This window comes from Oryctolagus cuniculus, chromosome 8 (genome assembly GCF_964237555.1).
Source record: "Oryctolagus cuniculus chromosome 8, mOryCun1.1, whole genome shotgun sequence".
Lineage (NCBI taxonomy): Eukaryota > Metazoa > Chordata > Mammalia > Lagomorpha > Leporidae > Oryctolagus > Oryctolagus cuniculus.
The window spans coordinates 122,063,167-122,131,982 of NC_091439.1; the positions used below are offsets into that span (position 1 = coordinate 122,063,167).

General features: G+C 53.2%; 4 protein-coding genes and 1 long non-coding RNA gene across 7 annotated transcripts; all 5 read left to right on the forward strand.

Moving 5' to 3' along the window:
- Window positions 1–6,588: 6,588 nt before the first annotated feature.
- Window positions 6,589–8,835, forward strand: LOC138843295 (zinc transporter ZIP10-like). Its single transcript, XM_070047102.1, has 2 exons — window positions 6,589–7,052; window positions 8,586–8,835. The coding sequence occupies exons 1-2, from the start codon at window positions 6,800–6,802 to the stop codon at window positions 8,750–8,752; spliced, it is 420 nt and encodes a 139-aa protein (XP_069903203.1). The 5' UTR covers window positions 6,589–6,799; the 3' UTR covers window positions 8,753–8,835.
- Window positions 8,836–11,508: 2,673 nt separating this feature from the next.
- Window positions 11,509–15,578, forward strand: LOC138843296 (protein catecholamines up-like). 2 transcript variants are annotated; one of them, XM_070047104.1, is made up of 2 exons: window positions 11,509–11,981; window positions 15,162–15,578. In XM_070047104.1, the coding sequence occupies exons 1-2, from the start codon at window positions 11,912–11,914 to the stop codon at window positions 15,338–15,340; spliced, it is 249 nt and encodes an 82-aa protein (XP_069903205.1). In that variant the 5' UTR covers window positions 11,509–11,911; the 3' UTR covers window positions 15,341–15,578. The 2 variants fall into 2 exon arrangements, with proteins under 2 accessions (XP_069903205.1, XP_069903204.1); XM_070047103.1 differs by lacking the exon at window positions 15,162–15,578 and adding an exon at window positions 13,515–13,778 and having other exon boundaries at window positions 11,547–11,981.
- A 2,749-nt stretch (window positions 15,579–18,327) lies between these two features.
- Window positions 18,328–20,379, forward strand: LOC138843297 (protein catecholamines up-like). The gene is made up of 2 exons (XM_070047105.1): window positions 18,328–18,571; window positions 20,105–20,379. The coding sequence occupies exons 1-2, from the start codon at window positions 18,502–18,504 to the stop codon at window positions 20,287–20,289; spliced, it is 255 nt and encodes an 84-aa protein (XP_069903206.1). The 5' UTR covers window positions 18,328–18,501; the 3' UTR covers window positions 20,290–20,379.
- Window positions 20,380–21,184: 805 nt separating this feature from the next.
- Window positions 21,185–25,438, forward strand: LOC138843298 (zinc transporter ZIP10-like). The gene is made up of 3 exons (XM_070047106.1): window positions 21,185–21,877; window positions 23,411–23,536; window positions 25,070–25,438. The coding sequence occupies exons 1-3, from the start codon at window positions 21,631–21,633 to the stop codon at window positions 25,240–25,242; spliced, it is 546 nt and encodes a 181-aa protein (XP_069903207.1). The 5' UTR covers window positions 21,185–21,630; the 3' UTR covers window positions 25,243–25,438.
- Window positions 25,439–34,844: 9,406 nt separating this feature from the next.
- Window positions 34,845–48,060, forward strand: LOC138843409 (uncharacterized). Of its 2 annotated transcripts, none has more exons than XR_011378093.1 (3): window positions 34,845–37,252; window positions 39,003–46,832; window positions 47,613–48,060. It is a non-coding gene; the product is annotated as an uncharacterized lncRNA (long non-coding RNA). The 2 variants fall into 2 exon arrangements; XR_011378094.1 differs by having other exon boundaries at window positions 47,730–48,060.
- Window positions 48,061–68,816: the final 20,756 nt, after the last annotated feature.

Sequence of the window (68,816 nt, forward strand, 5' to 3'; positions counted from 1 at the left end):
TCGCCTTGCCGTGTGGAAGGGAAGGGCCGCTCTTAGCCCGCCAGCCCTGGCCAAGGAGGGGAACCCACTTGGAGGGTGGGGTGGCACCAAGGCCTTGCGCGGCCCAACGCACAAGGGGGGACGGCGCGCCCTCGCCCTGGCCCCGGTGCCACCAGTTTCCCTTGGTCGGGATTCTTTGTGGCCTAGGCAGGCAGGCGCCCATGCTGTCTCCGCACTGACCTAGGCACCCACCCACATGAGGCGTCGGGAGGTGTGGGGCCGGGAGAACATTTCTCTGCCTGGTTTCCTAGGCGGAGGCAGGTGTGTTGTCGGCAAAGACCCTCACTCAGGCCAAGTGTGTGATGTCTCTTCTTCTTCCGCAGACGCCGAGCCCGGCACCCGGGAACCTGTTCCGGACGTGCCGCTCCCAACCATGACTCCCAGCACCGAGGCTGACCACGACCATGACCACGACCATGACCACGACCACGGTAGGGGCCCGTGTGCCTTGTGTCCTCTGCCCCTGGGAGCCCGCTGGGCTGCCGGGGCTCCTTGAGCGAGAACGGGCTTTCCTATTGCCTCCGGGACCGGGAAGGTGTCGCCATGCGATTCCTTGTCCCGAAACGCTGGCCTGTGCTCTGGAGCTGCGGGGACGTCCTCGGGGCTCTGCCCGGGAAGGATGTGCTCCCTGGGGAGAGAGGGGCCGCGGTGCGAGTCAGGCGCTCCGAGACGGGGCCGTGTGTCCTCCCGGGTTCTCTGGTTGGCTGCACGCTGCCTGGGCCTGTCCGCAGGTTGTCCGTTTCTCTGCGTGGTGGTCTGCTAAGCCGTGCGGGAGGGGCGTAGGCTTCCCCGCCCCCCACGTCTGCTCCCGCCATGACCCACCCCGGGGGTCTGGTGCAGCACGCCCAGCCCGCATGCCTGGCGTTGCCACGGAGGCTGCGAGTGCAGAAGCCTCATGGGACCCGGCGTGGAGTGCCCCACTGCCCCTGGTGGCCCAGTGTGCGCAGCGGACTTAGGCGCGGGCACGCTGGGCTCCGCGAGGATGGTGCTCTGTGCCTCTGCCTCTCCTGAGACGTCCTTGCCTTCCTCTTGGCGTTGGCTGGTCTCCGAGCTCCCGGGACAGCGTCCAGGAGGCGTGGCCGCTGCCTGAGGACAAGTCCTCGATGTGCCCTCTGACGCTGGCACGAGCGTGTTCTGGACCCGTGCCGTGCCCCCAGGCAGCTGGGGAGTTGTCTGCCGTGTAGTCCGGCGGGCCACCAGGAGAATCTGACCCAGTGTCCTGGATGGGCCAGTTCCCAGTCGTGCGCTCGTGGCCCAGACCAGACCCGGGCTGGTGTGTGGAGCCAGCCACGCGGGCCCGTCTGTCCTCCGTGCCCTGAGTGGGCGCAGATGAGAGAGGGCGCGGTTGCTCCGTCCGCTTTTCTCCCCTCTCGCCCCCGTGCGGGGAGCCGTCCAGCGGGGCCTGGCTGGACTGAGCCCGTGCCGGACACGGTGCTCAGTTGCCGTCCTGGAGGGCCCAGAGGATTGCTCGAGGTGTGCCCACCAGGCCCCTCCCCTGAGACAGGGGGCTGGCTGGGTGCCGTCAGGCTCTTTCTTGGCTGCCCCTGGAACCCGGAGGTGGCCCTTGCCTGGTTCCTGGATCCTTTCACTTCCCCTTCCTCGTCGCCTTGCCGTGTGGAAGGGAAGGGCCGCTCTTAGCCCGCCAGCCCTGGCCAAGGAGGGGAACCCACTTGGAGGGTGGGGTGGCACCAAGGCCTTGCGCGGCCCAACGCACAAGGGGGGACGGCGCGCCCTCGCCCTGGCCCCGGTGCCACCAGTTTCCCTTGGTCGGGATTCTTTGTGGCCTAGGCAGGCAGGCGCCCATGCTGTCTCCGCACTGACCTAGGCACCCACCCACATGAGGCGTCGGGAGGTGTGGGGCCGGGAGAACATTTCTCTGCCTGGTTTCCTAGGCGGAGGCAGGTGTGTTGTCGGCAAAGACCCTCACTCAGGCCAAGTGTGTGATGTCTCTTCTTCTTCCGCAGACGCCGAGCCCGGCACCCGGGAACCTGTTCCGGATGTGCCGCTCCCAACCATGACTCCCAGCACCGAGGCTGACCACGACCACGACCACGACCACGACCACGACCACGGTAGGGGCCCGTGTGCCTTGTGTCCTCTGCCCCTGGGAGCCCGCTGGGCTGCCGGGGCTCCTTGAGCGAGAACGGGCTTTCCTATTGCCTCCGGGACCGGGAAGGTGTCGCCATGCGATTCCTTGTCCCGAAACGCTGGCCTGTGCTCTGGAGCTGCGGGGACGTCCTCGGGGCTCTGCCCGGGAAGGATGTGCTCCCTGGGGAGAGAGGGGCCGCGGTGCGAGTCAGGCGCTCCGAGACGGGGCCGTGTGTCCTCCCGGGTTCTCTGGTTGGCTGCACGCTGCCTGGGCCTGTCCGCAGGTTGTCCGTTTCTCTGCGTGGTGGTCTGCTAAGCCGTGCGGGAGGGGCGTAGGCTTCCCCGCCCCCCACGTCTGCTCCCGCCATGACCCACCCCGGGGGTCTGGTGCAGCACGCCCAGCCCGCATGCCTGGCGTTGCCACGGAGGCTGCGAGTGCAGAAGCCTCATGGGACCCGGCGTGGAGTGCCCCACTGCCCCTGGTGGCCCAGTGTGCGCAGCGGACTTAGGCGCGGGCACGCTGGGCTCCGCGAGGATGGTGCTCTGTGCCTCTGCCTCTCCTGAGACGTCCTTGCCTTCCTCTTGGCGTTGGCTGGTCTCCGAGCTCCCGGGACAGCGTCCAGGAGGCGTGGCCGCTGCCTGAGGACAAGTCCTCGATGTGCCCTCTGACGCTGGCACGAGCGTGTTCTGGACCCGTGCCGTGCCCCCAGGCAGCTGGGGAGTTGTCTGCCGTGTAGTCCGGCGGGCCACCAGGAGAATCTGACCCAGTGTCCTGGATGGGCCAGTTCCCAGTCGTGCGCTCGTGGCCCAGACCAGACCCGGGCTGGTGTGTGGAGCCAGCCACGCGGGCCCGTCTGTCCTCCGTGCCCTGAGTGGGCGCAGATGAGAGAGGGCGCGGTTGCTCCGTCCGCTTTTCTCCCCTCTCGCCCCCGTGCGGGGAGCCGTCCAGCGGGGCCTGGCTGGACTGAGCCCGTGCCGGACACGGTGCTCAGTTGCCGTCCTGGAGGGCCCAGAGGATTGCTCGAGGTGTGCCCACCAGGCCCCTCCCCTGAGACAGGGGGCTGGCTGGGTGCCGTCAGGCTCTTTCTTGGCTCCCCCTGGAACCCGGAGGTGGCCCTTGCCTGGTTCCTGGATCCTTTCACTTCCCCTTCCTCGTCGCCTTGCCGTGTGGAAGGGAAGGGCCGCTCTTAGCCCGCCAGCCCTGGCCAAGGAGGGGAACCCACTTGGAGGGTGGGGTGGCACCAAGGCCTTGCGCGGCCCAACGCACAAGGGGGGACGGCGCGCCCTCGCCCTGGCCCAGGTGCCACCAGTTTCCCTTGGTCGGGATTCTTTGTGGCCTAGGCAGGCAGGCGCCCATGCTGTCTCCGCACTGACCTAGGCACCCACCCACATGAGGCGTCGGGAGGTGTGGGGCCGGGAGAACATTTCTCTGCCTGGTTTCCTAGGCGGAGGCAGGTGTGTTGTCGGCAAAGACCCTCACTCAGGCCAAGTGTGTGATGTCTCTTCTTCTTCCGCAGACGCCGAGCCCGGCACCCGGGAACCTGTTCCGGACGTGCCGCTCCCAACCATGACTCCCAGCACCGAGGCTGACCACGACCACGACCATGACCATGACCACGGTAGGGGCCCGTGTGCCTTGTGTCCTCTGCCCCTGGGAGCCCGCTGGGCTGCCGGGGCTCCTTGAGCGAGAACGGGCTTTCCTATTGCCTCCGGGACCGGGAAGGTGTCGCCATGCGATTCCTTGTCCCGAAACGCTGGCCTGTGCTCTGGAGCTGCGGGGACGTCCTCGGGGCTCTGCCCGGGAAGGATGTGCTCCCTGGGGAGAGAGGGGCCGCGGTGCGAGTCAGGCGCTCCGAGACGGGGCCGTGTGTCCTCCCGGGTTCTCTGGTTGGCTGCACGCTGCCTGGGCCTGTCCGCAGGTTGTCCGTTTCTCTGCGTGGTGGTCTGCTAAGCCGTGCGGGAGGGGCGTAGGCTTCCCCGCCCCCCACGTCTGCTCCCGCCATGACCCACCCCGGGGGTCTGGTGCAGCACGCCCAGCCCGCATGCCTGGCGTTGCCACGGAGGCTGCGAGTGCAGAAGCCTCATGGGACCCGGCGTGGAGTGCCCCACTGCCCCTGGTGGCCCAGTGTGCGCAGCGGACTTAGGCGCGGGCACGCTGGGCTCCGCGAGGATGGTGCTCTGTGCCTCTGCCTCTCCTGAGACGTCCTTGCCTTCCTCTTGGCGTTGGCTGGTCTCCGAGCTCCCGGGACAGCGTCCAGGAGGCGTGGCCGCTGCCTGAGGACAAGTCCTCGATGTGCCCTCTGACGCTGGCACGAGCGTGTTCTGGACCCGTGCCGTGCCCCCAGGCAGCTGGGGAGTTGTCTGCCGTGTAGTCCGGCGGGCCACCAGGAGAACCTGACCCAGTGTCCTGGATGGGCCAGTTCCCAGTCGTGCGCTCGTGGCCCAGACCAGACCCGGGCTGGTGTGTGGAGCCAGCCACGCGGGCCCGTCTGTCCTCCGTGCCCTGAGTGGGCGCAGATGAGAGAGGGCGCGGTTGCTCCGTCCGCTTTTCTCCCCTCTCGCCCCCGTGCGGGGAGCCGTCCAGCGGGGCCTGGCTGGACTGAGCCCGTGCCGGACACGGTGCTCAGTTGCCGTCCTGGAGGGCCCAGAGGATTGCTCGAGGTGTGCCCACCAGGCCCCTCCCCTGAGACAGGGGGCTGGCTGGGTGCCGTCAGGCTCTTTCTTGGCTCCCCCTGGAACCCGGAGGTGGCCCTTGCCTGGTTCCTGGATCCTTTCACTTCCCCTTCCTCGTCGCCTTGCCGTGTGGAAGGGAAGGGCCGCTCTTAGCCCGCCAGCCCTGGCCAAGGAGGGGAACCCACTTGGAGGGTGGGGTGGCACCAAGGCCTTGCGCGGCCCAACGCACAAGGGGGGACGGCGCGCCCTCGCCCTGGCCCCGGTGCCACCAGTTTCCCTTGGTCGGGATTCTTTGTGGCCTAGGCAGGCAGGCGCCCATGCTGTCTCCGCACTGACCTAGGCACCCACCCACATGAGGCGTCGGGAGGTGTGGGGCCGGGAGAACATTTCTCTGCCTGGTTTCCTAGGCGGAGGCAGGTGTGTTGTCGGCAAAGACCCTCACTCAGGCCAAGTGTGTGATGTCTCTTCTTCTTCCGCAGACGCCGAGCCCGGCACCCGGGAACCTGTTCCGGACGTGCCGCTCCCAACCATGACTCCCAGCACCGAGGCTGACCATGACCACGACCACGACCACGACCACGACCACGACCACGGTAGGGGCCCGTGTGCCTTGTGTCCTCTGCCCCTGGGAGCCCGCTGGGCTGCCGGGGCTCCTTGAGCGAGAACGGGCTTTCCTATTGCCTCCGGGACCGGGAAGGTGTCGCCATGCGATTCCTTGTCCCGAAACGCTGGCCTGTGCTCTGGAGCTGCGGGGACGTCCTCGGGGCTCTGCCCGGGAAGGATGTGCTCCCTGGGGAGAGAGGGGCCGCGGTGCGAGTCAGGCGCTCCGAGACGGGGCCGTGTGTCCTCCCGGGTTCTCTGGTTGGCTGCACGCTGCCTGGGCCTGTCCGCAGGTTGTCCGTTTCTCTGCGTGGTGGTCTGCTAAGCCGTGCGGGAGGGGCGTAGGCTTCCCCGCCCCCCACGTCTGCTCCCGCCATGACCCACCCCGGGGGTCTGGTGCAGCACGCCCAGCCCGCATGCCTGGCGTTGCCACGGAGGCTGCGAGTGCAGAAGCCTCATGGGACCCGGCGTGGAGTGCCCCACTGCCCCTGGTGGCCCAGTGTGCGCAGCGGACTTAGGCGCGGGCACGCTGGGCTCCGCGAGGATGGTGCTCTGTGCCTCTGCCTCTCCTGAGACGTCCTTGCCTTCCTCTTGGCGTTGGCTGGTCTCCGAGCTCCCGGGACAGCGTCCAGGAGGCGTGGCCGCTGCCTGAGGACAAGTCCTCGATGTGCCCTCTGACGCTGGCACGAGCGTGTTCTGGACCCGTGCCGTGCCCCCAGGCAGCTGGGGAGTTGTCTGCCGTGTAGTCCGGCGGGCCACCAGGAGAATCTGACCCAGTGTCCTGGATGGGCCAGTTCCCAGTCGTGCGCTCGTGGCCCAGACCAGACCCGGGCTGGTGTGTGGAGCCAGCCACGCGGGCCCGTCTGTCCTCCGTGCCCTGAGTGGGCGCAGATGAGAGAGGGCGCGGTTGCTCCGTCCGCTTTTCTCCCCTCTCGCCCCCGTGCGGGGAGCCGTCCGGCGGGGCCTGGCTGGACTGAGCCCGTGCCGGACACGGTGCTCAGTTGCCGTCCTGGAGGGCCCAGAGGATTGCTCGAGGTGTGCCCACCAGGCCCCTCCCCTGAGACAGGGGGCTGGCTGGGTGCCGTCAGGCTCTTTCTTGGCTCCCCCTGGAACCCGGAGGTGGCCCTTGCCTGGTTCCTGGATCCTTTCACTTCCCCTTCCTCGTCGCCTTGCCGTGTGGAAGGGAAGGGCCGCTCTTAGCCCGCCAGCCCTGGCCAAGGAGGGGAACCCACTTGGAGGGTGGGGTGGCACCAAGGCCTTGCGCGGCCCAACGCACAAGGGGGGACGGCGCGCCCTCGCCCTGGCCCCGGTGCCACCAGTTTCCCTTGGTCAGGATTCTTTGTGGCCTAGGCAGGCAGGCGCCCATGCTGTCTCCGCACTGACCTTGGCACCCACCCACATGAGGCGTCGGGAGGTGTGGGGCCGGGAGAACATTTCTCTGCCTGGTTTCCTAGGCGGAGGCAGGTGTGTTGTCGGCAAAGACCCTCACTCAGGCCAAGTGTGTGATGTCTCTTCTTCTTCCGCAGACGCCGAGCCCGGCACCCGGGAACCTGTTCCGGACGTGCCGCTCCCAACCATGACTCCCAGCACCGAGGCTGACCACGACCACGACCACGACCACGACCACGACCACGACCACGACCACGACCACGGTAGGGGCCCGTGTGCCTTGTGTCCTCTGCCCCTGGGAGCCCGCTGGGCTGCCGGGGCTCCTTGAGCGAGAACGGGCTTTCCTATTGCCTCCGGGACCGGGAAGGTGTCGCCATGCGATTCCTTGTCCCGAAACGCTGGCCTGTGCTCTGGAGCTGCGGGGACGTCCTCGGGGCTCTGCCCGGGAAGGATGTGCTCCCTGGGGAGAGAGGGGCCGCGGTGCGAGTCAGGCGCTCCGAGACGGGGCCGTGTGTCCTCCCGGGTTCTCTGGTTGGCTGCACGCTGCCTGGGCCTGTCCGCAGGTTGTCCGTTTCTCTGCATGGTGGTCTGCTAAGCCGTGCGGGAGGGGCGTAGGCTTCCCCGCCCCCCACGTCTGCTCCCGCCATGACCCACCCCGGGGGTCTGGTGCAGCACGCCCAGCCCGCATGCCTGGCGTTGCCACGGAGGCTGCGAGTGCAGAAGCCTCATGGGACCCGGCGTGGAGTGCCCCACTGCCCCTGGTGGCCCAGTGTGCGCAGCGGACTTAGGCGCGGGCACGCTGGGCTCCGCGAGGATGGTGCTCTGTGCCTCTGCCTCTCCTGAGACGTCCTTGCCTTCCTCTTGGCATTGGCTGGTCTCCGAGCTCCCGGGACAGCGTCCAGGAGGCGTGGCCGCTGCCTGAGGACAAGTCCTCGATGTGCCCTCTGACGCTGGCACGAGCGTGTTCTGGACCCGTGCCGTGCCCCCAGGCAGCTGGGGAGTTGTCTGCCGTGTAGTCCGGCGGGCCACCAGGAGAATCTGACCCAGTGTCCTGGATGGGGCAGTTCCCAGTCGTGCGCTCGTGGCCCAGACCAGACCCGGGCTGGTGTGTGGAGCCAGCCACGTGGGCCCGTCTGTCCTCCGTGCCCTGAGTGGGCGCAGATGAGAGAGGGCGCGGTTGCTCCGTCCGCTTTTCTCCCCTCTCGCCCCCGTGCGGGGAGCCGTCCAGCGGGGCCTGGCTGGACTGAGCCCGTGCCGGACACGGTGCTCAGTTGCCGTCCTGGAGGGCCCAGAGGATTGCTCGAGGTGTGCCCACCAGGCCCCTCCCCTGAGACAGGGGGCTGGCTGGGTGCCGTCAGGCTCTTTCTTGGCTCCCCCTGGAACCCGGAGGTGGCCCTTGCCTGGTTCCTGGATCCTTTCACTTCCCCTTCCTCGTCGCCTTGCCGTGTGGAAGGGAAGGGCCGCTCTTAGCCCGCCAGCCCTGGCCAAGGAGGGGAACCCACTTGGAGGGTGGGGTGGCACCAAGGCCTTGCGCGGCCCAACGCACAAGGGGGGACGGCGCGCCCTCGCCCTGGCCCAGGTGCCACCAGTTTCCCTTGGTCGGGATTCTTTGTGGCCTAGGCAGGCAGGCGCCCATGCTGTCTCCGCACTGACCTAGGCACCCACCCACATGAGGCGTCGGGAGGTGTGGGGCCGGGAGAACATTTCTCTGCCTGGTTTCCTAGGCGGAGGCAGGTGTGTTGTTGGCAAAGACCCTCACTCAGGCCAAGTGTGTGATGTCTCTTCTTCTTCCGCAGACGCCGAGCCCGGCACCCGGGAACCTGTTCCGGACGTGCCGCTCCCAACCATGACTCCCAGCACCGAGGCTGACCACGACCACGACCACGACCACGACCACGGTAGGGGCCCGTGTGCCTTGTGTCCTCTGCCCCTGGGAGCCCGCTGGGCTGCCGGGGCTCCTTGAGCGAGAACGGGCTTTCCTATTGCCTCCGGGACCGGGAAGGTGTCGCCATGCGATTCCTTGTCCCGAAACGCTGGCCTGTGCTCTGGAGCTGCGGGGACGTCCTCGGGGCTCTGCCCGGGAAGGATGTGCTCCCTGGGGAGAGAGGGGCCGCGGTGCGAGTCAGGCGCTCCGAGACGGGGCCGTGTGTCCTCCCGGGTTCTCTGGTTGGCTGCACGCTGCCTGGGCCTGTCCGCAGGTTGTCCGTTTCTCTGCGTGGTGGTCTGCTAAGCCGTGCGGGAGGGGCGTAGGCTTCCCCGCCCCCCACGTCTGCTCCCGCCATGACCCACCCCGGGGGTCTGGTGCAGCACGCCCAGCCCGCATGCCTGGCGTTGCCACGGAGGCTGCGAGTGCAGAAGCCTCATGGGACCCGGCGTGGAGTGCCCCACTGCCCCTGGTGGCCCAGTGTGCGCAGCGGACTTAGGCGCGGGCACGCTGGGCTCCGCGAGGATGGTGCTCTGTGCCTCTGCCTCTCCTGAGACGTCCTTGCCTTCCTCTTGGCGTTGGCTGGTCTCCGAGCTCCCGGGACAGCGTCCAGGAGGCGTGGCCGCTGCCTGAGGACCAGTCCTCGATGTGCCCTCTGACGCTGGCACGAGCGTGTTCTGGACCCGTGCCGTGCCCCCAGGCAGCTGGGGAGTTGTCTGCCGTGTAGTCCGGCGGGCCACCAGGAGAATCTGACCCAGTGTCCTGGATGGGCCAGTTCCCAGTCGTGCGCTCGTGGCCCAGACCAGACCCGGGCTGGTGTGTGGAGCCAGCCACGCGGGCCCGTCTGTCCTCCGTGCCCTGAGTGGGCGCAGATGAGAGAGGGCGCGGTTGCTCCGTCCGCTTTTCTCCCTTCTCGCCCCCGTGCGGGGAGCCGTCCAGCGGGGCCTGGCTGGACTGAGCCCGTGCCGGACACGGTGCTCAGTTGCCGTCCTGGAGGGCCCAGAGGATTGCTCGAGGTGTGCCCACCAGGCCCCTCCCCTGAGACAGGGGGCTGGCTGGGTGCCGTCAGGCTCTTTCTTGGCTCCCCCTGGAACCCGGAGGTGGCCCTTGCCTGGTTCCTGGATCCTTTCACTTCCCCTTCCTCGTCGCCTTGCCGTGTGGAAGGGAAGGGCCGCTCTTAGCCCGCCAGCCCTGGCCAAGGAGGGGAACCCACTTGGAGGGTGGGGTGGCACCAAGGCCTTGCGCGGCCCAACGCACAAGGGGGGACGGCGCGCCCTCGCCCTGGCCCCGGTGCCACCAGTTTCCCTTGGTCGGGATTCTTTGTGGCCTAGGCAGGCAGGCGCCCATGCTGTCTCCGCACTGACCTAGGCACCCACCCACATGAGGCGTCGGGAGGTGTGGGGCCGGGAGAACATTTCTCTGCCTGGTTTCCTAGGCGGAGGCAGGTGTGTTGTCGGCAAAGACCCTCACTCAGGCCAAGTGTGTGATGTCTCTTCTTCTTCCGCAGACGCCGAGCCCGGCACCCGGGAACCTGTTCCGGACGTGCCGCTCCCAACCATGACTCCCAGCACCGAGGCTGACCACGACCACGACCACGACCACGACCACGACCACGGTAGGGGCCCGTGTGCCTTGTGTCCTCTGCCCCTGGGAGCCCGCTGGGCTGCCGGGGCTCCTTGAGCGAGAACGGGCTTTCCTATTGCCTCCGGGACCGGGAAGGTGTCGCCATGCGATTCCTTGTCCCGAAACGCTGGCCTGTGCTCTGGAGCTGCGGGGACGTCCTCGGGGCTCTGCCCGGGAAGGATGTGCTCCCTGGGGAGAGAGGGGCCGCGGTGCGAGTCAGGCGCTCCGAGACGGGGCCGTGTGTCCTCCCGGGTTCTCTGGTTGGCTGCACGCTGCCTGGGCCTGTCCGCAGGTTGTCCGTTTCTCTGCGTGGTGGTCTGCTAAGCCGTGCGGGAGGGGCGTAGGCTTCCCCGCCCCCCACGTCTGCTCCCGCCATGACCCACCCCGGGGGTCTGGTGCAGCACGCCCAGCCCGCATGCCTGGCGTTGCCACGGAGGCTGCGAGTGCAGAAGCCTCATGGGACCCGGCGTGGAGTGCCCCACTGCCCCTGGTGGCCCAGTGTGCGCAGCGGACTTAGGCGCGGGCACGCTGGGCTCCGCGAGGATGGTGCTCTGTGCCTCTGCCTCTCCTGAGACGTCCTTGCCTTCCTCTTGGCGTTGGCTGGTCTCCGAGCTCCCGGGACAGCGTCCAGGAGGCGTGGCCGCTGCCTGAGGACAAGTCCTCGATGTGCCCTCTGACGCTGGCACGAGCGTGTTCTGGACCCGTGCCGTGCCCCCAGGCAGCTGGGGAGTTGTCTGCCGTGTAGTCCGGCGGGCCACCAGGAGAATCTGACCCAGTGTCCTGGATGGGCCAGTTCCCAGTCGTGCGCTCGTGGCCCAGACCAGACCCGGGCTGGTGTGTGGAGCCAGCCACGCGGGCCCGTCTGTCCTCCGTGCCCTGAGTGGGCGCAGATGAGAGAGGGCGCGGTTGCTCCGTCCGCTTTTCTCCCCTCTCGCCCCCGTGCGGGGAGCCGTCCAGCGGGGCCTGGCTGGACTGAGCCCGTGCCGGACACGGTGCTCAGTTGCCGTCCTGGAGGGCCCAGAGGATTGCTCGAGGTGTGCCCACCAGGCCCCTCCCCTGAGACAGGGGGCTGGCTGGGTGCCGTCAGGCTCTTTCTTGGCTCCCCCTGGAACCCGGAGGTGGCCCTTGCCTGGTTCCTGGATCCTTTCACTTCCCCTTCCTCGTCGCCTTGCCGTGTGGAAGGGAAGGGCCGCTCTTAGCCCGCCAGCCCTGGCCAAGGAGGGGAACCCACTTGGAGGGTGGGGTGGCACCAAGGCCTTGCGCGGCCCAACGCACAAGGGGGGACGGCGCGCCCTCGCCCTGGCCCCGGTGCCACCAGTTTCCCTTGGTCGGGATTCTTTGTGGCCTAGGCAGGCAGGCGCCCATGCTGTCTCCGCACTGACCTAGGCACCCACCCACACGAGGCGTCGGGAGGTGTGGGGCCGGGAGAACATTTCTCTGCCTGGTTTCCTAGGCGGAGGCAGGTGTGTTGTCGGCAAAGACCCTCACTCAGGCCAAGTGTGTGATGTCTCTTCTTCTTCCGCAGACGCCGAGCCCGGCACCCGGGAACCTGTTCCGGACGTGCCGCTCCCAACCATGACTCCCAGCACCGAGGCTGACCATGACCACGACCACGACCACGACCACGACCACGACCACGACCACGGTAGGGGCCCGTGTGCCTTGTGTCCTCTGCCCCTGGGAGCCCGCTGGGCTGCCGGGGCTCCTTGAGCGAGAACGGGCTTTCCTATTGCCTCCGGGACCGGGAAGGTGTCGCCATGCGATTCCTTGTCCCGAAACGCTGGCCTGTGCTCTGGAGCTGCGGGGACGTCCTCGGGGCTCTGCCCGGGAAGGATGTGCTCCCTGGGGAGAGAGGGGCCGCGGTGCGAGTCAGGCGCTCCGAGACGGGGCCGTGTGTCCTCCCGGGTTCTCTGGTTGGCTGCACGCTGCCTGGGCCTGTCCGCAGGTTGTCCGTTTCTCTGCGTGGTGGTCTGCTAAGCCGTGCGGGAGGGGCGTAGGCTTCCCCGCCCCCCACGTCTGCTCCCGCCATGACCCACCCCGGGGGTCTGGTGCAGCACGCCCAGCCCGCATGCCTGGCGTTGCCACGGAGGCTGCGAGTGCAGAAGCCTCATGGGACCCGGCGTGGAGTGCCCCACTGCCCCTGGTGGCCCAGTGTGCGCAGCGGACTTAGGCGCGGGCACGCTGGGCTCCGCGAGGATGGTGCTCTGTGCCTCTGCCTCTCCTGAGACGTCCTTGCCTTCCTCTTGGCGTTGGCTGGTCTCCGAGCTCCCGGGACAGCGTCCAGGAGGCGTGGCCGCTGCCTGAGGACAAGTCCTCGATGTGCCCTCTGACGCTGGCACGAGCGTGTTCTGGACCCGTGCCGTGCCCCCAGGCAGCTGGGGAGTTGTCTGCCGTGTAGTCCGGCGGGCCACCAGGAGAATCTGACCCAGTGTCCTGGATGGGCCAGTTCCCAGTCGTGCGCTCGTGGCCCAGACCAGACCCGGGCTGGTGTGTGGAGCCAGCCACGCGGGCCCGTCTGTCCTCCGTGCCCTGAGTGGGCGCAGATGAGAGAGGGCGCGGTTGCTCCGTCCGCTTTTCTCCCCTCTCGCCCCCGTGCGGGGAGCCGTCCGGCGGGGCCTGGCTGGACTGAGCCCGTGCCGGACACGGTGCTCAGTTGCCGTCCTGGAGGGCCCAGAGGATTGCTCGAGGTGTGCCCACCAGGCCCCTCCTCTGAGACAGGGGGCTGGCTGGGTGCCGTCAGGCTCTTTCTTGGCTGCCCCTGGAACCCGGAGGTGGCCCTTGCCTGGTTCCTGGATCCTTTCACTTCCCCTTCCTCGTCGCCTTGCCGTGTGGAAGGGAAGGGCCGCTCTTAGCCCGCCAGCCCTGGCCAAGGAGGGGAACCCACTTGGAGGGTGGGGTGGCACCAAGGCCTTGCGCGGCCCAACGCACAAGGGGGGACGGCGCGCCCTCGCCCTGGCCCCGGTGCCACCAGTTTCCCTTGGTCGGGATTCTTTGTGGCCTAGGCAGGCAGGCGCCCATGCTGTCTCCGCACTGACCTAGGCACCCACCCACATGAGGCGTCGGGAGGTGTGGGGCCGGGAGAACATTTCTCTGCCTGGTTTCCTAGGCGGAGGCAGGTGTGTTGTCGGCAAAGACCCTCACTCAGGCCAAGTGTGTGATGTCTCTTCTTCTTCCGCAGACGCCGAGCCCGGCACCCGGGAACCTGTTCCGGACGTGCCGCTCCCAACCATGACTCCCAGCACCGAGGCTGACCATGACCACGACCACGACCACGACCACGACCACGACCACGGTAGGGGCCCGTGTGCCTTGTGTCCTCTGCCCCTGGGAGCCCGCTGGGCTGCCGGGGCTCCTTGAGCGAGAACGGGCTTTCCTATTGCCTCCGGGACCGGGAAGGTGTCGCCATGCGATTCCTTGTCCCGAAACGCTGGCCTGTGCTCTGGAGCTGCGGGGACGTCCTCGGGGCTCTGCCCGGGAAGGATGTGCTCCCTGGGGAGAGAGGGGCCGCGGTGCGAGTCAGGCGCTCCGAGACGGGGCCGTGTGTCCTCCCGGGTTCTCTGGTTGGCTGCACGCTGCCTGGGCCTGTCCGCAGGTTGTCCGTTTCTCTGCGTGGTGGTCTGCTAAGCCGTGCGGGAGGGGCGTAGGCTTCCCCGCCCCCCACGTCTGCTCCCGCCATGACCCACCCCGGGGGTCTGGTGCAGCACGCCCAGCCCGCATGCCTGGCGTTGCCACGGAGGCTGCGAGTGCAGAAGCCTCATGGGACCCGGCGTGGAGTGCCCCACTGCCCCTGGTGGCCCAGTGTGCGCAGCGGACTTAGGCGCGGGCACGCTGGGCTCCGCGAGGATGGTGCTCTGTGCCTCTGCCTCTCCTGAGACGTCCTTGCCTTCCTCTTGGCGTTGGCTGGTCTCCGAGCTCCCGGGACAGCGTCCAGGAGGCGTGGCCGCTGCCTGAGGACAAGTCCTCGATGTGCCCTCTGACGCTGGCACGAGCGTGTTCTGGACCCGTGCCGTGCCCCCAGGCAGCTGGGGAGTTGTCTGCCGTGTAGTCCGGCGGGCCACCAGGAGAATCTGACCCAGTGTCCTGGATGGGCCAGTTCCCAGTCGTGCGCTCGTGGCCCAGACCAGACCCGGGCTGGTGTGTGGAGCCAGCCACGCGGGCCCGTCTGTCCTCCGTGCCCTGAGTGGGCGCAGATGAGAGAGGGCGCGGTTGCTCCGTCCGCTTTTCTCCCCTCTCGCCCCCGTGCGGGGAGCCGTCCGGCGGGGCCTGGCTGGACTGAGCCCGTGCCGGACACGGTGCTCAGTTGCCGTCCTGGAGGGCCCAGAGGATTGCTCGAGGTGTGCCCACCAGGCCCCTCCTCTGAGACAGGGGGCTGGCTGGGTGCCGTCAGGCTCTTTCTTGGCTGCCCCTGGAACCCGGAGGTGGCCCTTGCCTGGTTCCTGGATCCTTTCACTTCCCCTTCCTCGTCGCCTTGCCGTGTGGAAGGGAAGGGCCGCTCTTAGCCCGCCAGCCCTGGCCAAGGAGGGGAACCCACTTGGAGGGTGGGGTGGCACCAAGGCCTTGCGCGGCCCAACGCACAAGGGGGGACGGCGCGCCCTCGCCCTGGCCCCGGTGCCACCAGTTTCCCTTGGTCGGGATTCTTTGTGGCCTAGGCAGGCAGGCGCCCATGCTGTCTCCGCACTGACCTAGGCACCCACCCACATGAGGCGTCGGGAGGTGTGGGGCCGGGAGAACATTTCTCTGCCTGGTTTCCTAGGCGGAGGCAGGTGTGTTGTCGGCAAAGACCCTCACTCAGGCCAAGTGTGTGATGTCTCTTCTTCTTCCGCAGACGCCGAGCCCGGCACCCGGGAACCTGTTCCGGATGTGCCGCTCCCAACCATGACTCCCAGCACCGAGGCTGACCACGACCACGACCACGACCACGACCACGACCACGACCACGGTAGGGGCCCGTGTGCCTTGTGTCCTCTGCCCCTGGGAGCCCGCTGGGCTGCCGGGGCTCCTTGAGCGAGAACGGGCTTTCCTATTGCCTCCGGGACCGGGAAGGTGTCGCCATGCGATTCCTTGTCCCGAAACGCTGGCCTGTGCTCTGGAGCTGCGGGGACGTCCTCGGGGCTCTGCCTGGGAAGGATGTGCTCCCTGGGGAGAGAGGGGCCGCGGTGCGAGTCAGGCGCTCCGAGACGGGGCCGTGTGTCCTCCCGGGTTCTCTGGTTGGCTGCACGCTGCCTGGGCCTGTCCGCAGGTTGTCCGTTTCTCTGCGTGGTGGTCTGCTAAGCCGTGCGGGAGGGGCGTAGGCTTCCCCGCCCCCCACGTCTGCTCCCGCCATGACCCACCCCGGGGGTCTGGTGCAGCACGCCCAGCCCGCATGCCTGGCGTTGCCACGGAGGCTGCGAGTGCAGAAGCCTCATGGGACCCGGCGTGGAGTGCCCCACTGCCCCTGGTGGCCCAGTGTGCGCAGCGGACTTAGGCGCGGGCACGCTGGGCTCCGCGAGGATGGTGCTCTGTGCCTCTGCCTCTCCTGAGACGTCCTTGCCTTCCTCTTGGCGTTGGCTGGTCTCCGAGCTCCCGGGACAGCGTCCAGGAGGCGTGGCCGCTGCCTGAGGACAAGTCCTCGATGTGCCCTCTGACGCTGGCACGAGCGTGTTCTGGACCCGTGCCGTGCCCCCAGGCAGCTGGGGAGTTGTCTGCCGTGTAGTCCGGCGGGCCACCAGGAGAATCTGACCCAGTGTCCTGGATGGGCCAGTTCCCAGTCGTGCGCTCGTGGCCCAGACCAGACCCGGGCTGGTGTGTGGAGCCAGCCACGCGGGCCCGTCTGTCCTCCGTGCCCTGAGTGGGCGCAGATGAGAGAGGGCGCGGTTGCTCCGTCCGCTTTTCTCCCCTCTCGCCCCCGTGCGGGGAGCCGTCCAGCGGGGCCTGGCTGGACTGAGCCCGTGCCGGACACGGTGCTCAGTTGCCGTCCTGGAGGGCCCAGAGGATTGCTCGAGGTGTGCCCACCAGGCCCCTCCCCTGAGACAGGGGGCTGGCTGGGTGCCGTCACGTTCTTTCTTGGCTGCCCCTGGAACCCGGAGGTGGCCCTTGCCTGGTTCCTGGATCCTTTCACTTCCCCTTCCTCGTCGCCTTGCCGTGTGGAAGGGAAGGGCCGCTCTTAGCCCGCCAGCCCTGGCCAAGGAGGGGAACCCACTTGGAGGGTGGGGTGGCACCAAGGCCTTGCGCGGCCCAACGCACAAGGGGGGACGGCGCGCCCTCGCCCTGGCCCCGGTGCCACCAGTTTCCCTTGGTCGGGATTCTTTGTGGCCTAGGCAGGCAGGCGCCCATGCTGTCTCCGCACTGACCTAGGCACCCACCCACATGAGGCGTCGGGAGGTGTGGGGCCGGGAGAACATTTCTCTGCCTGGTTTCCTAGGCGGAGGCAGGTGTGTTGTCGGCAAAGACCCTCACTCAGGCCAAGTGTGTGATGTCTCTTCTTCTTCCGCAGACGCCGAGCCCGGCACCCGGGAACCTGTTCCGGACGTGCCGCTCCCAACCATGACTCCCAGCACCGAGGCTGACCACGACCACGACCACGACCACGACCACGACCACGACCACGGTAGGGGCCCGTGTGCCTTGTGTCCTCTGCCCCTGGGAGCCCGCTGGGCTGCCGGGGCTTCTTGAGCGAGAACGGGCTTTCCTATTGCCTCCGGGACCGGGAAGGTGTCGCCATGCGATTCCTTGTCCCGAAACGCTGGCCTGTGCTCTGGAGCTGCGGGGACGTCCTCGGGGCTCTGCCCGGGAAGGATGTGCTCCCTGGGGAGAGAGGGGCCGCGGTGCGAGTCAGGCGCTCCGAGACGGGGCCGTGTGTCCTCCCGGGTTCTCTGGTTGGCTGCACGCTGCCTGGGCCTGTCCGCAGGTTGTCCGTTTCTCTGCGTGGTGGTCTGCTAAGCCGTGCGGGAGGGGCGTAGGCTTCCCTGCCCCCCACGTCTGCTCCCGCCATGACCCACCCCGGGGGTCTGGTGCAGCACGCCCAGCCCGCATGCCTGGCGTTGCCACGGAGGCTGCGAGTGCAGAAGCCTCATGGGACCCGGCGTGGAGTGCCCCACTGCCCCTGGTGGCCCAGTGTGCGCAGCGGACTTAGGCGCGGGCACGCTGGGCTCCGCGAGGATGGTGCTCTGTGCCTCTGCCTCTCCTGAGACGTCCTTGCCTTCCTCTTGGCGTTGGCTGGTCTCCGAGCTCCCGGGACAGCGTCCAGGAGGCGTGGCCGCTGCCTGAGGACAAGTCCTCGATGTGCCCTCTGACGCTGGCACGAGCGTGTTCTGGACCCGTGCCGTGCCCCCAGGCAGCTGGGGAGTTGTCTGCCGTGTAGTCCGGCGGGCCACCAGGAGAATCTGACCCAGTGTCCTGGATGGGCCAGTTCCCAGTCGTGCGCTCGTGGCCCAGACCAGACCCGGGCTGGTGTGTGGAGCCAGCCACGCGGGCCCGTCTGTCCTCCGTGCCCTGAGTGGGCGCAGATGAGAGAGGGCGCGGTTGCTCCGTCCGCTTTTCTCCCCTCTCGCCCCCGTGCGGGGAGCCGTCCAGCGGGGCCTGGCTGGACTGAGCCCGTGCCGGACACGGTGCTCAGTTGCCGTCCTGGAGGGCCCAGAGGATTGCTCGAGGTGTGCCCACCAGGCCCCTCCCCTGAGACAGGGGGCTGGGTGCCGTCAGGCTCTTTCTTGGCTCCCCCTGGAACCCGGAGGTGGCCCTTGCCTGGTTCCTGGATCCTTTCACTTCCCCTTCCTCGTCGCCTTGCCGTGTGGAAGGGAAGGGCCGCTCTTAGCCCGCCAGCCCTGGCCAAGGAGGGGAACCCACTTGGAGGGTGGGGTGGCACCAAGGCCTTGCGCGGCCCAACGCACAAGGGGGGACGGCGCGCCCTCGCCCTGGCCCCGGTGCCACCAGTTTCCCTTGGTCGGGATTCTTTGTGGCCTAGGCAGGCAGGCGCCCATGCTGTCTCCGCACTGACCTAGGCACCCACCCACATGAGGCGTCGGGAGGTGTGGGGCCGGGAGAACATTTCTCTGCCTGGTTTCCTAGGCGGAGGCAGGTGTGTTGTCGGCAAAGACCCTCACTCAGGCCAAGTGTGTGATGTCTCTTCTTCTTCCGCAGACGCCGAGCCCGGCACCCGGGAACCTGTTCCGGACGTGCCGCTCCCAACCATGACTCCCAGCACCGAGGCTGACCATGACCACGACCACGACCACGACCACGACCACGACCACGACCACGGTAGGGGCCCGTGTGCCTTGTGTCCTCTGCCCCTGGGAGCCCGCTGGGCTGCCGGGGCTCCTTGAGCGAGAACGGGCTTTCCTATTGCCTCCGGGACCGGGAAGGTGTCGCCATGCGATTCCTTGTCCCGAAACGCTGGCCTGTGCTCTGGAGCTGCGGGGACGTCCTCGGGGCTCTGCCCGGGAAGGATGTGCTCCCTGGGGAGAGAGGGGCCGCGGTGCGAGTCAGGCGCTCCGAGACGGGGCCGTGTGTCCTCCCGGGTTCTCTGGTTGGCTGCACGCTGCCTGGGCCTGTCCGCAGGTTGTCCGTTTCTCTGCGTGGTGGTCTGCTAAGCCGTGCGGGAGGGGCGTAGGCTTCCCCGCCCCCCACGTCTGCTCCCGCCATGACCCACCCCGGGGGTCTGGTGCAGCACGCCCAGCCCGCATGCCTGGCGTTGCCACGGAGGCTGCGAGTGCAGAAGCCTCATGGGACCCGGCGTGGAGTGCCCCACTGCCCCTGGTGGCCCAGTGTGCGCAGCGGACTTAGGCGCGGGCACGCTGGGCTCCGCGAGGATGGTGCTCTGTGCCTCTGCCTCTCCTGAGACGTCCTTGCCTTCCTCTTGGCGTTGGCTGGTCTCCGAGCTCCCGGGACAGCGTCCAGGAGGCGTGGCCGCTGCCTGAGGACAAGTCCTCGATGTGCCCTCTGACGCTGGCACGAGCGTGTTCTGGACCCGTGCCGTGCCCCCAGGCAGCTGGGGAGTTGTCTGCCGTGTAGTCCGGCGGGCCACCAGGAGAATCTGACCCAGTGTCCTGGATGGGCCAGTTCCCAGTCGTGCGCTCGTGGCCCAGACCAGACCCGGGCTGGTGTGTGGAGCCAGCCACGCGGGCCCGTCTGTCCTCCGTGCCCTGAGTGGGCGCAGATGAGAGAGGGCGCGGTTGCTCCGTCCGCTTTTCTCCCCTCTCGCCCCCGTGCGGGGAGCCGTCCAGCAGGGCCTGGCTGGACTGAGCCCGTGCCGGACACGGTGCTCAGTTGCCGTCCTGGAGGGCCCAGAGGATTGCTCGAGGTGTGCCCACCAGGCCCCTCCCCTGAGACAGGGGGCTGGCTGGGTGCCGTCAGGTTCTTTCTTGGCTGCCCCTGGAACCCGGAGGTGGCCCTTGCCTGGTTCCTGGATCCTTTCACTTCCCCTTCCTCGTCGCCTTGCCGTGTGGAAGGGAAGGGCCGCTCTTAGCCCGCCAGCCCTGGCCAAGGAGGGGAACCCACTTGGAGGGTGGGGTGGCACCAAGGCCTTGCGCGGCCCAACGCACAAGGGGGGACGGCGCGCCCTCGCCCTGGCCCCGGTGCCACCAGTTTCCCTTGGTCGGGATTCTTTGTGGCCTAGGCAGGCAGGCGCCCATGCTGTCTCCGCACTGACCTAGGCACCCACCCACACGAGGCGTCGGGAGGTGTGGGGCCGGGAGAACATTTCTCTGCCTGGTTTCCTAGGCGGAGGCAGGTGTGTTGTCGGCAAAGACCCTCACTCAGGCCAAGTGTGTGATGTCTCTTCTTCTTCCGCAGACGCCGAGCCCGGCACCCGGGAACCTGTTCCGGACGTGCCGCTCCCAACCATGACTCCCAGCACCGAGGCTGACCATGACCACGACCACGACCACGACCACGACCACGACCACGACCACGGTAGGGGCCCGTGTGCCTTGTGTCCTCTGCCCCTGGGAGCCCGCTGGGCTGCCGGGGCTCCTTGAGCGAGAACGGGCTTTCCTATTGCCTCCGGGACCGGGAAGGTGTCGCCATGCGATTCCTTGTCCCGAAACGCTGGCCTGTGCTCTGGAGCTGCGGGGACGTCCTCGGGGCTCTGCCCGGGAAGGATGTGCTCCCTGGGGAGAGAGGGGCCGCGGTGCGAGTCAGGCGCTCCGAGACGGGGCCGTGTGTCCTCCCGGGTTCTCTGGTTGGCTGCACGCTGCCTGGGCCTGTCCGCAGGTTGTCCGTTTCTCTGCGTGGTGGTCTGCTAAGCCGTGCGGGAGGGGCGTAGGCTTCCCCGCCCCCCACGTCTGCTCCCGCCATGACCCACCCCGGGGGTCTGGTGCAGCACGCCCAGCCCGCATGCCTGGCGTTGCCACGGAGGCTGCGAGTGCAGAAGCCTCATGGGACCCGGCGTGGAGTGCCCCACTGCCCCTGGTGGCCCAGTGTGCGCAGCGGACTTAGGCGCGGGCACGCTGGGCTCCGCGAGGATGGTGCTCTGTGCCTCTGCCTCTCCTGAGACGTCCTTGCCTTCCTCTTGGCGTTGGCTGGTCTCCGAGCTCCCGGGACAGCGTCCAGGAGGCGTGGCCGCTGCCTGAGGACAAGTCCTCGATGTGCCCTCTGACGCTGGCACGAGCGTGTTCTGGACCCGTGCCGTGCCCCCAGGCAGCTGGGGAGTTGTCTGCCGTGTAGTCCGGCGGGCCACCAGGAGAATCTGACCCAGTGTCCTGGATGGGCCAGTTCCCAGTCGTGCGCTCGTGGCCCAGACCAGACCCGGGCTGGTGTGTGGAGCCAGCCACGCGGGCCCGTCTGTCCTCCGTGCCCTGAGTGGGCGCAGATGAGAGAGGGCGCGGTTGCTCCGTCCGCTTTTCTCCCCTCTCGCCCCCGTGCGGGGAGCCGTCCAGCGGGGCCTGGCTGGACTGAGCCCGTGCCGGACACGGTGCTCAGTTGCCGTCCTGGAGGGCCCAGAGGATTGCTCGAGGTGTGCCCACCAGGCCCCTCCCCTGAGACAGGGGGCTGGCTGGGTGCCGTCAGGTTCTTTCTTGGCTGCCCCTGGAACCCGGAGGTGGCCCTTGCCTGGTTCCTGGATCCTTTCACTTCCCCTTCCTCGTCGCCTTGCCGTGTGGAAGGGAAGGGCCGCTCTTAGCCCGCCAGCCCTGGCCAAGGAGGGGAACCCACTTGGAGGGTGGGGTGGCACCAAGGCCTTGCGCGGCCCAACGCACAAGGGGGGACGGCACGCCCTCGCCCTGGCCCCGGTGCCACCAGTTTCCCTTGGTCGGGATTCTTTGTGGCCTAGGCAGGCAGGCGCCCATGCTGTCTCCGCACTGACCTAGGCACCCACCCACATGAGGCGTCGGGAGGTGTGGGGCCGGGAGAACATTTCTCTGCCTGGTTTCCTAGGCGGAGGCAGGTGTGTTGTCGGCAAAGACCCTCACTCAGGCCAAGTGTGTGATGTCTCTTCTTCTTCCGCAGACGCCGAGCCCGGCACCCGGGAACCTGTTCCGGACGTGCCGCTCCCAACCATGACTCCCAGCACCGAGGCTGACCATGACCACGACCACGACCACGACCACGACCACGACCACGACCACGGTAGGGGCCCGTGTGCCTTGTGTCCTCTGCCCCTGGGAGCCCGCTGGGCTGCCGGGGCTCCTTGAGCGAGAACGGGCTTTCCTATTGCCTCCGGGACCGGGAAGGTGTCGCCATGCGATTCCTTGTCCCGAAACGCTGGCCTGTGCTCTGGAGCTGCGGGGACGTCCTCGGGGCTCTGCCCGGGAAGGATGTGCTCCCTGGGGAGAGAGGGGCCGCGGTGCGAGTCAGGCGCTCCGAGACGGGGCCGTGTGTCCTCCCGGGTTCTCTGGTTGGCTGCACGCTGCCTGGGCCTGTCCGCAGGTTGTCCGTTTCTCTGCGTGGTGGTCTGCTAAGCCGTGCGGGAGGGGCGTAGGCTTCCCCGCCCCCCACGTCTGCTCCCGCCATGACCCACCCCGGGGGTCTGGTGCAGCACGCCCAGCCCGCATGCCTGGCGTTGCCACGGAGGCTGCGAGTGCAGAAGCCTCATGGGACCCGGCGTGGAGTGCCCCACTGCCCCTGGTGGCCCAGTGTGCGCAGCGGACTTAGGCGCGGGCACGCTGGGCTCCGCGAGGATGGTGCTCTGTGCCTCTGCCTCTCCTGAGACGTCCTTGCCTTCCTCTTGGCGTTGGCTGGTCTCCGAGCTCCCGGGACAGCGTCCAGGAGGCGTGGCCGCTGCCTGAGGACAAGTCCTCGATGTGCCCTCTGACGCTGGCACGAGCGTGTTCTGGACCCGTGCCGTGCCCCCAGGCAGCTGGGGAGTTGTCTGCCGTGTAGTCCGGCGGGCCACCAGGAGAATCTGACCCAGTGTCCTGGATGGGCCAGTTCCCAGTCGTGCGCTCGTGGCCCAGACCAGACCCGGGCTGGTGTGTGGAGCCAGCCACGCGGGCCCGTCTGTCCTCCGTGCCCTGAGTGGGCGCAGATGAGAGAGGGCGCGGTTGCTCCGTCCGCTTTTCTCCCCTCTCGCCCCCGTGCGGGGAGCCGTCCAGCGGGGCCTGGCTGGACTGAGCCCGTGCCGGACACGGTGCTCAGTTGCCGTCCTGGAGGGCCCAGAGGATTGCTCGAGGTGTGCCCACCAGGCCCCTCCCCTGAGACAGGGGGCTGGCTGGGTGCCGTCAGGTTCTTTCTTGGCTGCCCCTGGAACCCGGAGGTGGCCCTTGCCTGGTTCCTGGATCCTTTCACTTCCCCTTCCTCGTCGCCTTGCCGTGTGGAAGGGAAGGGCCGCTCTTAGCCCGCCAGCCCTGGCCAAGGAGGGGAACCCACTTGGAGGGTGGGGTGGCACCAAGGCCTTGCGCGGCCCAACGCACAAGGGGGGACGGCGCGCCCTCGCCCTGGCCCCGGTGCCACCAGTTTCCCTTGGTCGGGATTCTTTGTGGCCTAGGCAGGCAGGCGCCCATGCTGTCTCCGCACTGACCTAGGCACCCACCCACATGAGGCGTCGGGAGGTGTGGGGCCGGGAGAACATTTCTCTGCCTGGTTTCCTAGGCGGAGGCAGGTGTGTTGTCGGCAAAGACCCTCACTCAGGCCAAGTGTGTGATGTCTCTTCTTCTTCCGCAGACGCCGAGCCCGGCACCCGGGAACCTGTTCCGGACGTGCCGCTCCCAACCATGACTCCCAGCACCGAGGCTGACCATGACCACGACCACGACCACGACCACGACCACGACCACGACCACGACCACGGTAGGGGCCCGTGTGCCTTGTGTCCTCTGCCCCTGGGAGCCCGCTGGGCTGCCGGGGCTCCTTGAGCGAGAACGGGCTTTCCTATTGCCTCCGGGACCGGGAAGGTGTCGCCATGCGATTCCTTGTCCCGAAACGCTGGCCTGTGCTCTGGAGCTGCGGGGACGTCCTCGGGGCTCTGCCCGGGAAGGATGTGCTCCCTGGGGAGAGAGGGGCCGCGGTGCGAGTCAGGCGCTCCGAGACGGGGCCGTGTGTCCTCCCGGGTTCTCTGGTTGGCTGCACGCTGCCTGGGCCTGTCCGCAGGTTGTCCGTTTCTCTGCGTGGTGGTCTGCTAAGCCGTGCGGGAGGGGCGTAGGCTTCCCCGCCCCCCACGTCTGCTCCCGCCATGACCCACCCCGGGGGTCTGGTGCAGCACGCCCAGCCCGCATGCCTGGCGTTGCCACGGAGGCTGCGAGTGCAGAAGCCTCATGGGACCCGGCGTGGAGTGCCCCACTGCCCCTGGTGGCCCAGTGTGCGCAGCGGACTTAGGCGCGGGCACGCTGGGCTCCGCGAGGATGGTGCTCTGTGCCTCTGCCTCTCCTGAGACGTCCTTGCCTTCCTCTTGGCGTTGGCTGGTCTCCGAGCTCCCGGGACAGCGTCCAGGAGGCGTGGCCGCTGCCTGAGGACAAGTCCTCGATGTGCCCTCTGACGCTGGCACGAGCGTGTTCTGGACCCGTGCCGTGCCCCCAGGCAGCTGGGGAGTTGTCTGCCGTGTAGTCCGGCGGGCCACCAGGAGAATCTGACCCAGTGTCCTGGATGGGCCAGTTCCCAGTCGTGCGCTCGTGGCCCAGACCAGACCCGGGCTGGTGTGTGGAGCCAGCCACGCGGGCCCGTCTGTCCTCCGTGCCCTGAGTGGGCGCAGATGAGAGAGGGCGCGGTTGCTCCGTCCGCTTTTCTCCCCTCTCGCCCCCGTGCGGGGAGCCGTCCAGCGGGGCCTGGCTGGACTGAGCCCGTGCCGGACACGGTGCTCAGTTGCCGTCCTGGAGGGCCCAGAGGATTGCTCGAGGTGTGCCCACCAGGCCCCTCCCCTGAGACAGGGGGCTGGCTGGGTGCCGTCAGGTTCTTTCTTGGCTGCCCCTGGAACCCGGAGGTGGCCCTTGCCTGGTTCCTGGATCCTTTCACTTCCCCTTCCTCGTCGCCTTGCCGTGTGGAAGGGAAGGGCCGCTCTTAGCCCGCCAGCCCTGGCCAAGGAGGGGAACCCACTTGGAGGGTGGGGTGGCACCAAGGCCTTGCGCGGCCCAACGCACAAGGGGGGACGGCGCGCCCTCGCCCTGGCCCCGGTGCCACCAGTTTCCCTTGGTCGGGATTCTTTGTGGCCTAGGCAGGCAGGCGCCCATGCTGTCTCCGCACTGACCTAGGCACCCACCCACATGAGGCGTCGGGAGGTGTGGGGCCGGGAGAACATTTCTCTGCCTGGTTTCCTAGGCGGAGGCAGGTGTGTTGTCGGCAAAGACCCTCACTCAGGCCAAGTGTGTGATGTCTCTTCTTCTTCCGCAGATGCCGAGCCCGGCACCCGGGAACCTGTTCCGGACGTGCCGCTCCCAACCATGACTCCCAGCACCGAGGCTGACCACGACCACGACCACGACCACGACCACGACCACGGTAGGGGCCCGTGTGCCTTGTGTCCTCTGCCCCTGGGAGCCCGCTGGGCTGCCGGGGCTCCTTGAGCGAGAACGGGCTTTCCTATTGCCTCCGGGACCGGGAAGGTGTCGCCATGCGATTCCTTGTCCCGAAACGCTGGCCTGTGCTCTGGAGCTGCGGGGACGTCCTCGGGGCTCTGCCCGGGAAGGATGTGCTCCCTGGGGAGAGAGGGGCCGCGGTGCGAGTCAGGCACTCCGAGACGGGGCCGTGTGTCCTCCCGGGTTCTCTGGTTGGCTGCACGCTGCCTGGGCCTGTCCGCAGGTTGTCCGTTTCTCTGCGTGGTGGTCTGCTAAGCCGTGTGGGAGGGGCGTAGGCTTCCCCGCCCCCCACGTCTGCTCCCGCCATGACCCACCCCGGGGGTCTGGTGCAGCACGCCCAGCCCGCATGCCTGGCGTTGCCACGGAGGCTGCGAGTGCAGAAGCCTCATGGGACCCGGCGTGGAGTGCCCCACTGCCCCTGGTGGCCCAGTGTGCGCAGCGGACTTAGGCGCGGGCACGCTGGGCTCCGCGAGGATGGTGCTCTGTGCCTCTGCCTCTCCTGAGACGTCCTTGCCTTCCTCTTGGTGTTGGCTGGTCTCCGAGCTCCCGGGACAGCGTCCAGGAGGCGTGGCCGCTGCCTGAGGACAAGTCCTCGATGTGCCCTCTGACGCTGGCACGAGCGTGTTCTGGACCCGTGCCGTGCCCCCAGGCAGCTGGGGAGTTGTCTGCCGTGTAGTCCGGCGGGCCACCAGGAGAATCTGACCCAGTGTCCTGGATGGGCCAGTTCCCAGTCGTGCGCTCGTGGCCCAGACCAGACCCGGGCTGGTGTGTGGAGCCAGCCACGCGGGCCCGTCTGTCCTCCGTGCCCTGAGTGGGCGCAGATGAGAGAGGGTGCGGTTGCTCCGTCCGCTTTTCTCCCTTCTCGCCCCCGTGCGGGGAGCCGTCCAGCGGGGCCTGGCTGGACTGAGCCCGTGCCGGACACGGTGCTCAGTTGCCGTCCTGGAGGGCCCAGAGGATTGCTCGAGGTGTGCCCACCAGGCCCCTCCCCTGAGACAGGGGGCTGGCTGGGTGCCGTCAGGTTCTTTCTTGGCTGCCCCTGGAACCCGGAGGTGGCCCTTGCCTGGTTCCTGGATCCTTTCACTTCCCCTTCCTCGTCGCCTTGCCGTGTGGAAGGGAAGGGCCGCTCTTAGCCCGCCAGCCCTGGCCAAGGAGGGGAACCCACTTGGAGGGTGGGGTGGCACCAAGGCCTTGCGCGGCCCAACGCACAAGGGGGTACGGCGCGCCCTCGCCCTGGCCCCGGTGCCACCAGTTTCCCTTGGTCGGGATTCTTTGTGGCCTAGGCAGGCAGGCGCCCATGCTGTCTCCGCACTGACCTAGGCACCCACCCACATGAGGCGTCGGGAGGTGTGGGGCCGGGAGAACATTTCTCTGCCTGGTTTCCTAGGCGGAGGCAGGTGTGTTGTCGGCAAAGACCCTCACTCAGGCCAAGTGTGTGATGTCTCTTCTTCTTCCGCAGACGCCGAGCCCGGCACCCGGGAACCTGTTCCGGACGTGCCGCTCCCAACCATGACTCCCAGCACCGAGGCTGACCACGACCACGACCACGACCACGACCACGACCACGGTAGGGGCCCGTGTGCCTTGTGTCCTCTGCCCCTGGGAGCCCGCTGGGCTGCCGGGGCTCCTTGAGCGAGAACGGGCTTTCCTATTGCCTCCGGGACCGGGAAGGTGTCGCCATGCGATTCCTTGTCCCGAAACGCTGGCCTGTGCTCTGGAGCTGCGGGGACGTCCTCGGGGCTCTGCCCGGGAAGGATGTGCTCCCTGGGGAGAGAGGGGCCGCGGTGCGAGTCAGGCGCTCCGAGACGGGGCCGTGTGTCCTCCCGGGTTCTCTGGTTGGCTGCACGCTGCCTGGGCCTGTCCGCAGGTTGTCCGTTTCTCTGCGTGGTGGTCTGCTAAGCCGTGCGGGAGGGGCGTAGGCTTCCCCGCCCCCCACGTCTGCTCCCGCCATGACCCACCCCGGGGGTCTGGTGCAGCACGCCCAGCCCGCATGCCTGGCGTTGCCACGGAGGCTGCGAGTGCAGAAGCCTCATGGGACCCGGCGTGGAGTGCCCCACTGCCCCTGGTGGCCCAGTGTGCGCAGCGGACTTAGGCGCGGGCACGCTGGGCTCCGCGAGGATGGTGCTCTGTGCCTCTGCCTCTCCTGAGACGTCCTTGCCTTCCTCTTGGCGTTGGCTGGTCTCCGAGCTCCCGGGACAGCGTCCAGGAGGCGTGGCCGCTGCCTGAGGACAAGTCCTCGATGTGCCCTCTGACGCTGGCACGAGCGTGTTCTGGACCCGTGCCGTGCCCCCAGGCAGCTGGGGAGTTGTCTGCCGTGTAGTCCGGCGGGCCACCAGGAGAATCTGACCCAGTGTCCTGGATGGGCCAGTTCCCAGTCGTGCGCTCGTGGCCCAGACCAGACCCGGGCTGGTGTGTGGAGCCAGCCACGCGGGCCCGTCTGTCCTCCGTGCCCTGAGTGGGCGCAGATGAGAGAGGGCGCGGTTGCTCCGTCCGCTTTTCTCCCCTCTCGCCCCCGTGCGGGGAGCCGTCCAGCGGGGCCTGGCTGGACTGAGCCCGTGCCGGACACGGTGCTCAGTTGCCGTCCTGGAGGGCCCAGAGGATTGCTCGAGGTGTGCCCACCAGGCCCCTCCCCTGAGACAGGGGGCTGGCTGGGTGCCGTCAGGCTCTTTCTTGGCTCCCCCTGGAACCCGGAGGTGGCCCTTGCCTGGTTCCTGGATCCTTTCACTTCCCCTTCCTCGTCGCCTTGCCGTGTGGAAGGGAAGGGCCGCTCTTAGCCCGCCAGCCCTGGCCAAGGAGGGGAACCCACTTGGAGGGTGGGGTGGCACCAAGGCCTTGCGCGGCCCAACGCACAAGGGGGGACGGCGCGCCCTCGCCCTGGCCCCGGTGCCACCAGTTTCCCTTGGTCGGGATTCTTTGTGGCCTAGGCAGGCAGGCGCCCATGCTGTCTCTGCACTGACCTAGGCACCCACCCACATGAGGCGTCGGGAGGTGTGGGGCCGGGAGAACATTTCTCTGCCTGGTTTCCTAGGCGGAGGCAGGTGTGTTGTCGGCAAAGACCCTCACTCAGGCCAAGTGTGTGATGTCTCTTCTTCTTCCGCAGACGCCGAGCCCGGCACCCGGGAACCTGTTCCGGACGTGCCGCTCCCAACCATGACTCCCAGCACCGAGGCTGACCACGACCACGACCACGACCACGACCACGGTAGGGGCCCGTGTGCCTTGTGTCCTCTGCCCCTGGGAGCCCGCTGGGCTGCCGGGGCTCCTTGAGCGAGAACGGGCTTTCCTATTGCCTCCGGGACCGGGAAGGTGTCGCCATGCGATTCCTTGTCCCGAAACGCTGGCCTGTGCTCTGGAGCTGCGGGGACGTCCTCGGGGCTCTGCCCGGGAAGGATGTGCTCCCTGGGGAGAGAGGGGCCGCGGTGCGAGTCAGGCGCTCCGAGACGGGGCCGTGTGTCCTCCCGGGTTCTCTGGTTGGCTGCACGCTGCCTGGGCCTGTCCGCAGGTTGTCCGTTTCTCTGCGTGGTGGTCTGCTAAGCCGTGCGGGAGGGGCGTAGGCTTCCCCGCCCCCCACGTCTGCTCCTGCCATGACCCACCCCGGGGGTCTGGTGCAGCACGCCCAGCCCGCATGCCTGGCGTTGCCACGGAGGCTGCGAGTGCAGAAGCCTCATGGGACCCGGCGTGGAGTGCCCCACTGCCCCTGGTGGCCCAGTGTGCGCAGCGGACTTAGGCGCGGGCACGCTGGGCTCCGCGAGGATGGTGCTCTGTGCCTCTGCCTCTCCTGAGACGTCCTTGCCTTCCTCTTGGCGTTGGCTGGTCTCCGAGCTCCCGGGACAGCGTCCAGGAGGCGTGGCCGCTGCCTGAGGACAAGTCCTCGATGTGCCCTCTGACGCTGGCACGAGCGTGTTCTGGACCCGTGCCGTGCCCCCAGGCAGCTGGGGAGTTGTCTGCCGTGTAGTCCGGCGGGCCACCAGGAGAATCTGACCCAGTGTCCTGGATGGGCCAGTTCCCAGTCGTGCGCTCGTGGCCCAGACCAGACCCGGGCTGGTGTGTGGAGCCAGCCACGCGGGCCCGTCTGTCCTCCGTGCCCTGAGTGGGCGCAGATGAGAGAGGGCGCGGTTGCTCCGTCCGCTTTTCTCCCCTCTCGCCCCCGTGCGGGGAGCCGTCCAGCGGGGCCTGGCTGGACTGAGCCCGTGCCGGACACGGTGCTCAGTTGCCGTCCTGGAGGGCCCAGAGGATTGCTCGAGGTGTGCCCACCAGGCCCCTCCCCTGAGACAGGGGGCTGGCTGGGTGCCGTCAGGCTCTTTCTTGGCTCCCCCTGGAACCCGGAGGTGGCCCTTGCCTGGTTCCTGGATCCTTTCACTTCCCCTTCCTCGTCGCCTTGCCGTGTGGAAGGGAAGGGCCGCTCTTAGCCTGCCAGCCCTGGCCAAGGAGGGGAACCCACTTGGAGGGTGGGGTGGCACCAAGGCCTTGCGCGGCCCAACGCACAAGGGGGGACGGCGCGCCCTCGCCCTGGCCCCGGTGCCACCAGTTTCCCTTGGCCGGGATTCTTTGTGGCCTAGGCAGGCAGGCGCCCGTGCTGTCTCCGCACTGACCTAGGCACCCACCCACATGAGGCGTCGGGAGGTGTGGGGCCGGGAGAACATTTCTCTGCCTGGTTTCCTAGGCGGAGGCAGGTGTGTTGTCGGCAGAGACCCTCACTCAGGCCAAGTGTGTGATGTCTCTTCTTCTTCCGCAGACGCCGAGCCCGGCACCCGGGAACCTGTTCCGGACGTGCCGCTCCCAACCATGACTCCCAGCACCGAGGCTGACCACGACCACGACCACGACCACGACCACGACCACGGTAGGGGCCCGTGTGCCTTGTGTCCTCTGCCCCTGGGAGCCCGCTGGGCTGCCGGGCCTCCTTTAGTGAGAACGGGCTTTCCTATTGCCTCCGGGACCGGGAAGCTTCTGGAAAGTTCTTCGTTACCAGAAGGTGTCCTGTGACCTAGGATTTCTCTCTCTTTTGCTTACATATATCTTTCATTTTTTCCTCCAGTGTTTGAAGTGTCTTTAACGCTGCTTCTTCAGTCTCTTTTGCTTCGATTTTCTTCAGCTTCCTTAAAGGCTTCCTTTTTTTTTTTTTTTTTGTCTCTGAGTGTTACAGTTTTCTCTCTCTCTCTGTGCCCAATTTGCCTTTGCACTGTAATATGTACTTTGTTTCCTGTAATTTGCCATGATTCAGGACATTTTTCTCAGTGACCTCTTTCTGTGAATCCAAGATTTTCTGTTTCATTCTGGTTTTTTGTAGGTTCTGTGGTCTCTGTAATCTTGTTACAGATCGTTGTCCCCAAACTTGTAGCGCCCCCATTTGAACTTAGGAACAATCTGTTTGGCTCATGTGTGGTTTGTGCTTTAGAGTTACTGCTGTTGTTCCTTTTTGACGTGACATTTTTGTGGTGGAGTGTTATTGCTAAGTGTCTCCTTTTTCTGAAAATATGTCTGTGTTTTCTACCTGTTTTGGAATCTTCATCCTTCTGCTTAACATGGATGCGTTTCTTCAGTGTAGAAGTGCTCGTGTGCAAGTCGTGTCCTCCATGACTGCCTTTTGTCCTCGTGAGTCCTATCATTGGCTGAACACTGCTGCATAACGACTCGGCATTTTTGAATGTTCGCAGAGCCTTTTAGTTTTTCTTCCTTACTCTTTAGTTAGGAAGTTATTTTTTGTTACTCTATACTAATGCTGAATGAAATCTGTCTTCTCAGTCACTCAGTTCAGTATGCCTGGATCCTTCCATGGATGAAATAATAGCAGAACTCTAATCAAGTGTCAAGTCTTCTCGCTGAACCTAATGCTCCAGTGTGCAGTGGAGCCAACCTGCACCTATATTTGCATGTTGTTCCATTCCTGTGTTCCCCATTCGAACATTTGTAAATATAGTAGAAAATTTTTCAGATATTGTCTGAGATGGTACCAAACTAAAAAACACTCTTGGACCACCTGTGACTTTACTTGTCTCCCAGGTAGACACCATTTGTGCCATTTGTATGTTACTAGATCTCTCATTACATCTTTCTCTATTCTTTGGCTGTCTGGAATTGTCTTTGCAATTAGGAGTATCAAGATATGTCCCTGGACAGAAAGAAAACCTTTAAGAATGAGTGGAGCGCAGGAAATGATTTTACTCTAGCTGTTTGAAATCCATGAGCCATTTCCCATAATGCATGTTTGCATGTACAGGAACATGAGTCAGAATTGTCAGGAACATCCATTGTGAGTGTGTTTATCTCTGTGTTTCAGAAATACTGATTTTATTCCTCTCTGATGTGAAAAATCACCGAGGACTTATTTTCTTTCCCTTACCGAAAGACCTGATGATTACATGGGAATCTGACATTTAGGATGGTCTGATAACTGATCAAACTCCAAATGTGTCCAATGATGCTAGCACCAGTCTCCCTTTGGGTACACTTCTGTTCTAACCTCTGTTCTCTTGAGCACTTGATGTGCTCAAATACCAGAATGCCTTACAAGTTCCTTTGATATTCTCTGCTGATCCTTTCTCTGAACACTAGGGGTTGCTTTTTCCATTTTTCCTTTGTGTTTCTTAGGTTGCTGGAAACCTTTGATGTTCTGGCCTGGAAGGATAGAGTTCCTAGGTACAACATTGCCCCTGGGGCACATTTACTGAGACAGCCAGTTTGCTTCCTGTGGCTCTACACTCAGTATGCGCTTCCCAAGATCACAAAGATGTTCAGTTTCTCTCTCCTTATGCTTTTGCAGCTGTTTATGGTCACTGCAATGCTTGGTACACAAGTTCTATACCACCGCGTGCCACACACTTTTTTCCTTGTAGTATTCTAGCTTTGCATTTGGTACTTCTGATATGTAGTTGATTCTTAGTTTATGATGTCTCAGAAACCTCCAGAAAGTGTTGATTTTGAGTGCCATTTGCTGGGATGTCAAATCATTGATTTGCTTGTAATAGCAGGTTGAGTGTGTTTTCTCAACCTATCCGAAGACACTTTTAGGTATATCTGCAGCGGAGTCAATCTAACCAACTTGGAAATCCTAACCATTGCCACACATATACCTGGTCCAAATCCTCCATGCGAAGAGAAGGGCATGCCTGAGCTTGGCATGTGTCAACCGTGTCATTTGTATTCTGTCTATTGCTTTACTGAAGAGTCGGCATGGTTGCTTAGTAGCTTGTCGCATCCTATCTACATTTCTGGAGCCCTCCATGAAGGATAAACTTGCCTAAATATTTGCATGACTTTGTCATGTTGAATTTAAGTCTTCAGTTGCTGTCCAGGAGGGACCCGATCCCTGATGGAGTTATCCATGTGGCTCCTGTACTAGGACAGTGGGTTGTGCATCATATTGTTCTTTCGTGGCTCCCACTGGGACATGGAGAGAGCACTTTCTGAATTACTGGATCCTTTCTTTTCATCTATGACTGTTGTCTCATTTTCTCCAAGTGGAAGGGAAATTCTTTAAACTCAAATGATTGCCAAGGACATAAACCTCTAAGAATGATTTTCAACTTGCCAGTTGTTTTTCTCTCAAAACATGACAACATCTCCCCATTTTCTCCTAATTTGGATTTTTGTAGACTTACCCTTGTTATGTCTCAGAAAACTTGTGCACATCCACATTATGAGAATGTGTTGTTTGGGTTGGAGATCACTTCTGTTCCTGCTTTCTGACATGGAGTTGGATCTGCATCTGAAAATCTGCTTAGGCAACTTTTGTTTTTTCTTCCACAGGAAGTATGATAGTCTCACTGGAGTCAGACCCAGAATCAGGCGTGGTGACTGAGCAGAGCCTTCCAGTGGCAAATGATACCATGCCTCAGCTCAGTAGGGGTCCATATGTTTTATGTCCTCTGATCTATGAGATGCTGAAGATTTCATGTGGCATAAGTTCTGAGAACTCCTCTTCAGTATGTCTGCCATGCTTTCAAGATAATGCTGAGAGCTGCTTTTCCCAGAACGTTTGGCTATGTTTTCTTAATGTTCCTGAAACCTTTAGTTTCTGTCACGGAAGGACGTACTTCCTCGATAGAGATTTGCCCATGTGACACCTGTACAAGACCGTCATGTGGAAGCGCATCATCTCTCACTGGCCAACAGCTGCACATTCTATGGGCACTTTGCAAGTTACCAGAAACTTGGCGATTGTCTATCTTTACCCCTTTGCTATAGCCTAAGGTCATCTGATGCTTTGTTCTCAGCTGCTGTTCAAATACAAATAAAACATCTTGAAGAAATTTAAAATAGGAATTGTTTAACAACTCTCCTATCTATCTGTTTTGTTCTCATGCATTTTCCTTTACTTCTGTTTTGGGGTACCATAAAGTTCATGACAATCATCATTATGAATTAAACATGGTGGGATGTAAAATAATTTATTTTACACCATGTGCATATTGATATGGGTCTGTTTTCTGAAAACATCATTAGACAGCCTTAGTTCTTTCCATCAACAGAATAAGTAACACCACAATGGAAATCCAATCAGTGTCAAGGTGTGTGACTGACCATGATCTTCACTGTGTGAATATTCAGCCCGAATCTAGAGTGGGACCACACTTTCCTTTTGCACTTTATCTTCTTAGTTACTGAAAAGCACTTTGGTGTATTTCCTTAGGATTTCTTCTTACTTCCATACAGTTTCTTTAAGTTTACACAAAGAATCCATTTTCAAAATGTTCATGTGACCACTAACTTGACTCGGTCTCTTCGGTTGTTCTCCAGGAAGGATGGAATTGCTCAGCAGAGATTGTCCTTGAGGGCTCTAATCTAAGGCAAAGCTTTTGTTTCATGTTGTTCTCTGTGTGGCTCCCAGCAGAACACGGAATGGGCACTTTCCAAGTTACCGTATCCTTTCCTTTTGTCTATACCTGGCTTTTTCTTTATTGAGGGGTGTTTGCAATTGGTAAGTCACAAACGATATTTAAGGATAAAAATAAGGAATCTAAGGATATATTTGAAATTGGCATTTTTGTTGCTGAATTATTATGAGCCGCTTTCTCATTGTACCTATCTTTATAAACCTATGTCTGGCCGGCGCCGCAGCTCACTAGGCTAATCCTCCGCCTTGCAGCGCCGGCACACCGGGTTCTAGTCCCGTTCGGGGTGCCGGATTCTGTCCCGGTTGTCCCTCTTCCAGGCCAGCTCTCTGCTGTGGCTAGGGAAGGGAGTGCAGTGGAGGATGGCCCAAGTCCTTGGGCCCTGCACCCCATGGGAGACCAGGAGAAGTACCTGGCTCCTGCCATAGGATCAGCGAGGTGCGCCGGCCGCAGCAGCCATTGGAGGGTGAACCAACGGTAAGGGAAGACCTTTCTCTACCTCTCTCTCACTATCCACTCTGCCTTTCAAAAATAAATAAATAAATAAATAAATAAAAATAAACCTATGTTTATCTTGTGTCAGAAAACTCATGAAAATCCACATTATGAGCATGTATTTCTATGGGTTCAAATAATGTTTTCCTGTTGTCAGTTGATAAAATGATTGTGTTCTGAAAATATCCTAAGAAAACTTTTGATTTACCTTCCACAGGTAATTTAATGCTACCCTGGAGTACGAATCAGTGTAAGGTATGATGACAGAGTAAAAACAATTTTCAATGGCAGCTGAAGCCTTCTGTCCTCTGCATTCTGAGTTACTGAGAGTTGAGTTAGCATCATTCCTTAGTATTTTTCTTCATTTCTATGCACTTCCTTTAACCTAACACTAGGGACTACTTTTCAAAAATATCTGTTTGAGTTTTCTCACTTTGCTTGAAAACCTTAGTTTCCTCACAGGAAGGAGTACTTTAGTAGAGAATTGTCATTGAGGTATCTAAACTAAGACTATTGTTTTGCTTCTTGTTTTTCTATCATTTGTTTGCTGGAGTACACTGAGTGGGAATGTTCCAACTTGCCAGTTGCTTTCATTTTTTTCCATCCTTTTCCTTTGGCTTTACCAAGGGGTAGTGTAACGGTCAGTACACAATGCATTCAAAGGCAAAAATTAAACAATGTAAGAAGGAAGTTAGCATGAGGACTTGTTTTGCTCCCCCAGATTGTTAAACCTGTGCATCAAGTTTTCATTCATTGTATTTACATAAACTTACCTCTTAGAAGCCTCATGAAGTCCACATCATGGGTGTATTATGTTTCAGTATATTTTTTCTTTTACTGTTGCTCCATGTTGAAATGAATATGTTGTCTTCAAATATACTAAGATAACTCCTGGTTTTTCTTCAACATAAGAAATTTCCCCCACCACTCCAAACCAGAACAGTGTCACGTATATTCACTGACCAAAATCCTCCAGTGGTAGAAGGTGAGAAGTCTGACCTTCTATGGGACCACCCGTGTCTACTGTACTCTGTCTTCTGAGTTACTGGAGAGCACAGTTGACATGATCCCTTAGGATATTTTTTCCCGATAAACTTCATTTCACCTCACAGTATGAACTACGTTTTCTAGAATGCTTGTGCATGTTTTCTAATGTTGTTTGACATCCTCAGTTTCTGTGCATGAAGAATGGACGGAATTCCTGGGTAGAGAATTGCCCAAGAGGCACCTAAAATAAGAAAAGTGTTTTGCATTGTTATTCTATCGTTGCCTCACAGTTGCACGCTGCATGGACACTTTTCATGTTACCAGATAGTATCAGTATCTCCTTACGCCTTTGCCATAATGCAGGGTAATTTCAGTGCTTTCTACACAAATAGTGTTCAAAGGTAAAATAAGACACCTAAAAATGAATCCAGAACATATATTTTCCTTAGCTTTTCTACATGAAGTCTCAGAAACCTCATGAAAATCCCCATTGTAAGTGTAGGATGCTGGTATTTAAAGTAATTTGTTATTACTATCTGATACTGAGATGAGTCTCTTATGAAAATGTTTTAAGAGAGCTTTATTTTTTTCTGCAGTGGAATGAATGACACTCCAGGGGAAGCCCACCCAGTGTCAAATATGGTGACTGACAAAAATCTTCCACTGGGAGAGGATATCAGGCCTAACCTTGCAGTGGGCCTACTGATGTTTTCTCTCCTCTTTTTCTTACTTATGAGGACAGCTGGCCTGATTCCTTGGGGTTTTCTCTATTTATTTTAAAGATTTTTTAAATTTATTTGAGAGGTAGAATTACAGACAGTGAGAGACAGAGAAAGGTCTTCCATCTGTTGGTTCACTCCCCAAATGACCACACTAGCCAGAGCTGCACCGGTCCAAAGCCAGCAGACAAGAGCTTCTTCCAGGCCTTCCACATGGGTGCAGGGGCTAGAGTACTTGGGCCAACTTCTACTGCTTTCCCAGGCCATGGTGGAGGGCTGGACCAGAAGAGAAGCAACTGGGACTAGGACCGGTACCTATATGAGATGCTGGTGCCGCAGGTGGAGGGTTAACCTACTGTGCCAAAGCACCAGGATTTTATCTTTCTGTACAAATCTTTTAACTTTACACTAAGAATTATTGTGCAGAAATGTTTGTAGAAGTTTTCTAACTTGGCTTGGACTCTTCAGATCCTGTGCAGGAAGCATGGAGTTCCTTGCCAGGGAATTTCCCGTGGGGCACTTAACCTCATCTACTCCATTTTGTATTCCTCCTATTCTATCCTTGACTCCTAGAGAAACACCAAATGGGCACTTTCCAAGTTACCAGACCTTTGATTTTTATCATAATCTTTTTGTCTTCTGAAAGAGTAGTTGCGATTGTTAAGATACAAATAATAGTCAAGGATAAAAGGGGAAAAAAACTAAAAATGAATTTAAACAAGAATTTTGTTCTAAAATTATTAAACTATGAGCTTTTTTTCATTATCCATACTTTAAGAAACTGATTTTAATGATGTATCAGAAAACTCATTCAAGTCCACAATAGGAGCCAATTTGCTTGGATTTCAAATTTTTTTGCTGCCATCAGATGGTTGAGATGGGTCTGCTGTCTGAAATATCTTGACAACTTTTGTTTGTCATTCAACAGGTGCTTTGATGCTACCGCTGCTGTTGACACAATACCAGGTAGGGTGAATGGCCAAAATCTCGAAATGGCACAGGATGCCACGCCTGAGCCTAGATGGGCCCACCTATGTCTTCTGTCCTCTGCATTCCAAGTGGCTGGAAAACTGAGTTAGGATCTCTTTTTCTTAAGATTTTCTTTTCTTTTCTCTGTATTTTACTTAACATAAGACTAAGGACTACTGTTTCAAAATGTTTGTTTTTAAACTTTGCTTGAAATATCTTCAGTTTCTTCCCCTGGTGGGTGAACTTCCTTGGTAGAGAATTGCCCATGAGGCCCATAAACTAAGACTACATAGTCTTCATGTTTTCTTCACACTTGTTGGCAGTACAACACTGAATTCACATTTTCCAAGCTACAAGTTTGTTTCATTTTTTTCTTTGCCTTCATTAAAAGTAGTTCTAATGCTGCAAGACAATTTGGTATTCAAAGACAAAAACTAAAATATAAGAATCAAGGTACAATAGGAAGTTGTTTTGGTCCAACAAAGCATTTACGCTAGGTATCAATTTGCTCATCAGTTGTATCTTTTCATAAGCTTATCTCTAAGCTGTCTCAGAAACCTCCTGAAATCCACACCATGAGTGTATCATGCTCTCACCTAACATTATTTTTCCTGCTCCCTGGTGTTTCTTCAGCAGAACAAATTACCCTGCTACTGCAGACCAGACCAGTGTCCAGTATAATGACCGAGTGAATTCTCCAGCCGGAGAGGATGCCAAGCCTGCGCTTGGTATGGGCCCACCCAGTGCACTGTCCTCTGACTTCTGAGTTACAGAAGAGCACAGTTACCATGACTGCTTAGGGTTTTTTCCCCATGCACTTCATTTAACCTCACAGGAAGGACTGCTTGCACAAGTTTTCTGTTTTTGCTTGACACATTCAGTTTCTGTCCAAGAATGGATGGAATTCCTGAGTAGAGAATTGCCCAAGAGGCACCTACACCAAGACAACCATTGTGCATCAAGTGGTTCCATGTGTGTTCGCAGTTGCACACTGAATGGACACTTTCCAAGCTACCAGGTCCTTTCAGTTTACCTGCCCTTATTCTTTTGCTTCATCAGGGGTTAATTCCAATGCTTTGTACACAAAGAGTATTCAAAGATAAAGGTAAATCTTCTAAAAATGAAGAGTGGGGATTTGTTGGGTTCAGAAAGTATAATATCTATGGTTTTTTCATAACACATATTTTCCTAAAATTGTCTGCATGAAGTCTCAGAAACCTCATGAAAACACTCCTTTATGAGTGTGTGACACTTGGCTTTAAAGTACTTTTTTTGCCACTCTCTCTCTCATACTGAGTTTACTTTATGAATATGTCCTAAGAAAACTTAGGTTTTATCTTCAGTGAAATAAATAATGCCACTCCTGGAATCTGACCCCATGTCAAGTAGGGCGATTGACCGGAATCCTGCATTGGAAGAGGATTCCAGGGCACAGCTGTGTCCTCTGTCCGCTGTTACTCAAGAGCTCCATTGGCATGGTATCTCAGGGCTTCCTCTTAACTTCTCCTCAGTAGTGCCAGCAAGCACTCTGCAAACCTAGGTTATTATTGGCAAAAGGCAATTTTTTTACAGGGTGAAGTTTGGTTCATCACCTGGAGACATGTATTATCAGTTCCTTCTCATGTGTGTCTTTTGGTTTAATGATGTTTACCTCATTTCTTAGGGGAAATCTTGAGGGCAGTTCTTTAATCAGGAATTGGGATATCTCCCGAGTCTGAGAATATTATTTCACTTTTTATTTCGACAGAAATGGAACCATCTCATCATATCTGGTGCTTTGGAACAACAGTAATCGACCCTATAAAGCAAGCTGCAAAACTCACATCTAGTAGGGGGCCGCCCAACTCTCCAAAATGAATCATTTTATTTCATTCAGTGGTAGCATATTCACAGCTGGACATCACTAATTTCCCTACACTCTACCATGAAGCTAAGAGTGTTTTTAGAAAAAAAATTGACAGATTTTTCTTTCTGTCCAGAAATAAACAAATTGGCTTGCAACTGACTTCAAAGGAGTCATGTTTTCTGACTGTGTGGAAATCATGTTGTACACTTCACACTTCACAAACTTATTCAAAAAGGAATATGGAATGATCAGATTCCAAAATTTCAGCTCAACCCATTTCAGTCTTGAATTTCCAATTCCATTGTTCAAGGGGACATGCAACAGTTACTATAAAATCAGTATTTAAGAATACAGTGAAATATATAAAAACAGAATGAAAATATGAGCTGATATTGGCACAAAAAATTTAAACCCACACATAGTTTTTTTCATGATAGCATTTTCATACATTTTTTTTTCATCATGAAGTCACAGAAAGTTCATGAAAGCTCATATTCTAAAATCTCATCAAAATTTGATAAAGATGCATACCATAAAATCCTTTGAATGGATTTAAAATCGTGTTCATACCAAATCACATTTTAATTCTATTTTTTTGAGTTTTTTAAAGATTTATTTATTTACTTGAAAATCAGAGTTACACAGAGAGAGGAGAGGCAGAGAGAGGTCTTCCATCTGGTGGTTTGCTCCCCAATTGGCTGCAATGGCCGGAGCTGTGCTGATCTGAAGCCAGGAGCTTTTCCTGTGTCTCCCACGCAGGTGCAGGGCCCAAGCACTTGGGCCATCTTCTACTGCTTTCCCAGGCCATGGTGGAGAGCTGGATCAAAAGTGGAGCAGCCAGGTCTTGAACTGGTGCCCATTTGGGATGCTGGCACTTCAGGCCAGGGCGTTAACCCATTGGATCACAGTGCCAGTCCCTATGTTTTTTGAGTTTTATGTTCTCATTTTTCATTTTGAGGGGCTTTTGTTCTTTTTTTATCTTTTTATTTTTTGTTTTGTAATTATTCATTTTTTTCCTATTTTGACATTTATGTTTTTATACCGTTTATGAAATGGTTGATGTCTCCTGGACAAATAACTATTTTCAATATTCTGGATATCCTGAAGATGATGTTCATTATACCATATATTACTTTTATAAGAATCTTCAGAAAATCATACATTAATAATGAAATATTATAACTTGAAGACATAAAGAACATAAGTGATTCTCAGTTCCCACCCACTTTTAAAAGAGAGTAAGCTCAGTTACCTGACTGTAGAGTGCCATGATCACACTCCACTAATTTGTTATGTAGGAAAATTTGGCATTATACTGTGTCCAGAGCAAAACGTGAATCATAGCATCTTTCCATATATGTCTTCTCGATTTTAATTCCTATCTTATTTTCATCAATGCGAAGTCATTTAGGAAAAATTCAGTACTACAGTCCTTCGAATGATGCCCATAAACCTTCAATATGCAAATCACATTCCAGAACTCAATGGGAATTTTCAGAACATCTGAGCTCCATCAACAATTTTGTAAGCAAAATCATCTGAAATATTCTTAAGTCACCATAAATTCTCTGATTGATTAGTGCATCCAAGGGTGGGAATGGACCTAGTAAAGGTGGTAAGATGGCTTTGGGGTTGATGCTTTTTAAAATGATTGGCTAAAGTATAGGGTCTGAGCCGCTTGGGTGTAGGTGGCAAACCGCAGGGTTTCAGGATGTCATCAAGCACCTTAACTGCCTGAAAAGACACCTGGAACTTTAGGCATTTCCCTGCTATCTGCTGATTGGCTGTTGCTAGGGGAGTTTATCGCAGGGGAAGTTTATTCTCTTTTCAGGAGCTTTTGGCTTAGGGTTCAGGCCCGAGTTACGAGATGGAGGCCTACTCTAAACTAGCTGCACCTTGATCCAGGCTCAGGTCTCTCATTGGAAATCTCTATTGTTTTAAACATATTTTACTGATGGCCCATATCAGTGAATCTGTAAATCCAGTGAATGATGTAAAATCTTGTTCTCACACGCAGAGCACATTACTTTGCTTAGTTTATAGAAGACATACCCAGTGATCTGTGCACTTCTATCTTTGTTCACCTAAAGAATTACGCTGTGACTTCTTGGCTTCGATAGTCATTTGTACATGATTAAGGCTTTGAGGGAGGCCCAGCTCAGTTGGGTCATTCTTCTGGTCTCACTGGGTCACTCGGGGGCCAGAAGACAACTGTGTATTTCTCAGCTTCCTTTGATTGCTACATAGCCATATACCAGGGGGGAGATTGGAAATCTTTTCTCACACAAATTTCATAAAGTTTTCCTATATTGCAGCTCCATCTGATTATTCCCTATTACAGATAAACACTTGGGCTCACTAGACCTTGGCTCCTATATTTTTTCCACTACCTGGAATTACACTGGTGCTTTCAGTATTCTCTGGAAAATTTTAAATTCTGTGGTAAATGATCATGTTTTGTGGTAGTTCTATTCTGCTTAATGCCCACTAAAATGTACAGGCAGCTCTTCATATCCTGTGGTTTCAGCCAAATCCAGAAAGAGAATATAAGATGCAAAGTTTCTCATTATCATTATTCTCTGAAGTATAAGTTCCATTCCTTACAGAACAGTTAATTTGTAGGAGGTAGTGTAGGAGATGTAGAGGTCACTTAAAAAGGATATGTGAGGGTGGCATAAATTATATGCAAATACAGTTCTACTTGATATTGGGGTAGGAGCATCTGTGGATTTTGTTATCTTTTGGGATCATGGAATCAATTCCCCACAGATGCTGAGGGACAGCTATCTATGGGGGAATGAAGATGTGCATAGTCCTTGGAATAAAAGGATTTCATATGTGTTGGTAATATCTTTACATTTGAAAATTGGAGAGATAAGAGAGCACATATGGGATTTCAGAGGGTAGCAGTAAGACATCCATTTGATGCATGATGTTTTAGATTAATTGCAGCATTATTTTGAAATTCTGAAATACATGAAGCATTTCCATTCATGATGCTAAAGTGGAGGGTACTGTGGGGAGCAAACCGGACTAGACTGAGTTACTGGAATTAAGACTTATTCTATGCATCTGCTCTCCCACAATATGGCGCTGGGAGAGAAGTAAACAGCTTCCGCACAGCTGCCTCCAGTTCAACTAATAAACTGTAGGACTTGCTCCTGATTGGAGGAGAGCAGCGTACTCGGCGTGTGGGCAGCCGAGTTAGGATTGGCGGAGGAGGACTATAAAGGAGGAGAGAGACGGCATGCACGGAGGAACATCTATGGGGAACATCTAAGGGGAACACCTGTGCAGCCCCCGAGAAGAGCCGGCCGGCGGTGTGCCGCTCCCCTGCGGAAGTGGGGAATGTGGCCAGGGGGAACTGCCCTTCCACGGAGGTGGAAGGGATAGTAGCCAACCCGGGAAGAACCAGCAGCAAACCCGGGGAGGGCCGAGCAGACGAAAGAACAGCGCAGGGTCCTGTGTCGTTCCTCCACGAAGAGGGGGAGCGACATAATGGTGCCGTGACTCGGATATGAAGCCTAGGCAGAGTTCAGTGTCGTTCCTCCACGAAGAGGGGGAGCGACATAATGGTGCCGTGACTCGGATAGGAAACCTAGGACGGATAGGAAACTTAGGAGGGAAGAAACGGGAAGAAGTGGAAAATACCGGAGAGAGAGACTAGCAAAGAGCCTAGGTGCCGGAAGAAGCTATTGAAAGCCTAGGCATAGACTCGGATATGGACTGTGGGAAAGAAGTTAGGATTGAAAGCGAAAGTGAAAGCTTTCATAGACTCGGATGCGGACTATGGCGGGGAAGCTAGGAGATTGAAAGCGAAAGTGAAACCTGGAGGAGGCTTGGACTCGGATATGGACTGTGGGAAAGAAGTTAGGATTTAAAGTGAAAGCAAGAAGAAACTTAGATACGGACTGCAGGTTGAAAGTGAAAGTGAAACCTAGAAGAAACTTAGACTCGGATACGGACTGTGGGGAGTAGCCAGGAGAAATGAGAGGAATATTGTTGGAAGAAAACTTAAGGAAACACACCGGGTAGAGAAAAATGTTAGGGAGGATGAAGCCGCGAGTGCAGGCCAAGCCATCTTGGAATTCTTCAAGTCACCCCGGGGAGCAAGAGGCGAAGATCTGGAACCAGAGGCAGAGACATGGGCCGCCAGGATTCGCCAGGTTAGTCTGGGGAACTTGGACTGAATGCCGGTAGTGGCGGAAACATTCGCGGAAGCCGCCGCGTGCAGAGAGAGCACGGGGCGTGAATAAATAGGGAACGCGGGGCTGGCGCGAGGCCGTGGTGCGGGCCCGAAGTGCGTGGAGACCGCGGAGCGCGCGAAGCCAAGCCGCGCAAAGCCGAGGCGCGGGCTGAAGCAGCTCAGAGCCGGCGGGGCGAGGTGCCGGGAAGCTGCGGGGATAAGAGAAACAGCTGAAGCGGCACAGAGCCGGGAACCCGCCGGCGGGGCGGGCAGCGGGAAGCTGCGGGGATAAGAGAAACAGAAGTTTAGAAGTAAAAGAGAAATAGGAATGCTGGAAGATAGAAGTAAAATGGGAGAAATAGGAATGCCCGGAGATAGAGAAATAGAGAAATAGAAAGGCCTCCCTACAACACTGCAATGTGAGAGCTTGGATTCGGTCTGCCTGATTAAGTGAGGCGATGAGCACAATGAGCACCTGCGGGCAGCTAGCAGCTTATGCGCCGCAGGTCACCGAAGACAGGCACGAATTAACATCAGTAAGGCTTCCCCACAATGTAACAATTAGGAGGCTTGGATTCGGTCTGCCTATTTAAGGCGGTAAGCACCGGCAAGCAGCTCGACCAGAGTATGAGCTGCAGGTCACCGAAGATAGGCACGAATCAACACCAATAAGCCTCCCCACAATATGGCGCTGAGAAGGCTTGGATTCGGTTTGCCTGATAGGTTTTGTAAGCACCTGCAGGCAGTTCTAGCAGAGCAGAGCATGCGCTGCAGGGCACCGAACACAGGCACGCATCAGCGCCTAAAAACCTCCTCACAACATGGTGAAGAGAGGACCCGGATTCGGTTTGCCTGATTGATAGGACTTGTAAGAGCCTGTGGCAACTCTAGCAAGTAGAGCAGAGTGTGTGCCGCGGGACACCGAAGACAGGCGCGTATCAACGCCAAAAATAAAAAGAAAGGGGGATCTGTGGGGAGCAAACCGGACTAGACTGAGTTACTGGAATTAAGACTTATTCTATGCATCTGCTCTCCCACAATATGGCGCTGGGAGAGAAGTAAACAGCTTCCGCACAGCTGCCTCCAGTTCAACTAATAAACTGTAGGACTTGCTCCTGATTGGAGGAGAGCAGCGTACTCGGCGTGTGGGCAGCCGAGTTAGGATTGGCGGAGGAGGACTATAAAGGAGGAGAGAGACGGCATGCACGGAGGAACATCTATGGGGAACATCTAAGGGGAACACCTGTGCAGCCCCCGAGAAGAGCCGGCCGGCGGTGTGCCGCTCCCCTGCGGAAGTGGGGAATGTGGCCAGGGGGAACTGCCCTTCCACGGAGGTGGAAGGGACAGTAGCCAACCCGGGAAGAACCAGCAGCAAACCCGGGGAGGGCCGAGCAGACGAAAGAACAGCGCAGGGTCCTGTGTCGTTCCTCCACGAAGAGGGGGAGCGACATAATGGTGCCGTGACTCGGATATGAAGCCTAGGCAGAGTTCAGTGTCGTTCCTCCACGAAGAGGGGGAGCGACAGATACTAATGGGATCTCTTCTCATTAGAGATGACTGCATGGTTGTGTGAAAAATCTGAGACATCAACAATTGCAGGATAAAAGGGACAAAAATATATGCCTTCACAATGCATCTAGGTTTTGAATCAGGAAAGAAATACCCTAAAGTCAATCCTTCCAGTTGCAAAAGAAGGGACAGAAAAGGAGGTAAAGAAAATCTGAGATTCAAGGAATTTGTCAATTGCAACTCATGGGCACGATTCTTGCTATAGGGAAACAGTTAATAGTTTTCTCTCAGCACTCACACAGTAGAGACTTGAGGAAAGTAACTTACATCTTCATTTTGGAGAAAGATCCTAGGGCCTGAACAACTGTAAAAGGGCACAACTCTTGTACTGACTTACAATGACTAGAAGGCAATGAGTTTTTCAGTTTATCATCTTTATGGTAGCTGTGAGAAAGATAGTATAATCAGCAGTCTATGCTTAGTGATGTGATAAGATTAAACATTTCCATCAACAAAATAAAGGCCCTTGGGATGAATTATGCTATTCCGGAAAGAAAACACACCCATGCTACCAGCACCGAAATTCTGAATCCATGTATACAAGGTTTACTCATGAACATATATCTTTAAAAAAAAAAAACTGCATGGATTTCAAAATTATTTGCCCTAAGGAATTCATTTCCATGAGCTTTTTGAAGTACCCTTGTATTTACACAAGCACATTCATTCACTTCCTGATCCACACAAGCACCGTGTTAAAATTTGGGGAATGGATGATATATTAGTAAAAAAACAACGTCTTTACAGAGCAGTGGGCAATGTCTTGGATATTTTTCTTCAGCTCCTTCCATGCTAGGCAAATGAGCCAGTATTCTGAAGATCTGTAGTAGATAGTGACCCTCTTTTCTAATTTTTGTTTTGTGTTGTACTTGTCTGCAGCCCGAGTGATGGTAAGAAGAAATTAGCAGAGACTGAAATTGGTAATCCTTTCATGAGTCTTGAAGGGTGCAACACAGAAAAAAAGGCATGGGTTGGTGATGCAGGAGGGATGATGCGGGACCTGTGAAGACGGAGTAGCCAGACCTCGGGCAGTAATGGTGCTGCCTGTGGGCAAGAGGCTGCCAAGCCAGGCCCCTGCACTGGCACCATAGGGATTGCCTCTTGCATCCAGAGCCAGGGCAGTCCCGTGCCTTACAGGGGGAGGTTGGGAGCCAGGAGCCTTGCAGGGACAGAGCCCAGGTCCCATTAGGGCACTGCATGCCTGGCACCCGCCACCAGAGGGCAGAGTTGCAGTGCCATGCCCCAGGTTGGGCCAACACTCTGGCCTGGGCAGTACACTCTTTTGGGTCCACTCTGCGACCTGGATCTTGGCCAAACAGGATTGCAATGACCTGGCCACCTGGGCAAGCAGGGCGGAGGCGCAGTGAGGCAGGGAGAGCTGTGTATGCCAGTTGAGCCCCAGTTGAGGCTGCAGTCCAGAATCCACCACCCCCCTTCTCCCGAGCCCAAGGGTCTGTGGAGCACGGCTGAAACCTTGCAGCGCTGGCACCTGGACGATAGCCTGGACAATAGGTTTTAGTGCTCTTCCCGGCTGTGACCAGCTTTGGTCCTCAGGTAACCCCTCCACTGCTGCCACTGCCATCAGCCCTCTCTGGAGCCACAGGATCAATATTGTCTTCTTGACCTGTAGCCGCAACAGAGGGCGCCTCTGCCACCCCTGGTCGACCCTTCCCTCATGATGGTGGCCGCTCCCTCCTGTCCTGTACCTACATGTCTCCCCCCCCACCCCGGCTGGCCACACATCTTGGCCGCATCCCAGGGTCTGCCCTGTCATCCCCAGGGTTCAACTTGATGGGCATCTGCACCCCATGTGTGTGCTGAACAGAGAGAACACCTTGCCTAGAGTGGTCACGCCCCCGGCACTGGGAGGACACTGCCACAATTTTTAATGGAGCCTGGACTGTGGGAGCAGCCCCTGTTTTCTCCATGAGGATGCCCCTGCAACGTTGACCAAGGCTACTGAGACTGCCGACAAGGTGAGGGCCTCCGGTCAGCGGTGGTGGCAGGTTGGGGCTGCCGGGAGGCCAGCCTGTCATGGGTGGGCGTGGGGGTGTCTTGGAGAGGGACAGATGAGGGGCTCGGATTTGCCCTGAGGGGTGTGATGGGGCTGCCAAAGAGTTATGAGTAAACTGTACAGGTACTGTGATTTCAAGTTAGCACAGCTGCTTGATTGTGGAGTTGTCAGAGGTGACAGTTTCTATGCAAGGTGCTGGACTGTGGATTCCAGGATATGGTTTTTCTTCTGGTCACTAAGAGTGTATGGAGTGTATGCAGTGGAGGGTGGCCCAAGTGCTTGGGCTCCTGCACCCGCATGGGAGACCAGGAGGAAGCACCTGGCTCCTGGCTTTGGATCGGCATAGCACTGGCTGTAGTGGCCATTAGGGGAGTGAACCAATGGAAGGAAGACCTTTCTGTCTCTCTCTGTCTATAACACCACCTGTCAAATTTAAAAAAAGAACAATGATTTAGTGTCTACTGACTCCCACCATTTTGAGCATCTTTATGCTTTGTGCCATAGGTTTCCATAGGCCCATCAGCAGGGAGCAGGGTTGGAAGTGGAACAGCAGGGACTCAAGCTGGTGCCCACAGGTGGCAGCTTTATCCATGTGTCACAGTGCCAGTCCTAATTACTGATGTTATCAATGTATGTTTTTTAAAAGATTTATTATTTATTTGAAAGGCAGAGTTACAGAGAGGCAGAGAGAGAGACAGACAGAGGTATAGAGAGATCTTCCATCCTCTGGTTCACTCCCCAGATGGCCGCAATGGCCAGAGCTGCACCGATCTAAAGCCAGGAGCCAGGAGCTTCTTCTGGGTCTCCCATGCTGGTGCAGGGGACCAAGGACTTGGGCCATCTTTTACTGCTTTCCTAGGCCAAAGTGGAGCCAGATCAGAAGTGGAGCAGCCGGGACTTGAACCAGCACCCATATGGGATGCCAGCACTGCAGGTGGAGGCTTTAGCCACTGCACCACAGCGCTGGCCCCATCAATGCTGAATTGACTTTTAGGCATTAGCAGGTGGGCAGATCATAAAGAATGCTGATTTGATGATTTTCCTTTGAGGAATAGGAAGTGTAAAATCTTTGGATGTGGGGAAAGTGTCTCCCTTTACATCCATACCTACCTGTACTTAGTATATACCAAGTTGATCTCCTGTATATAAAGATAATGGAAAATGAATCTTGATGAAGAATGGGATGGGAGAGGGAGTGGGAGATGGGGTGGTTGTGGGTGGGAGCGAGGTTGTGAGGGGAGGGTCCGCTGTAATCCAAAAGTTGTACTTTCAAAATTTAGTTATTAAAGTTTAAAAAAATGAAAAATAACACTTGCTATGATACATAAAGAGAGCAAGAATACTCAAGTAGACCTATGAACTACAGTGTGTTTGCTAATCTTGATTGATGAGGGAATGTGCACTACTATTCTGTAGATGAAAATCAGGTAAGTCAGTGATACTGCTTATATCATCTCTCAATAGTCCATTAAAATATTACACAGTAAAGCAGAGCCACGCAGCTTTATTGTGTAAGGACTTGATATTTTAGATACATTCCAGCTGTTCACGATTTGCTTGATGGTAGCTGTAGCCATGGAGACAACTGTAGAGATTACCATGCTAATCAGATGAGTGCTGAATCTTTTTAAAATTCACTATCAGTTTGTGTACATCAAAGCTTATCTCTAAAATTATGACCTTAGATGAGCTAAAAGCAGAGCCCATCTGCAGGTGATTTTACTAATTGGTTTCTGGGTCTTGTTAGCAAATGCTAGATTTAAGAATTTTAAATGAGCTGGCTCTTTTGACATTGCACACAAATTGGAAAAACAATAATATTGAATATGCTAGTCCAGAAAATTGGCATTGGAAGAATCTTTAAGTATCTAAACTTCTTGGTTCCCACATTAGAAGGCAGAAACTTTCAGAGACTTGTAGCTCAGAGAGACTTCTAGCTGAGTCCAAATCAGAATCTCAGGTTCGCTGGGCCTCATAACATTTTGTTGCTCAAGTCCACACAGACGCACTTTTATGTCTGTGGTACGTGCCCATTTTCTTCAAATCAGCGACAACTTTTAAAGGTATGTCAGGGATAAAATGATTGCCACAAGTGAACTCGAGTTCTGAACCGATGTTTGATTTTCTTGAAATTCAGGTGGTCCTCTGTGCTGCTTTTTCACATTCGTCTTTATTATTTCATCTTTCAAGGTGCAATTGTTTTGATGTGAAACTTTGCCTAATAAATATAATCTATATCACCAAAATTCTGAGCAAAAGGAATAACAAAACATGACAATTTCTGGACTGTGCCCCATTCCCATTCATTGGAGCACTTTCCATTGCTGTGGAGATGAAGAACATACACTGTTTTGTGAGAAAGACGTCTGACAGGGTGGGTCGTGTCCTCACAGATAGCAGCTGCTGTCACATGCAGTTTTTCCCATGGTGAGACTGTTTTTTCTTGTTTTATTTTCATTGTGCCTTAAACATGATTTCAGATTATAAATATTTCCTTAAAGAATTTAAATACAGACATAAGCTGAAATTTTTCTATTGTCAAAACTTCAGTATGAATACATCTAACAAAGTGAATTTGGTTTGATTTTTAAACAGTGTCTCATTTTAACATGTTGCATGAATTGCTTATAGAAATAAATCTTACATTTGGTAAAGTGAATTATACGTTGTTTGATATACTGTATGTGAAATACAAGTATGTGATTACTTAATACTTAATAATAAATACCTAATATTTAATAATAAACTACTTAATACTTAATAATACAATACTTAATAATAAAATAATAAATACTTAATACTCAATAATGGAGAAGGACAGAGACATCCTAGTACAGGAAGCTCATAGAACCCCCAATAAGCATGACCAAAAGATATCCTCACCATGACACGTGGTAATTAAACTTACCACAGTGAAACATAAAAAAAGATCCTAAAATGTGCAAGAGAGAAACGTCAGATTACTCTCAGAGGATCTCCAATCAGACTCACAGCAGACTTCTCATCAGAAACACTACATGCTAGGAGGGAATGTCGAGACATAACACAGGTGCTAAGAGAGAAAAATTGCCAGCCCAGAATATTATATCCTGCCAAGCTCTCATTTGTGAATGAAGGTGAAATAAAGACCTTTCATAGCAAACAGAAATTGAAAGACTTTGTGGCCACTCATCCAGCCCTGCAAAAGATACTTAAAGATGTGCTACACTCAGAAACACAGAAACACGGCCATCAATATGAAAGAAGGTAAAGGAAGAACACCTACCAGTAAAAGCGCATGGGAAGCTCAAAGCATATACTAGAAAATATTTCTGGGAAAATGGCAGGGCAAAGTCACTACATATCAATAGTCACATTGAACATTAATGGTCTGAATTCTTCAGTTAGAAGACACCGTTTGGCTGACTGGCTCAAAGAACACAACCCAACTATTTGTTGCCTACAAGAAACACATCTCTCTAACAAAGAGGCATGCAGACTGAAAGTGAAAGGTTGGAAAAAGATATTCCATGCCAACAGAAACCAAAAAAAAGCAGGTGTAGCCATATTAATATCAGACAAAATAAACTTTAATACAAAACTGTTAAGAGAGACAAAGAGGGACACTATATAATGATTAAGGGTTCAATTCAACAGGAAGACGTAACTATTATAAATGTATATGCATCTAATTACAGGGCACCGGTCTATTTAAAAGATATGTTAAGGGACTTAAAGGGAGATTTAGATTCCAATACAATAGTACTGGGGGACTTCAATACTCAGTGCAGTGGAGGATGGCCCAGGAGCTTGGGCCCTGCACCCCATGGGAGACCAGGAGAAGCACCTGGCTCCTGGCTCCTGCCATCGGATCAGCGCGGTGCGCCGGCCGCAGCGGCCATTGGAGGGTGAACCAGCGGCAAAAGGAAGACCTTTCTCTCTGTCTCTCTCTCTCACTGTCCACTCTGCCTGTCAAAAAAAAAAAATACTCCACTCTCAGAAATAGATCATCCAGACAGAAGATCAACAAGGAAACAGCAGATTTAATTGACACTATTGCCCAAATGGATCTAACAGATATCTACAGAACTTTTAACCCTACATCTACAGACTTCACATTCTTCTCAGCAGTGCATGGAACCTTCTCTAGGATTGATCACATACTAGGCCATAAAGCAAGTCTCAGCAAATTTAAAAGAATTAGAATCATACCATGCAGCTTCTCAGACCACAGCGGAATGAAGCTGGAAATTAGCAACTCAGGAAACCCCAGAAAGTATGCAAACACATGGAGACTGAACAACATGCTCCTGAATGAACACTGGGTCATTCAAGAAATCAAAAGAGAAATCAAAAACTTTCTGGAAGTAAATGAAGACAACAACACAACATATCAAAACTTATGGGATACAGCAAAAGCAGTATTGAGAGGCAAATTTATAGCAATAGGTGCCTATATCAAGAAATTGGAAAGGTACCAAATAAATGAGCTTTCAGCGCATCTCAAGGACCTAGAAAAACTGTAGCAAACCAAACCCAAATCTAGTAGGAGAAGAGAAATAATTAAAATCAGAGAAGAAATTAACAGGATTGAATCCAAAAAAACACTACAAAAAATCAGCCAAGCGAGAAGCTGGTTTTTTGAAAAAATAAACAAAATTGACACCCCATTGGCCCAACTAACTAAAAAAAGAAGAGAAAAGACCCAAATCAGTAAAATCAGAGATGAAAAAGGAAACGTAACAACAGACACCACAGAAATAAAAAGAATCATCAGAAATTACTACAAGGACCTGTATGCCAGCAAACAGGGAAACCTATCAGAAATGCATAGATTCCTGGACACATGCAATCTACCTAAATTGAACCATGAAGACATAGAAAACCTAAATAGACCCATAACAGAAACAGAAATTGAAACAGTAATAAAGGCCCTCCAAATAAAGAAAAGCCCAGGACCAGATGGATTCACTGCTGAATTCTACCAGACATTTAAAGAAGAACTAATTCCATTTCTTCTCAAACTATTCAGAACAATCGAAAAAGAGGGAATCCTCCCAAATTCTTTCTATGAAGCCAGCATCACCTTAATCCCTAAGCCAGAGAAAGATGCAGCACTGAAAGAAAATTACAGACCAATATTCCTGATGAACATAGACGCAAAAATCCTCAATAAAATTCTGGCCAATAGAGTACAACAACACATCAGGAAAATCATCCACCCAGACCAAGTGGGATTCATCCCTGGTATGCAGGGATGGTTCAACATTCGCAAATCAATCAATGTGATTCACCACATTAACAGACTGCAAAAGAAAAACCAATTCAACACCCTTTCATGATGAAAACTCTAAGCAAATTGGGTATAGAAGGAACATTCCTCAATATAATCAAAGCAATTTATAAAAAACCCACAGCCAGCATCCTATTGAATGGGGAAAAGTTGGAAGCATTTCCACTGAAATCTGGCACCAGGCAGGGATGCCCACTCTCACCACTGCTATTTAACATAGTTCTGGAAGTTTTAGCCAGAGCCATCAGACAAGAAAAAGAAATCAAAGGAATACAAATCGAGAAGGAAGTCAAACTATCCCTCTTTGCAGACGATATGATTCTGTACTTAGAGGATCCAAAGAACTCTACTAAGAGACTATTGGAACTCATAGAGGAGTTTGGCAAAGTGGCAGGGTATAAAATCAATGCACAAAAATCAACAGCCTTTGTATACACAAGCAATGCCATGACTGAGAAAGAACTGCTAAGATCAATCCCATTCACAATAGCTACAAAAACAATCAAATACCTTGGAATAAACTTAACCAAGGATGTTAAAGATCTCTACAATGAGAATTACAAAATCTTAAAGAAAGAAATAGAAGAGGATACCAAAAAATGGAAAAATCTTCCATGCTCATGGATTGGAAGAATCAACATCATCAAAATGTCTATTCTCCCAAAAGCAATTTATAGATTCAATGCAATCCCAATCAAGATACCAAAGACATTCTTCTCAGATCTAGAAAAAATGATGCTGAAATTCATATGGAGGCACAAGAGACCTCGAATAGCTAAAGCAATCTTGTACAACAAAAACAAAGCCGGAGGCATCACAATACCAGATTTCAGGACATACTACAGGGCAGTTGTAATCAAAACAGCATGGTACTGGTACAGAAACAGATGGATAGACCAATGGAACAGAATTGAAACACCAGAAATCAACCCAAACATCTACAGCCAACTTATATTTGACCAAGGATCTAAAACCAATTCCTGGAGCAAGGACAGTCTATTCAATAAATGGTGCTGGGAAAACTGGATTTCCACGTGCAGAAGCATGAAGCAAGACCCCTACCTTACACCTTACACAAAAATCCACTCAACGTGGATTAAAGACCTAAATCTACGTCCTGACACCATCAAATTATTAGAGAACATTGGAGAAACCCTACAAGATATATAGTTACAGGCAAAGAATTTCTGGAAAAGACCCGGGAGGCATAGGCAGTCAAAGCCAAAATCAACTATCGGGATTGCATCAAATTGAGAAGTTTCTGTACTGCAAAAGAAACAGTCAGGAGAGTGAAGAGACAACCAACAGAATGGGAAAAAATATTTGCAAACTATGCAACAGATAAAGGGTTAATAACCAGAATCTACAAAGAGATCAAGAAACTCCACAAAAACAAAACCAACAACCCACTTAAGAGATGGGCCAAGGACCTCAATAGACATTTTTCAAAAGAGGAAATCCAAATGGCCAACAGGCACATGAAAAAATGTTCAAGGTCACTAGCAATCAGGGAAATGCAAATCAAAACCACAATGAGGTTTCACCTCACCCCGGTTAGAATGTCTCACATACAGAAATCTACCAACAACAGATGCTGGCGAGGATGTGGGGAAAAAGGGACACTAACCCACTGTTGGTGGGAATGCAAACTGGTCAAGCCACTATGGAAATCAGTCTGGAGATTCCTCAGAAACCTGAATATAACCCTACAGTTCGACCCAGCCATCCACTCCTTGGAATTTACCCAAAGGAGTTTAAATTGATAAACAAAAAAGCGGTCTGCACCCTAATGTTTATTTCAACACAATTCACAATAGCCAAGACCTGGAACCAACCTAAATGCCCATCAACGGTAGACTGGATAAAGAAATTATGGGATATGTATTCCTTAGAATACTATACCGCAGTAAGAAACAATGAAATCCAGTCATTTGCAACAAAATGGAGGAATCTGGAACACATCATGCTGAGTGAAGTAAGCCGGTCCCAAAGGGACAAATACCGTATGTTCTCCCTGATCGGTGACAACTGACTGAACACCAAAAAGGAAACCTCCTGAAGTGAAATGGACACTATGGGAAATGGTGACTTGATCAGCATAGCCCTGACTGTTAATGAACAACTTAATACATTATCCCTCTTAGTAGTTTTTTTTGTCTGTTCTACTTAATATGACTGGTTTAATTCTGTAATTATCACACAGTTATTCTTAAGTGTTGAAAATTAACTGAAATGTGATCCCTGTTGAACGTAAGAGTGGGAATAAGAGAGGGAAGAGATGTATAATTTGGGACATGCTCAAGCTGACTTGCCCCAAATGGTAGAGTTAGAAACATACCAGGGGATTCCAATTCAATCCCATCAAGGTGGCATGTACCAATGCCATCTCACTATTCCAAGTGATCAATTTCAGTTCACAATTGATCATAATGAAAGGACTAAGAGTCAAAGGGAGCACATAAACAAGTCTAGTACCTGCTAACACTAACCGATAGAAGAAATAAAGGGGAGAGTGATCCAACATGGGAAGTGAGATACTCAGCAGACTCATAGAATGGCAGATGTCCTAAATAGCACTCTGGCCTCAGAATCAGCCCTAAAAGCATTTGGATCTGGCTGAAAAGCCCATGAGAGTATTTCAGGCATGGAAAGCCAAGACTCTCTGGCAAAAAGATCTCTGTGAGTGAGATCCCAGTGGAAAGAACAGGTCTTCAAAGAAGGAGGTACCTTTCTCTGAAGGGAGGAGAGAACCTCCACTTTGACTATGACCTTGTCTGAACAAGATAAGAGTCGGAGAACTCAAGGGGATTCCATAGCCTTGGAAACTCATGACTGGTGCATAGGGAGATTACTGATGCCATAGACAGGAGTGTCAATTTGTAAAGTCAACAACAGGAGTCACGGTGCACTTACTCCTCATGTAGGATCTCTGTCCTTAATGTGCTCTACATTGAGGCTTAATGCTATAACGAGTACTCAAACAGTATATTTCACTTTGTGTTTCTATGGGGGTGCAAACTGTTGAAATCTTTACTTAATGTATACTAAACTGATCTTCTGTAAAAAAAAAAAAGAAATTATCAATTCCCAACTTGACTCTCACTGGGATTAAACATGACAATAGGTATGATCTGATTTCATCATCATTTAAAAAAATCATCTATTATTTTTCACTTTATGTTTGTGTGGGAGCAAACTGTTGAAATCCTTACTTAATGTATACTAAGCTGATCTTCTGTATATTAAGGTAATCGAAAATGAATCTTGATGTGAATGGAAGGGGAGAGGGAGTGGGAAAGGGGAGGGTTGTGGGTGGGAGGGACTGTATGGGAGGGGAGCCATTGTAATCCATAAGTCGTACTTTGGAAATTTATATTCGTTAAATAAAAGTTAAAAAAATAATAAATACCTAATATTTAATAATAAACTACTTAATAATACTTAATAATATAATAATAATAAAATAATAAATACTTAATATTCAATGCTTAATAATAAAATACTTAATAATAAAAAATGAGGGAATCAAGATGGAAATTCATCTTGAAACCAAATGTAAAAGCAACCACAGCAACATATTTTCACTTTGTAAAATGAATATAATCATGGTAACAGTGTTGGACCACACATTCCGGAAAACTGGATTGTTAGCATGAATAAGAGCTTCTTCTAAGCTCCATACACTGGTGAGTAGGAGTGGTGATTAGCAGTGTTGTTTAAGCATGCAGACACATATTTGTGTGTCTGAGCACCAGTGACATCATAAAGATCAAATATGTTTCCTGTATTCTTCAGGTTTTGTGTGTTTTCTCTGGCTTCTGAGGTTATTTGGGAGAAGTGAATTTAGATTATCTCTTTTTAAAAAAGATTGATTTTTCTATTTGAAAGGCACAGTTATGTAGAGAGAATAAGGAACACACACACACATACACACACACACAGAGAGAGAGAGAGAGAGAGAGAGAGAATGAGAGAGATTAAGAGATCTTCCATCCACTGGCTCACTTCCCAAATGACTGGGCCAGATTGAAGCCAGGAGCCAGGAGTTTCTTCAGGGTCTCCCATGTGAGCGCAGAGGCCCAAGCACTTGGGCCATCTTCCACTGCTTTCTCAAGCACATTAGCAGGGAGCTGGATTGGAAATGGAACAGCCAGGACACAAACCAGTACTCAAAAGGGATGCTGCTGCCACAGGTAGTGGCTTAACACACTACACCACAACACCAACCCAGCCTCTTTCCTCTTAGTGGTGAATTTATATGAATGTAATTCACTTTTGGATTTTTAATGGACCGAGACAACCATGATATGTGTTAGAGTTACATGTATATATCTGTTTCACTGGTGTAGCTTGGTAAATACTATTGAATTATTGGAATGGCAGAGTGATAGGTGGACCTAATCTGATTGATCAATGTCAATGCATAGGTGTTAATTCTTTTGTATTTCACATATCACAAGCGCAGTGTTCTCTGTCATTCTTGGGACTGGTGGGAGCAATCTGCATGAATGTCCAGTGGAGCTCTACCATGCTAGTGAGTGAAGAACAATGTGTAATAATCATTGGGGTGATGAAGATGCAGAAGTGATCTGTAAGCAACTGGGCCTTGGGTTTATTTTCATCATTCTTGATTCATTTTGTTTCAGTTTCAAAAAATAAAAATTATTTCTATACCCAAGGGCATGTGCTGTTTATTTAAATGACACATTTCTTAGAAGGAATGGAGAACACCAACTTTTGGTCTTTGTCCTAGGTGAGGTTCCTTGAAGAGCACTTAGATGTAGATTTCACCTGCTTGTATCTGCACAAGAGTGATTTCAAGCTACTAAAGATCTGAAGTCTTACTACTTTGCCTAGGTAGTCTTTTGTTTTTCCCAACACTGCCAACTACAATGGCTTAAGGTCATATCATGAAATACCAGTTGTTAGCATCTAATCAAAGTTTCATGCTTATCCCTCAGATAATGTCTGAACTCCTAAAGTTTGCTTCCATAGGTGCAGGCATGTGATTAGAACAAAGGATGTTAATTAATGTTCAAGGGAAATAATTCTCACATAGGGTATAGAGAAGGCATCAGTGTGGTGAAGAAAGCGGTATGAAACACAGCATTGTGACGAAGTTAGTATTCTTTAAATAAAAGGTTTGTGGGGAAAATTTGGGAATTAAAACTTTATATATTTTATATACTATAAAAGTCACCATTGTTTGTCACTTTAGTTGTCACTGAGGACTGCTATAATTTCACATCTCTCATCTCTCTCTTGGGTGATTCTGATAATTGGTTTAACAAGCTTAATTGCTTCTCTAATATTGTATTAGGAAGTCTTTTGAGAGTTCATACTTTAAATTATAAAAGTACATCTGATAGTGTTGCTGTGGATTTGTTCTGAGGGGAGGGGCACAGTGGGGGCAAGAGGCATGGAGTCAACACATAGAGCCTGGGAGCCAGGTGAAAGCGGGCCAAAGGAAAGCAGCCTGCAGACTCATTTTAGTTGGTATAGCAACTTATATAGCTGAGTGGTTTATGCCCTAACCAATCACAGCCTATTGCTAGGCAGGCTCTGTTGCCAGGTGGTTTCCGAAGCCATTCCTGAGTAACTGATGCTAGCTTTCCAGTGGCCATCTTGGCATGGCCTTCTCATTCCACCACATGATAGTACATTGGAACTGGATATTAATGGGGACACCTCTTGAGAAGAAAGCTGGTACTCATGTTGGTGTTCATGATTTCTTTTGTCCAACTAACCATAATCCTTGATGCTATTGCATGATTTTGAACCTTGAGCCATTTATAACATTTTTGCAATTGTATTTAAAGTTGGCCTGTTCCTTTTCCAAAATCATCGTTTATATTGATAGAAAGTAAAATATGGTATTTAAACATTTTATCTGTACATACTTTATTATGCTTTTCTTCAAACTAAAAAACTCTTCCTAATACTCATCTTTATCACAGATAATGTAATTGGTAAAAATTGTTAAGATTTGCTTATTTATTTGAAAGGTAGTGTTTCTGTTTCTCTCTCTCATAGAAGGAGAAGGTGAGAGGAGAGGAGAGGAGAGGAGAGGAGAGGAGAGGAGAGGAGAGGAGAGGAGAGGAGAGGAGAGGAGAGGAGGAGAGGAGAAATATATCAACCTTCCACCCGGAGAGGAGAGGAGAGGAGAGAGAAATATATCAACCTTCCACCCTCTGATCCACCCCCCAAATGGCCTCAATGACTGGAGTTTGGCCAGGCTAAAGTTAGGAACCAGGAGCTTCCTCAGTTCATCCACATGGGTGACAGGAGCTCAAGGGCTATCTTCCACTGCATCCTTGGGTACATTAGCAGAGAGCTGGATGAGGAATAGAGCAGCCAGGGCTTGAGATGGTGCTCATATGGAATGCTAACACTGCAGGCAGTGGCTTAATGTGCTGTGCCATACATTGGCCCTAGTGATCATTCTTAACATTGCACATTATCTCATCATATTCAAATTTTCACAGTTGTCCACAATGGCCTTGACATTTGTCCAAAACAGAACCTCGTGATGCTTTTGTTTCACATTTCTCTGATGGCTAGTGATCCTGACCATTTTTTCATGGATCTGTTGGCCATTTGGATTTCCCCTTTTGAAAAATGCCTGTTCAAGTCCTTTGTCCATTTCTTAAGTGGGATTGTTTGTTTTTGTTTTGTTGTTGAGTTTTTTGTGTGCTTTATAGAGTCTAAATATTTTTTCTCAGTTGTGTAGTTTGCAAATATTTTCTTCCATTTGATCAATTGCTTCTTCAGTTTGTTGAATGCTTTCTTTGCAGTGCAAAAGATTCTCAGCATGATGTAATCCTATTTGTCCATTTTGGCATTGAGTGCCTGTGCTTCTAGTGTCTTTTCCAAGAAGTCTTTGCTTGCCTATACCAATGTCTTACAGATTTCCCCAGTGTTCTGCTCTAGTAATTTGACAGTATCAAGTCATAGATTAATAGCCTTGATCCATTTTGAGTTGATGTTTGTATACGGTGTAAGGTAGGGGTCTTGTTTTTACTTCTGCATGTGGAGGTCCAATTTTCCAGCACCATTTGTTGAAGAGATTATCCTTGCTCTAGCGATTGATTTAAGTTCATTTGTGGTAGCTGAATGGAAGAATTCTTGGGATTTCTATTTCATTCCATTGGCCTACCCATCAATTTTTATGCCAGTACCAGACTGTTCTGGTTATAACTTCCCTGAAGTATGTCTTGAAATCTGGCATTGTGATGCCTCTAACTTTGTTTTGTTGTTAAAATTGTTTTAGCTATTCAAGGCCTCTTGTGTTTCCCTATAAATTTTAGCATTTTTTCTAGATATGAGAAGACTGTAATTAGTATTCTGTTGGCATTGCATTGACTCTGTAAATTGCATTTAGGAATATGGATATTTTGATGATATTAATTTTTCTAATCCACAGACATGGAGGATTCTTCCACATGTTATGTCTTCTGTTTATTTCTTTATTGTTTGTAATTCTCATCATATAGATCTCTCACCTCCTTGGTTAAATGTGTTCCAAAATATTTAAATGGGAGAGGGAGCGGGAGATGGGAGGGGTGTGAGTGGGAGGGAAATTATGGGGGGGGAGCCATTGTAATCCATAAACTGTACTTTGGAAATTTATATTTACTAATTAAAAAAAATCTTTTCAGTAGCTATTGTGAATGATATTGATCTTAGGAGTTCTTTCCTTAGTCATAGTATTGGCTGTGTATACAAGGGCTATTCATTTTTCTGTGTTTATTTTATATCCTAACACTTTACCAAACTCTCTTACGAGTTACAGTAGTCTTTTAGTGGAGACTGTTGCTCCCCCTCTTCGTGGAGGAGCAACACTGAACCCTGCGCTGTTCTTTCGTCTGCTCGGCCCTCCCCGGGTTTGCTGCTGGTTCTTCCCGGGTTGGCTACTATCCCTTCCACCTCCGTGGAAGGGCAGTTCCCCCTGGCCACATTCCCCACTTCCGCAGGGGAGCGGCACACCGCCGGCCGGCTCTTCTCGGGGGCTGCACAGGTGTTCCTTCAGCTAGATGTTCCCCTTAGATGTTCCCGGTGCATGCCGTCTCTCTCCTCCTTTATAGTCCTCCTCCGCCAATCCTAACTCGGCTGCCCACACGCCGAGTACGCTGCTCTCCTCCAATCAGTAGCAAGTCCTACAGTTTATTGGTTGAACTGGAGGCAGCTGTGCGAAAGCTGTTTACTTCTCTCCCAGCGCCATATTGTGGGAGAGCAGATGCATAGAATAAGTCTTAATTCCAGTAACTCAGTCTAGTCCGGTTTGCTCCCCACAGATCCCCCTTTCTTTTTATTTTTTGGCGTTGATACGCGCCTGTCTTCGGTGTCCCGCGGCACACACTCTGCTCTACTTGCTAGAGTTGCCCAGGTTCTTACAAGTCCTATCAGGCAAACCGAATCCGGGTCCTCTCTTCGCCATGTTGTGAGGAGGTTTTTAGGCGCTGATACGTGCCTGTGTTCGGTGCCCTGCAGTGCATGCTCTGCTCTGCCCGCAGGGGCTTACAAGCCCTAACAATCAGGCAAACCGAATCCAAGCCTTCTCATTGCCGTATTGTGGGGGAGACTTATTAGTGTTGGTTTGTGCCTATCTTCGGTGACCTGCAGCTCATGCTTTGGTCGAGCTGCTTGCTGGTGCTTACCGCCTTAAATCAGGCAGACTGAATCCAAGCCTCCTAATTGTTGTATTGTGGGGAAGCCTTACTGATGTTAATTCGTGCCTGTCTTCGGTGACCTGCGGCGCATAAGCTGCTAGCCGCCGCAGGTGCTCATCGCCTCACTTAATCAGGCAGACCGAATCCAAGCTCTCACATTGCAGTGTTGTAGGGAGGCCTTTCTATTTCTCTATTTCTCTATCTCCGGGCATTCCTATTTCTCCCATTTTACTTCTATCTTCCAGCATTCCTATTTCTCTCATTTTACTTCTAAACTTCTGTCTCTCTTATCCCTGCGGCCTCCCAGTGCCCGCCCCGAGGCTGCTTCTCGGCGGCTTTCCGGCTCTGAGCCGCTTCAGCCCGCGCCTCTCTCATCTGCGAGGCTTCGCGGCTCTGCGCGGCTCGGCTTTGCGCGCACACTCTGCGGTCTCCGCACTAGCCCCGCGTTCCCTATGTACTTGAGCCCCGCACGCTCTGTCTGCGCGCGGCAGCCTCCGCGAGTCACACAGCGTAGCTTACGTGTCCGCCACTAGCATTCAATCTAAGTTCCCCGGGCTAGCCTGGCGAATTCAACCCAGCTCACGTCTCCGCCCCATGGTTTGGCTTCCCGTCCTTTGCTCCCCGGGCTAATCAGACGGATCCCAATCTGGCTTACGTTTCAGCTTCTGGTTTCAACTTTTCGCCCCCTATTCCCGGGCTAACTTGAGAATCCCAAAGTGGCTTTCGTATCCGCCTCGGCCTGCCCCCCGCAGCTTCAATTTCCCTAACATTTTTCTCTACCCGGTATGTTTCCCCAAACTTTCCTCCAACGATATTCCTCCCTCATTTCTCCTGGCCTCTCCCCACAGTCCGCATCCGAGTCTGTTTGTTCTAGCTTTCACTTTCGCTTTCGACCTTAGAGATTTCTCCCAGCTTCCCCCCGTAGTCCGTATCCGAGTCTATGCCTAGGCTTTCAATAGCTTCCTCCGGCACCCTTTTCGTCCGGCTTTTCCCTAGGCTGTTTGCTAATCTCTCTCTCCGGTAATTTTCCCATTTCTTCCCGTTTCTTCCCTCCTAAGTTTGCTATCCGTCCTAGGTTTCCTATCCGAGCTAGGTTTCCTATCCGAGTCACGGCACCATTATGTCGCTCCCCCTCTTCGTGGAGGAACGACACTAAGCCCTGCCTATGCTTCTTATCCGAGTCACGGCACCACTATGTCGCTCCCCCTCTTCGTGGAGGAACGACACAGGACCCTGCGCTGTTCTTTCGTCTGCTCGGCCCTCCCCGGGTTTGCTGCTGGTTCTTCCCGGGTTGGCTACTGTCCCTTCCACCTCCGTGGAAGGGCAGTTCCCCCTGGCCACATTCCCCACTTCCGCAGGGGAGCGGCACACCGCCGGCCGGCTCTTCTCGGGGGCTGCACAGGTGTTCCTTCAGCTAGATGTTCCCCTTAGATGTTCCCGGTGCATGCCGTCTCTCTCCTCCTTTATAGTCCTCCTCCGCCAATCCTAACTCGGCTGCCCACACGCCGAGTACGCTGCTCTCCTCCAATCAGTAGCAAGTCCTACAGTTTATTAGTTGAACTGGAGGCAGCTGTGCGAAAGCTGTTTACTTCTCTCCCAGCGCCATATTGTGGGAGAGCAGATGCATAGAATAAGTCTTAATTCCAGTAACTCAGTCTAGTCCGGTTTGCTCCCCACAGAGACTTTTGGTATCCTTATATATAGGATAATGCCATCTGCAAAAAGAGATAATTTGACTTCCTCCTTTCCAATTTATACCACTTTAATTTATTTATCCTGCTAATGGCTGTGACTTAAACTTCCAGGATTATATTGAATAACAGTGGTGAAAATGGGCATCTTTTCCTGCTTGTAGATTTTGGTGGAAATGCTTCCTACTTCTCCCCTTTCAATAAGATGCTGGCTGTGTGTTTGTCATATTTGCTTGATTGTATTGAGAAATATTCTTTCTGGACCAAATTTGCTTAAGATTTTTTAAAATTTTATTTCAGTTATACAAGTTTCATAAAGTTTATATATATATAAAGTTTATATATACATATTTATAGATAGATATAGACATAGATATAGATATAGATATAGATATAGATATTTAGGAACAAAGTGGGGCTTCCATAATCATGCCCACACCCCAACACTCAACACTCTCTCCCTCCCTCTCAGATTCCCATTCTTATTTTTTACAATGATCATATTACAGTGATCATTCAATTTTACTTAGTGATCATATAGTTAGCCTTACTAGTAGAAGAGTACAACAGATATTATGAAGAGAAAGAGAAAAAATACAGCAAAAGTAAACAAAAGATTGTTCCTCAGTAGAAGAGACAAGGGCTATAAACAATCATCTATTCTCCAAATGTCTATTTTCCTCAATACATTACATTTCAGGTATTCTACTAGTTGCACTGGATCAGAGTAAACATATTTGTCTTTCTGGGACTGACTTATTTCACTAAGTATAATGGTTTCCAGTTATGACAAACTTTTTGCAAAAGACAAGATTTTTTTTGCAGCTGAATAGTACTACATAGTGTATATATACTGTAATTTCTTTAACCAGTCAATAGTTGATGAACATCTGTGTTGACACCATATCTTGTCTACTGTGAATTGTGTGGCAGTGAATATGGGGGTATAGATCATTCTTTCATGTACTGATCTCTTTTAAAAGTTTGAGTAAATTCCCAGGAGTGGGGTGACTGCCTCATATGGAAGGTCTATATTCAAAAATTCTGAGTTATTTCCATCCTGTATTCCATAGTGGTTGTACTAGATTACATTTCCACCAGCAGTAGATCAGAGTACCTTGTTCCCCACATCTTCACCAGCACTTGCTGTTTGTTGACTACTGTATGCAAGCCATTCTAACTGGTGTGAGGTGAAACACCATTGTGGCTTTGATTTGCATTTACCTGATGGCTAGTTGTCCTGAGCATTTTCACAAGTGTCTGTTGGCTAATTGAATTTCCTCTCAAAAAATGCCTGTTAATCCTTTCCCCTTTCTTTACTGGATTGCTTGTTTTGTTGTGGAATCACTTGAGCTCTTTATATATCCTAAATGTTAACCCTTCATCAGTTGTGCACTTTGGAAATATTTTCTCCCATTCTTTTGGTCGCTGCTTCATTTTGCTGAGTGTTCACTTGTCAGTGCAGATGCTTCTCAGCTTGAGGTAATCCCATTTGTTGCCTTTTTTTTTTTTGGCTTTGATTGCCTGGACTCTTTTCTAAGAATCCTTTGCCTATGCCAATGTCTTGTAAAGTTTCCCCCATGTTCTCTAAGTATTTAATGGTATGGAGTCATAGATCTAGGTCCTTGATCCATTTAGGGTGGATTTTTGTGTAGGGTGTAAAGTAGGGGTCCAATTTGATACTTCTGAATGTGGAGATCCAGTTTTCCCAGCACAATTTGTTAAAGAATTTCTCTGACCCATGGATTGATTTTTAGCTCCTTTATCAAATACTACTTGGTTGCTGTTGGTGCATGGATTGATTTCTGGAGTTTCTGTGCTATTCCATTGGTCTGTTTTTGTGGCAGTACTATGCTATTTTTATTGTAACTGCCCTGTAGTACGTCTTGAAATCATGTATTATGATGCCTCCAGCTTTGTTTTTGTTGTATAAGATTGCTTTAGCTATTTGAGATCTCTTGTGTTTCCATATAAATTTCAGCATTGTTATCTAGAGCTGCAAAGAATGTCATTGGTATTTTGATTGGGATTGCATTGAGTCTGTAAATTGCTTTTGGTGATATGGACATTTTGATGATGTTGATTCTTCCAATCCATGAACATGGAAGATTTTTCCATTTTTTAATGGCTTTTGCTATTTATTTCTTTAGTGTTTTGTATCTTTAATCATAGAGAACTTTGATATTCTCATTTAAATTTATTCCAAGATATTTGATTCTTTTTTGGAGCTATTGTGAATTGTATTGATCTTACAAGTTCTTTCTCAGCCATGACATTGTCTGTGTATACAAAGGCTAGTGATTTTTTCTGTGTTGATATTATATCCTGCCACTTTACTGACCTCTTTTATGAGTTTCAATAGTCTATCAGTGAAGTCTTTTGCATCCCTTGTGTATATAATCATGTCATCTGCAACTAAGAACAGTTTGACTTTCTCTTCTGTAATTTGTACCTATTTGATTTCTTTTTCTTGTCTAATGGCTCTAGATAAAACTTCCAGGACTATATTATTTAGCAATGGTGAGGTGGACATCCTTGTCTGGTCCTAGATCTTAGGAGGAATGCTGCTAGCTTTTCTCTGTTTAAGAGGATGCTTTGCAGGAGTTTGTCGTATATTGTGTTGATTGCGTTGAGGAATATTCCTTAAGTTTCCTTAAGATTTTCATCATGAAAGAATGTTGTATTATATCAAATGTTTTCTGTGCATCTACTGAGATAATCATGATTTTGTTCTTCAGTTTCTTAACATGGTATATCATATTGATTTGCAAATCTTGGACCATCCCTGCATACCACTTGGTCAAGGTGGAAGATCGTTCTGATGTGTTGTTGGATTCAACTAGCTAATATTTTGTTGCAGATTTTTGCATCTATGTTCTTTAGGGATATTGGTCTATAGTTATTTCTCTGTTGCATCTTTTTCCAGGTTTAGGTATTAAGATCATGCAGGCTTTGCAAGAAAGAGTATGGGAAGATTCTCTCCTTTAAATTGTTTTCAAAAGCTTGAGAAGAATTGGAATTATTTCTTCTATAAATGTCTTGTAGAGTTCAGCAGTGAAGCCATCTGTTCCAGGGCTTTTGTTGTTGAGAGGGTCCTTATTACTGATTCAATCTCCATGTTGGGTATTGGTCTGTGTACATTTTCTATATCTTCATGACTCAATTCTGGTAGGTTGTATTTTCTCGGAATCTAACCATTTCTGCTAGGTTTCCTAGTTTGTTGGCGTATAGCTCTTTGTAATAATTTCTGAGGATTGTTTTCATTTCTGTTGTATCTGTTGTTACATTTCCTTTTTCATCTCTGGTTTTATTGATTGGGGAGTTTACCCTTTTTGGTTAGTTGTGCCAATGGTTCATCAATTTTGTTTATTTTTTCAAAATCAGCTTTTTATTTAAGGAATAAAAAAATTTTGTTTCAATTTTGTTTATTTCTTTAATTTTAAATATTTCTTTCCTCTTAGTTTTGGATTTGATTTGTTGTTGACATTCTAGGTCCTTGAGATGCATTGATAGCTCATTTATTTGGTACCTTTCCAGTTTCTTCACATAGGCACTGATAGTTAGGAACTTCTTTCTTAATATTGCTTATGCCTTAGCCCATAGATTTTGATACGATATATTGTCATCTTCATTTATTTCTAGAATTCTTTTTCTCTTTTGGTTTCTTCTAAGACAAACTGTTCATTCAGGAGCATATTTTTCAGTCCCTCTGTGTTTATGTATGTTCTAGAGATTCCTGAGTTGTTGATTTCTACCTTTATAACATTGTGGTCAGAGAAGATGCATGGAATAATTTTGATTTTTTTTAATTTGCTGAGACTTGCTTTGTGGCCTAGCATATGGCCTATCCTAGAGAAAGTTCCATGACTGATGATATGAATGTGTATTCTGCCACTGTGTGTTGAAAAGTGCTGTAGATATGTTAGGTCTATTTTGTCTATAGTGTCAATTAACTCTGTTTCCTTGATGGATTTCTGTCTGGTTAACCTATGCATTGCTGAAAGTGGGGTATTGAAGTTCCATGTTACCATTTTGTTGTAGTCTATATCTTCCTTTAGGTCTATTAACATTTTTAAGTAGCCAGGTGTCTTGTAGTTGGGTGTCTATACATTTATTATAGTCATATCTTCCTGTTGGATTGATCCCTTAATCATTACATAGTGCCCTTCTTCATCTCCTTTAACAGTTTTCATGTTCAACTCTATTTTGTCTGATCTTAGGATGACAACACCATCTCCTTTTTAGTTTCTGTTAGCATGGACTAGCTTTTTCCATCTTTCACTGTCAATCTGCATGTATGTTTGTTGGTGAGATGTTTCTTGTAAACAGAATATAGATGGGTCTTGTTTTTCAATCCATTCAGCCAATCTGTATCTTATCTGCAGAACTGAGGCCATTTACATTCAAGTTGACTATTGATAAATAATGACTTGGCCCTGCCATTTTCCCATAAATATTCATAACTTTTGAATTACAGTGGCTTCTCCCCCATAACCACCCTCCCACCCGCAACCATCCCATCTCCCACTCCCTCTCCCATCCCATTCTTCATCAAGATTCATTTTCAATTATCTTTATATACAGAAGATCAACTTAGTATATACTAAGTAAATATTTCAACAGACTGTACCCATTAAGACTTGAACCTTATTTCACCTTTCCCTTCTATCCTGTAGGGTTTCTGATTAGAAGACAGCTGTGAACCTAATTGGAAATCCTCTGAAAGTAATCTGGCATTTCTCTTCACATTAGAATCTTTTATTTATGTTTTACTGTGGAAATTTTGAGTACAATATGTCATGAAGTTCTTTTATGGTCATGTCTGTTAGGAATTATATGTGCTTTCTCTGCTTGAGCATCCTTTTCTTTCCACAAATTGGGAAGTTTTCTGTAATTATTTCACTAAATATGCTTTCTATTCCCTTCTCACTCCTACTCCTTCAGGAACTCGTAAGACCTATATGTTGGGTCATTTGATAGTATCTCATAGATGTCTAACACTGTTTTTAAAATGTTTCTGTTTTCTTGTTTTTCTTTCATCTGACTGCAAGATACAGGCACAGGCAAAGACTTCTTGGAAAAGGCCCCAGAGGCACAGGCAGTCAAAGCCAAAATTAACAATTAGGATTACATTAAATTGAGAAATTTCTGTGCTGAAAAAGAAACAGTCAGGAAAATGAACTGGCAACCAACAGAATGGGAAAAAATATTTGCAAACTATGCAACCGATAAAGGATTAATAACCAGAATCTACAAAGAGATCAAGAAACTCCAAAACAACAAAACAAAAAACCCACTTAAGTGATGGGCCAAGGACCTCAATAGACATTTTCAAAAGAGGAAATCCAAATGACCAACAGACACATGAAGAAATGTTCAGGATCACTAGCAATCATGGAAATGCAAATCAAAACCACAATGAGGTTTCACCTCACCCCTGTTAGAATGGCTTACATACAGAAATCTACCAACAACAGATGCTGGCGAGGATGTGGGGAAAAGGGACACTAACCCACTGTTGGTGGGAATGCAAACTGGTTAAGCCACTATGGAAGTCAGTTTGGAGATTCCTCAGAAACCTGAATATAACCCTACCATACAACCCAGCCATCCCACTCCTTGGAATTTACCCAAAGGAAATTAAATTGGCAAGTAAAAGCGCTACTTGCATCTTAATGTTTATTGCAGCTCAATTCAAAATAGCTAAGACATGGAATCAACCTAAATGCCCATCAACAGAAGACTCAATAAAGAAATTATGGGATATGTATTATATAGAATACTATACAGCAGTAAAAAGCAATGAAATCCAGTCATTTGCAAGAAAATGGAGGAATCTGGAAAACATCATGCTGAGTGAGTTAAGCTAGTCCCAAAGGGACAAATATCATCTGTTCTCCAAGATTGGTGACAACTAACCGAGCACCAAAAAGGAAACATGTTGAAGTGAAATGGACACTATGAGAAACAGTGACTTGATCAGCCCTTGTCCTGACTGTCGAAGAACAACTTAATACTTTATCTGTTTTAGTATTTTTTGTTCTGCTTAATACTATTGGTTGAACTATTTAATTAACACAGGTACTCTGCTATGGGATGCAGGCTTCCAAAAGGCAGCTGAAACCAAAATGCCTGCCCCAAAACACCTTTTGTGGAGCTCTTCATTTCAAAGCAACACTCTTCTCATGTCCCACATTCTACCATCAGCACATTTCCACCACTGTTATTTTGCATCTCCTATCAAAGGCAAGAAAACTTGCCCCACACATGGTCAAGCTTCGGTATTCAAATTCACAGTATTTGGTCTTGGGTTC

Bases quoted from the DNA above. Each gene is read 5' to 3' on its own strand.
- LOC138843295 (XM_070047102.1), top strand. From the start codon at position 6,800: ATGAGGCGTCGGGAGGTGTGGGGCCGGGAGAACATTTCTCTGCCTGGT. The intron at 7,053-8,585 runs GTAGGGGCCCGT...CTTCTTCCGCAG, and splicing joins CGACCACGACCACGACCACG to ACGCCGAGCCCGGCACCCGG.
- LOC138843296 (XM_070047104.1), top strand. From the start codon at position 11,912: ATGACTCCCAGCACCGAGGCTGACCATGACCACGACCACGACCACGAC. The intron at 11,982-15,161 runs GTAGGGGCCCGT...CTTCTTCCGCAG, and splicing joins CGACCACGACCACGACCACG to ACGCCGAGCCCGGCACCCGG.
- LOC138843297 (XM_070047105.1), top strand. From the start codon at position 18,502: ATGACTCCCAGCACCGAGGCTGACCATGACCACGACCACGACCACGAC. The intron at 18,572-20,104 runs GTAGGGGCCCGT...CTTCTTCCGCAG, and splicing joins CGACCACGACCACGACCACG to ACGCCGAGCCCGGCACCCGG.
- LOC138843298 (XM_070047106.1), top strand. From the start codon at position 21,631: ATGAGGCGTCGGGAGGTGTGGGGCCGGGAGAACATTTCTCTGCCTGGT. The intron at 21,878-23,410 runs GTAGGGGCCCGT...CTTCTTCCGCAG, and splicing joins CGACCACGACCACGACCACG to ACGCCGAGCCCGGCACCCGG. The intron at 23,537-25,069 runs GTAGGGGCCCGT...CTTCTTCCGCAG, and splicing joins CGACCACGACCACGACCACG to ATGCCGAGCCCGGCACCCGG.